Source organism: Euphorbia lathyris, chromosome 7 (assembly GCF_963576675.1).
Source record: "Euphorbia lathyris chromosome 7, ddEupLath1.1, whole genome shotgun sequence".
In the NCBI taxonomy this organism is placed as follows: Eukaryota; Viridiplantae; Streptophyta; class Magnoliopsida; order Malpighiales; family Euphorbiaceae; genus Euphorbia; species Euphorbia lathyris.
Genome location: NC_088916.1, coordinates 38183086 through 38255174, shown reverse-complemented (window position 1 = coordinate 38255174; position 72089 = coordinate 38183086). Strand labels below are relative to the sequence as shown.

At 37.1% G+C, this 72089-nt stretch overlaps 1 protein-coding gene and 1 long non-coding RNA gene across 7 annotated transcripts; one reads left to right on the top strand and one right to left on the bottom strand.

The window, feature by feature from the left end:
- Nucleotides 1–30643: 30643 nt before the first annotated feature.
- On the bottom strand, nt 30644–32809 carry LOC136235007 (uncharacterized). Its single transcript, XR_010691604.1, has 3 exons — nt 32191–32809; nt 32045–32121; nt 30644–31901 (listed from the first exon to the last, which is right to left on the bottom strand). It is a non-coding gene; the product is annotated as an uncharacterized lncRNA (long non-coding RNA).
- A 2386-nt stretch (nt 32810–35195) lies between these two features.
- LOC136235371 (beta carbonic anhydrase 5, chloroplastic-like) lies at nt 35196–47217 on the top strand. 6 transcript variants are annotated; one of them, XR_010691783.1, is made up of 12 exons: nt 35196–35330; nt 35421–35500; nt 35570–35601; nt 35663–35761; nt 35832–35880; nt 35949–36062; nt 36131–36184; nt 36251–36330; nt 36405–36507; nt 36587–36765; nt 37791–37853; nt 47201–47217. XR_010691783.1 is itself a non-coding variant. In XM_066025014.1 (11 exons), exons 1-11 carry the CDS (start codon nt 35315–35317, stop codon nt 46433–46435), a joined length of 810 nt encoding a protein of 269 aa, XP_065881086.1. In that variant the 5' UTR covers nt 35196–35314; the 3' UTR covers nt 46436–47093. The 6 variants fall into 6 exon arrangements, 4 of the variants coding, with proteins under 4 accessions (XP_065881086.1, XP_065881084.1, XP_065881083.1 ...); XR_010691782.1 differs by lacking the exon at nt 47201–47217 and adding an exon at nt 46432–47093; XM_066025014.1 differs by lacking the exons at nt 37791–37853; nt 47201–47217 and adding an exon at nt 46432–47093.
- Nucleotides 47218–72089: the final 24872 nt, after the last annotated feature.

The window sequence follows — 72089 nt, the reverse complement described above, 5'->3', positions numbered from 1 at the left end:
GAATGTTGTGTTATAATTGAACTTGAAATGATTAGGCAATCTAGGTATAGCCCCTTGTGAACTTAGCCTATTATTTGATTAGCCAAAATCCCTTACCAATTCTACCAGATAAGCCCCTTTGAGCCTTATTTACCCCTTTCTTTGATCAACCTAGTTACAAGCCCTTAGCCTTCCTAAATACCCTTTCCCACCCTAGTTAATTGACTCAATTTCGGTTAGAAAAATCCTTGGGCACACACCCTTAAAATTTTCGTTAGCTACAATGGAAAGGTTGTAATTCTAAAAAGAAGAAGTAACCCAATCAAATTGACTCTTTGTCCCCTCTATCTCAAAAGAAAGAAAAAGAAAAAGGAAAAAAATATATCGAATAAATTGTAGAGGAAAGGATAGAAGATATTATTTAGTTGCTTCCCAAACTGAAAAATAGAACAACCTTGAGCTTTTATCTCGCACATAGTGGAAAAGGTGCCAATTTTTGCCAAAATTCTAGCTAGTTGAGTCATTAACTTTTTGCCTAAATTCTCATTTTCCTACCCCCAAACCTTTAGCCTATGTTACAACCCTGTAAAGACCTATAATCTTGTTTAATTATGATGCGTAATTTCGACCGAATGGATGATGCAATTCCAACGTGACCATTTTGTGCAATAAACTGTAGAGCGTTTACCAAATTCAAATTTCACCCAAACACTTGAGTGCAAGAGCGACCACCTATGAGCTAGCAACCTTAGTCCTCGCCTTTCATTTTCGCAAAGTGTTGGTTGATAAAATTACTTAATCAGTTTTGGAGATTATTCCGAGGTTCACTTTGTTTTTAATTGCAACTTGAGTAGTCTGAAACCGTATGGATAATAAAAGTGCAATGGATCCTTGTCTGTGTACGGGAGCTATTTGTTGATTTTGCACTGCTTTTGATTCTTTCTTGCTTGAGGACAAGCAAGATTCAAGTGTGAGGAGGTTGATAGCTCCCATTTGTATAAGGTTTTTAGACCCCTTTTAGCTCGTTTTTTCTTTATTTCCTTTCAGTTTTAGTATCGTTTTGTTAGCTTTTAGTTAAAATAAGTAATTTCTAGTATTTATAGCGTTTTTTGTGTTTTCAGGTGTTTTTAGGCCTATTTGAGCATTCCCGAACCAGAACCGAGCCTTTTGGAGCAATTCCGGACAATGCAGGGACCGTCGGAGCACTTTTGGGATTCGTCAGGGACCATTAAAGCAGATTTCGAAAGCCTAGGGACCAAAACGAAGAAAAACCGGACCTTTTGCCCCGTATGTTATGTTGTCTCGTCGAGATGTTATGTTGTCTCGACGAGACAGCCACTCGTCTCGACGAGACAGCCACTATCTCGACGAGACGAGGCGGGAGAGGCGCAAAAACGCCTCTCCCCTGCTGGAATGTCGAACTTAAGCTCCTTGGACACCTATTTTAGCATGGAAAAAGACCTTTTTACCCTCGGAGACCTAGGTTTTCTGCCTGCGACTATAAATAGGCAGTTTAACTCAGTTCTTTGAGGGGATTAGACAGATTTTATTTTCATATATCGGCTTTAAACACTTTTTAGCTTTAGATTTCAGCTTGAGTTTGTAGTTTAGTTTTAATTCTTTTGAAGAACAGCTCAAAGGGTGGAGGATCTACCTTGTTTACATTGTAATCAGACGAACGAGTTTTAGAATCTCTTTCTCCTTCCCTTAATCTTTATTACATTTAATCAAGAATGCTTTCATTTATCCTCAATTTTATGTTTAATATGATTGGTTTGTCTATGAGCTAATCCCCATCCAATCTAGGATGGGGATGAAATTGGTTGAATGATTATGTATGTTTAGGGTTTAAGGTTTAAGGAATTCGCTTTTGATTTGATCAGTTTATGCATGCTTAGTGCCTAGGTGATGTTAGGAACAGGATCTATGCTAGAATGCGCATTGATAATGATCAACTAGCCTGTTTATGTATATAATTTGCTTAATGCTTGTGACCCTGACATTAAATAAGATTATAGATAGATGAAATCCTGACCACAGAATCGTCTATACCGAATTTGTATTAACCTAACTTCGCTAGAAACCACTAGGAATGAGGCTTTGTGACTGGGCTACGACTTTAGTCTTATTTGTCAATAAACCTAATGCTTTGCATGACCTAGGGTATATGCCTAATCAAGCCGTCACCCGAATGCATGTGAATAGGAAGGACGAATACTGATCACATTTGTCCTTCACTTAGGACAATTACCTTCAATCATTAGTTGAACTTAAACTTGAAACCCTATAAACCCATTCATAGGAATTAACCAATGGATTCCCCATTCTAGGTTGTAACTACCATTAATCACAATCCACCTTGCGGCTAGTTCTGTTTACTGCTTTCTTTAGTTTAGTTGTTTAATTTAATAGTTTATAAAACAAATTGCTTTTTAACCTTGCTAAATAGATAGATTTCTGATGATACGTCGAGTAGAGCGGTAAAATGTTATGTGTGTGCTATGATTATGGTATGATCTTTCTAAGTGCTCTAACTCTACTAGACGCTACTACTTAGGGGCAAGTGTACCCCGTCGTATCAAGTAATAATCCGGTTAAGACCGGTTATCGAATCCACGGGATTTATATCTACAAGTATTAAACTACTCGGTTCTACGTTATCTAAGCAGTGAATACTTTAGTTTGGTTTGGGTGAAAATTACAAACTACTCCTAAACTATGGTGAAACAGACTCGTGTAATTCAAACTCCTAATAAAGTGTTACGGGTGATGATAAGTTATAACATATGATAACTAATTCAAAACATATACGATTAATACTTTACTCTTGCAAAGACGACTATCTATAGACCGAACAACTTCGTGAGGTTCTAGGGTCGTGATTTCCTCTTAAGGCGACTCTAATTCTTAGGATCGGAAACTAGGGCCCGGAAGTTCCGTGGCTTGTCAATTCCTACGGTTTCTGGATTGTCAACTCTAGTAAGGCAACACCTATGTGAATCCTAGTAGATTTCGGAGCTCGTAAACGACCTACACGATAATCAATTATAAGTATCAAAACATGGAATAAGTAATAACCCATATAGTGGAAATGAAATCGTAAATCATATATTAGAAATGTGGAAATATAAATACGAAATACAACCAAGCCTAGTACATAGGAAGAGTACAAGCTAGTTAAGAAGTAGAAAGGGAAGAAGAATCGGCCCTTAGGACTAGCTAACCGGACTCAAAGCCGTCTCGTAGGTCTTGGAGGTGGAACTTTTGAGCTTGGTGGATATGGATCGAATGTAACTTTGACGGAGTGACGGGATGAATGTACAAGCTCTCAAGGGGGTAGAGTTTGGTTACACAAAATCTGAATGAAGAAATGAGTGCCAATCACTCTTATTTATACACATCAAGATCAGGGGTAAAATCGTAAATACACAAGTCACAAGTAGGAATTCACACTATTTTTGCAGTTTTCACAAGGCACGCCCCGCGTGTCTGTAAAATTAACCCATTCCGTTGATAATTTCTTCTGCGTGGACCAGATTTAGACTTGTTGACTCAACCACGCCCCGCGTGGTTGTGCTCCTAGAACTTATTTGTTCAAATTGTGCCTTAGACGCCCCGCGTGGTCTGGGAGACGCCCCGCGTACTTGAGCTCCCGGAACTTTTTTCTTCAATTTACACATTGGACGCCCCGCGTGCCATGATATACGCCCCGTGTAGTAGGTGTTGACCAAGTGGGAACATGCAATTGACTGCCGTGCATTAAGGGGCATTGTGCTATGCCCCGCGTGCCAGCTTCCGCGCCCCGCGTGTCTGGTGAATTGTTGTTTGATTATTTCCTAACTTGAACCTGCGAAATACGATCCTCGAAAACTGAATTAGCTTGACGTTTATTTTCTGAAAATTAATCAAAAATTAAAGAAATAAATTGAAAACACAAATTTTATTTTTATTTTATTTAAAACACATTATTTTTGTAATTAAACTTACTTATTTAGTCCAAAATTAAACTGTAAATCACGCTAAAAGATAGGGACAAAACGTCCCTATCATCCTCCTCGGATTTTAAAGTTTTACTTGTCCTTAAGTAAAAGAAGTCGAAAGACAAGGGATTGACACAATTAAGAACAAAACCTCCGGTTGGTTTAACCAAATGCGTGATTTCAAAACTAATGTTTCAGGAAAAGTTTTCAACAAGTACTTATGCAAGCGAATGAGCGGCCAAACTTATTCGAAACCTCCATGATCAAAATTAATAGGCAATATTAATGGGGATTGATTATCTTTTGAGAACTCGATTGTACCTCACCAAGGGATTTCACTCTTAACGCTCAATCTTTGGTGGGTTGTGTTTATACGCTCTTCTTTGTACTTACTCAAAGTCACCTCGAGTTTGCATGTTCATCCTGGTTTTTCCACCTATATTATGGTTGGGCAACATTAAAAACGAACCCGGAGGGGGGTTGTAATGTGTGTGGCTTTTTAGTGGTAAGTGGTTAATTTTTAGAAACTCGGGTCCGAATACCATTTTTGGTTGTTGCATCGCTTTTTCATTTGTTTTGTCCTAGCAAGCACGTAAAATATATTTTGAAATTGCTCGGGTGGAGCTTGAGAATGCCTATTTGCTCTCCATTTTTGCTTTATTGTTTTTCTTTTTTTTCTTTTTATTTGAGAGTGGCACAAAAACGATTTCAAAGGTTTATTGTGCTTTCTTACTAGAGACTCATCTTATTTCGGGTGTTTCCGATGCATTTGAGTTCGGTATTTGAACAAGAGGAAAAAAGGTTATATGTCAGGAAGGGTGTTTAGCAAAGAAGTCGGTTAATAGGCTCGAGGGGGCTTCCTAAAGGTTTATGAAAAACGAGAAAAAATAATTAAGAAAAGAATTAGCCTAAGTGGGTTCGTTTTATCATCTATTGCCCTTCTTACCAAAATAAGTGTTCTTAACCCGGTATTAGATGCAAACTCTATGAGTTGAGTAAAGTCAAAGCTCTCGAAATGTTGTGAAAGAAATAGAGTTCTCGTACGAACTCTTTTAGACTCAAAAATACCTCATATGAATTTCGGGTTAAATTGTGTACTTTCAAGTTCTCATAAAATTTTCAAAAATCCCGTCTTTATTGCCTTTTTAAATTTCATTATAGAGATAACTCGTGGGTTAGGACTCAATGCTTTTGTTTAGTACGAGTTTCAACTTTGCATAAATTCCCTAGTTTCGAAATCAAGACTTAAACTTCTTAATTAGACCGATCCTTTGTGTTTCCACGTATTTACTTTTGAAGACAAATAATAGAACTTTTTTAATTGTTTTCCAAGGAGGGTAGTGTGTCGAGAAAATGTTGAGAGCCAATAAATTAGTTTAATTATTTTTGTTTATTTTATTTTTATTTTTATTTTTGTTAGTGTTGGAGTTTAGTGTCCTAAAGACAATTGGTTTAGGATATTAATATTAATGAATAAATTGTTTATTTGATCATTTGTTTAATCAGATATATAGAATTAAAATGTAACTATATATAAAGGCACAAATCTTTCATAAAGAAAGTAACCCTAAGTTTATTTAAGTAGTTATAAAGTGTTCATACAAGCATGAAGTGAGACTGTACTTTATAATAGACCAATAGACTTAGAGTAAACCCAAGTCAAGTGATATGTTATAGGGGTTGGCATATTACTGTTGAGACTTGCATGTAACAGTGTTTTCTATCGAGACAGAAAGCTGATCTCACAAGCTTTAGATATTCAGATATCTAGACAGTTACATGGATCCGGTGAAGGAGTTCATTAGGATTGGGACCCGACTTGAGATAACAGAATGGATTGATTTATCTAATGTGTCAACTGTTCATCTCATTGGTATTAGTAGGTATAACTAATCCTCAGACTCAAACATTCGTTAATTAGTGATTCTGGATTATGGAGTCCGATACTTTGATTCTGTGCGAGCACGATCCAATAGGTGAGAGTTTGGGGTGTGTGAGAGCAGGGTTGGGTATCACACAAAGTAATTGCAGAATAGTTAATGTCAGATTGAGCATTCGTCACTCCCGATAAGTGGGAGATATATCCAAATGGCCGCTTGTGGTGAATTGACTGAAATCCTTGCAAGGTGATACAGTTAAGAGTAGAAATGAACTTTTCACTTAACTTATCTTTTCAGAGTGAATTCAACATGTACAAGTAAAACAGACTCTTCGTTATATGTAACCTTGACACGTTCCATGGTTATAAGGAATTGACCGACAGGATATAGTTGATGAAAGATCGTATTATACTGTACCTAATGTAGAAAGGTTAACGTCAGTTATCAACCTGACTTCTTAATTGCTCTGGGGGAATATCATAGGTTCTGCTAGTAACAGCTCGCGACGGTATTCCGTTATATATATGTTGGAATTAATCATGATGAATAATTTCAAAGGATATATACGGCTAGTGGCAATAAAGAACCTAATGGGTCGCATATGGGACTTGGAATCAGAGGGCGAAAATGTAATTAGTGGGACATACATATATGGGCCGAAATTTGTATTAATTTGGGGATAAATTAATTTGATTAATAATTATAATTTGATTATAGTTATGAATTAAATTAAAAGATTATTTGATAATATTAATTAGAAGTTTTTATGTGATTGAAACTAATTAATTATCCCTAACATTAATTAATTATTAATTTGATTAATAATAATTATCTAGATATAATTAGTTATTATTTAGATAATGGTAAAGTGTTTATTTAATTATCTAATTAGGAATCCTATTCCGAATAAGATTCCAATTATTTAATTACCTAACACAACTGGGATTAGGGTTTAGAAAAGTCTATAAATAGACTCCCTAACCCCATAAATTTCGACACACACAGAACAGGAGGAGAGGAATCGTTCCGTCTTTCGTCTCGGCTAATTTACTTTATTTCTTACTCCCTCTTTGATCTCGTATCGATTTCCGTTAAAGGCAATCATTGCGATTGCTATTACTTTAAAGGTTGATTACTGATTAGTTTTGTTTTTCTGTGTTGAATAAAAACGTTCGTTGCTCACGAGTTGATAATAAGAAGTTGTGGGCACTTCGTTTGCAACGGTAGATAGTTCTTCACCAAAGGTATTACTTTCTATCCCTCTTTATATGAAATAACAATTAACATATCTTGGAAAAGGGAAATAGATAAAATAGATAAATTTTTATTATTCCGCTACGCCTAGGCTTGTCTATTTTCCTACATTGGTATCAGAGCCTATGTTAATCTAAAGAGTTTTTCAATCAGATTGAATAAATTTATAGTTAGGTTAATTAATTAATCGGTTAGTTTAATTAATCTAAAGATAAATAAGTTTTGATTACTTGTTAATTAAAACTGATTATGCATAGTTTCTGATTATTTCGGTTGATAATCGTTTAAACAAAATCTAAAGGTTTTATAGTTAGATAATTAAAACGTTTTGGTTTTATTAAATCTAAAAGATAAAACTGTTTTCTAATATTCTGAAAATTGTTTTGAAACTGTTTTAAAACAATTATATATATATATATATATATTTAATTTTAAAAAAAATATATACGAATAGCTGTTCGGGGTTGCTGCCGCGAGGCAGCAACCCCGAACCGCTATTGCGGCTGGTTGCTACCTTGCGGCAGCAACCAGCAGCGGCGGGACGCTGCTGCCGCTGAGGCAGCAACGCCTTACTGCTGCCCTACGGCAGCAGCTGTTGCTAGGAAGGGGTCGGGCCGATTAAATCGGCCCGGTCCGATAAGTGGCACCGGTTTTAAAAGTGTTTTAAAAGGACCCGGTTTTAAATATACATATATATATATGTTTCAGAATATAAGAATTTGTTTTGATTATCAAAATCAATTTATTTAAAAGTTTGTTTTACCTAAATATTTGATATAAGTAATTCAAAGCATTAAATGAATTATACGAATTAATTAGGGTATGCATAATACTGATTTTGTACATGTTATATTAATCTAATATGTACTTGCTACAATTTGATTAAATATAAAGGATACAAAATTGACAAGATTAAAATTGGATGTAAAATTAATTAAGTTGTTAATTTGATTAACTAAAAAATATTAGACAAATAGTTTGTGTGATCAACCAATTAAATTTAATTTAATTGAGTCTTTGCATGTTTGGCGTTATGGACATATTAGACCCTCTATAATAGTTATTCAGTCTTTTGGTATTTTAAATAGGACCTGCGTCTCCTGCCTTCTCTTACTCTCTATTGTATTTCTCTTCTCATCCAAATCCCTTCAAGAAAATTGAAGTTTTCTTAGAAATTGAATATTGTTGTAATTCGAGGCGCCAAGGAAAAGATGGAGGACCCAAAGAGAAATATGCAATAGTTAGTATTTCCCTAGGGTGACCCTTTATTCCGTTTATGGCTCAACGGAATAAACTTAGAGATATGTCCATAATTGTCAATGTTGAATGTATGAATGTCTGATATATACTAAAGCAAATCAAGACTAGGTTAGATTATGAGACTTAAATAAAATCCCTCACTAATCAAAAGTTAAGTAAATAAGCAAGTTATTAAAATCGGTTGCCCCTCCCTAATATTATAGTTCAGCCGGCAGTACTGGGGGCCTTTGTGTTGTTGAGCAAAATCAAGCTCGGGGTCTTATGGTAACACCTGAATTATCAAAAAAATCGTTTTTCACGAATATGGGGTAATACTTAAATTAGGCTAGAATAATTGGATGAGCAAACTCATGTTGTTCTAACCTAATGGGCAATATGGTTGGGATTGATAGACGACACATACCAGTTACTAATGTGGTTAGTAACCCAACAACCTAGAAGTCACATGCTTGATGTGATTGATTACACGAATCTACCTAATGAATGAAACTAGCTTGTTGAGCAAACTCAAGGTGAAATTTCAGGAGTTAGGATTCTAGCTCACTAAGGGATTTGTGAATATCCTTCGAATTAATATAGAGGGTTATTAATTTGGTAAAATAGTGGGAGCAATTTAAAAACATAAAAGTCCAACGTATTTAAATTGTGAATGAATTAAACAAATGAATAACATCCGTCACTTTTCTCACTCTCAGGTTATTAACAAATCGTACTCTAAAAACAATCATTTGAAAAAACGATATAAGAAATATCCTTACCGATAACAAGTTGAATGGTTCAAACTTCGCCGACTGGTTTCGTAACCTCAAAATTGTTTTGAAGTTCAAAAAGATAGGGTATGTATTGGATACGTCGATACCCGCTCTTCCGGCCGATGATGCACCCATTGAAGAGATTGATGCCTATCAGAAGCATAAATCCGATGATGAACAAGCCGGGTGCATCATACTTACATCGATGACACCAGATCTGCAAAGGCAACATGAGGAGATGGATGCATAGTCTATTGTCATGCACTTGAAAGAGCTGTTCGGGAAACAGACTCGTTGTGAACGTTTTGAGATATCAAAACTGTTGTTTCGCTGCAGGATGCAAGAGGGCACATCTGTTATGACACATTGTGTCAAGATGATTGGCTATATCACCAAACTTTCTAGTATTGGCTTCACGATGGATCATGAACTAAGTGTCGACTTACTTCTTACATCTCTCCCACAAAGTTATTCGCAGTTCATCATGAACTACCAGATGAATGACTTACATACCTCTCTTGAAGAGCTTGCTAATATGCTCAAGACTGTTGAGCCCAACCTGAAGAAAGATAAGGTGGTACCTGCTCTTGTGATTGAGGGATCAAAGAAGAGGAATGAGAATTTTCCCAATCCGAAATATCCCAAGAAGAATAAGGGAGGCAAGCCAGCCCAGGCCAAAGGAAAGCAAGTCAATAAGCCCAAAGTGGAATGCCACTTCTGTGGTAAAGATGGGCATTGGAGGAGAAATTTCAAGTAGTACCTAGCTTCTCTCAAGAAGGGAAAGAACGGTGCTTCAACTTCTGGTATGTTCTATATTGAAATTAACTCAATTTCGTAGTCTAAATCTTGGGTATTGGATACCGGATGTGGATCTCATATTCACAATTGATACCAAAACACTTAGACTAGATAATTCAACTTGCTTGTGGCATTGTCGTTTAGGCCATATAAACCAGAAACGCATGCTTAAGCTACATCAAGATGGGCTTGTAGACTCAATTGATTGTGAATCAATGGGAACATGTGAGTCATGTTTAAAAAGAAAAATGACAAAGACACCCTTTAGCAATAAAGGTCAGCGTATATCAGGCACTCTAGGATTAATACATTCAGATGTATGTGGTCCTATGTCAGTCCAAGCAAGAGGATGATTCAGATACTTCATTAGCTTCATAGATGATCATACTAGATATGGTTATATCTATTTGATGAAGCACAAGTCAGAAGCTTTTGAGAAATTCAAATGCTTTAAGAATGAAGTTGAGAATCAAACCGGAAAGACTATTAAGATACTTCAATCTGATCGAGGTGGAGAATATCTTTCTGAAGAATTTATGAATTATCTAAATGAATGTGGAATATGCTCACAATGGACGCCTCCTTATACACCACAACACAATGGTGTATCAGAAAGGAGAAATCGCACCTTACTAGATATGGTACGATCCATGATGAGCACCGCTTCTCTTCCAAAATCATTCTGGGGCTATGCCTTAGAAACTGCCCTATTTACCTTAAACCGTGTTCCAACCAAATCCGCCAGTTCCACACCATTTGAACTGTTCGTTGGTAGAAAACCCATCTTCTCTTTCATGAGAATATGGGGATGTTCAGCATACGTCAAACGTATTGTGTCAGACAAATTAGATCCCAAATCTGACAAGTGTTTCTTCATTGGATACCCAAAGGAAACTGTGGGATATTACTTTTATCATCCAGATGACCAGCAAGTAATAGTATCCAAACACGCAGTGTTTCTAGAGAAAGAGTTTCTGGAAGAGACATAAAATGGAAGCGTAATTGAACTTGAGGAAGTTCAAGTGGAATCACATGTTGAAAACGCGGAAGAAGTTGAACCTGAACCCGTTTCACTAGATGAAACACAAGTGTCATATCCCACTCGTAGGTCTCAAAGAATTCGTGAACTCCCAGTTAGATATGGTTTTCTAGTGGGAGATAACGAACTGGTTCCCGTGTTAGACGATGAACCCGAAACCTACGAAGAAGCTCTTGCTAGTCCAGAATCTAAAGCATGGCTTGAAGCCATGAATTCTGAAATGGACTCCATGTATACTAACCAAGTGTGGACTTTGGTTGATCCACCCGAAGGTATAAAACCCATTGGGTGCAGGTGGATCTTCAAGAAGAAGACGGACATGGATGGAAAGGTTAGTACCTACAAAGCTAGGTTAGTAGCGAAAGGATATCGTCAAAAGCAAGGAGTTGACTATGACGAGACTTTCTCTCCAGTAGCCATGTTCAAATCCATCAGAATATTGCTTGAAATTGCCGCTCATTTTGACTATGAGATTTGGCAAATGGATGTGAAAACAGCTTTCCTAAATGGAAACCTGCTTGAGGATGTATACATGATGCAACCTGAAGGTTTCACGTCGAAGGATGCAACCAAGGTTTGCAAACTTCAAAGGTCCATTTATGGACTCAAGCAAGCATCTAGAAGCTGGAACAAGCGTTTTGATGAAACCATAAAATAATTTGGTTTCGAGAAAAACTCTGAAGAGGCTTGTGTTTACAAGAAGACAAGTGGGAGCTCAGTCGTTTTCTTAGTACTGTATGTTGATGATATACTACTTATGGGAAACGATGTTGCAATGTTGCAAACAGTAAAAGTTTGGTTATCGGGTAATTTCTCCATGAAAGACTTGGGAGAAGCAGCCTATATCTTAGGGATTAAGATCTATCGGGATAGATCGAAGAGACTGCTCGGACTATCCCAGTCTACATATATTGACAAAGTCCTAAAGCGTTTTGACATGCATGAATCGAAAAGAGGTAACTTACCAATGGTCCATGGTGTCAAGTTATCAAATGATCAATGTCCTAAAACGGACAGTGATAAGAATCACATGGCTGTAATTCCTTACTCCAGTGCGGTTGGTTCGATCATGTATGCCATGCTTTGCACTAGACCTGATGTGGCGTTCACATTGAGTATGACGAGCCGATATCAAGGGAATCTAGGATTTGATCACTGGATTGCTGTCAATAACATTCTTAAGTATCTTAGAAGAACTGAAGACATGTTCCTCATATATGGACACAGAGAATTGAAAATTGAAGGATATTCAGATGCTAGTCATCTCACTGATGAAAATGATTATAGATCCCAATCAGGATACCAGTTTATCCTGAATGGAGGTTCAGTTAGTTGGAAGAGTTCCAAGCAAGGAAGTGTTGCTTTCTCATCGACTGAATCAGAGTACATCGCAGCTGCAGAAGCGGCAAAGGAGGCTGTTTGGATTAGGAAGTTCATAACAGAACTAGGAGTGGTGCCTGAAATTGTGAATCCCATTACTCTGTACTGTGATAACAATGGAGCCATTGCACAAGCAAAGGAACCACGGTCTCATAATGCATCCAAACATTATCTCAAGCGATATCATCTCATTAGGGAGATCATAGCCAGGGGAGATGTGAGAATAGAAAAGGTGCCTACTGAGGACAACGTTGCAGATCCGTTGACCAAGCCATTACCACAAAGAGCTCACGATAAACATCTTAGTTCTTCTGGTATTAGTTTCAGAAAGAATTGGCTTTAGTCCAAGTGGGAGAATGTTGGAGTTTAGTGTCCTAAAGACAATTGTTTTAGGATATTAATATTAATGAATAAATTGTTTATTTGATCATTTGTTTAATCATATATATAGCATTAAAATGTAACTATATATAAAGACACAAATCTTTCATAAAGAAAGTAACCCTAAGTTTATTTAAGTAGTTATAAAGTGTTCATACAAGCATGAAGTGAGACTGTACTTTATAATAGACCAATAGACTTAAAGTAAACCCAAGTCAAGTGATATGTTATAGGGGTTGGCATGTAACAGTGTTTTCTGTCGAGACAGAAAGCTGATCTCACAAGCTTTAGATATTAAGATATCTAGACAGTTACATGGATCCGGTGAAGGAGTTCATTAGGATTGGGACCCGACTTGAGATAACAGAATGGATTGATTTATCTAATGTGTCAACTGTTCATCTCATTGGTATTAGTAGGTATAACTAATCCTCAGACTCAAACATTCGTTAATTAGTGATTCTGGATTATGGAGTCTGATACTTTGATTCTGTGCGAGCACGATCCAACAGGTGAGAGCCTGGGGTGTGTGAGAGCAGGGTTGGGTATCACACAAAGTAATTACATAATAGTTAATGTCAGATTGAGCATTCGTCACTCCTGATAAGTGGGAGATATATCCAAATGGCCGCTTGTGGTGAATTGACTGAAATCCTTGCAAGGTGATACAGTTAAGAGTAGAAATGAACTTTTCACTTAACTTATCTTTTCAGAGTGAATTCAACATGTACAAGTAAAACCGGACTCTTCGTTATATGTAACCTTGACACGTTCCATGGTTATAAGGAATTGACCGACATGATATAGTTGATGAAGGATCATATTATACTGTACCTAATGCAGAAAGGTTAACGTCAGTTATCAACCTGACTTCTTAATTGCTCTGGGGGAATATCATAGGTTCTGCTAGTAACAGCTCGCGACGGTATTCCATTATATATATGTTGGAATTAATCGTGATGAATAATTTCAAACGATATATATGGCTAGTGGCAATACAGAACCTAATGGGTCGCATATGGGACTTGGAATCGGAGGACGAAAATATAATTAGTGGAACATACATATATGGGCCAAAATTTGTATTAATTTGGGGATAAATTAATTTGATTAATAATTATAATTTGATTATAGTTATGAATTAAATTAAAAGATTATTTGATAATATTAATTAGAAGTTTTTATGTGATTGAAACTCTAATTAATTATCCCTAACATTAATTAATTATTAATTTTATTAAAAATAATTATCTAGATATAATTAGTTATTATTTAGATAATGGTAAAATGTTTATTTAATTATCTAATTAGGAATCTTATTCTGAATAAGATTCCAATTATTTAATTACCTAACACAACTGGGATTAGGGTTTAGAGAAGTCTATAAATAGACTCCCTAACCCCATAAATTTCGACACACACAGAACAGGAGGAGAGGAATCATTCCGTCTTTCGTCTCGGCTAATTTACTTTATTTCTTACTCCCTCTTTGATCTCGTATCGATTTTCGTTAGAGGCAATCATTGCGATTGCTATACTTTAAAGGTTGATTATTGATTAGTTTTGTTTTTCTGTATTGAATAAAAACGTTCGTTGCTCACGAGTTGATAATAAAAAGTTGTGGGCACTTCGTTTGCAACGGTAGATAGTTCTTCACCAAAGGTATTACTTTCTATCCCTCTTTATATGAAATAACAATTAACAGATCTTGGAAAAGGGAAATAGATAAAATAGATAAAATTTTATTATTCCGCTATGCCTAGGCTTGTCTATTTTCCTACAGTTAGTGCAAAACAAACTGTAAGTGCAGGGTTGCACGACCCTTTGCGGGATTAAAATGACGTTTATTCCAAAGACGTCGGAAAAGAAAAGAAAACAAAAACAAAACGAAAAATAAAAGGTGAATTAAAAAGAAAAAGGGACCTTATAGGTCTGTTCTCACGCGGGGCGTACCATGGGATACGCTCCACGTGAGAAGCTTATTTCTATTTATTTTTGGGCAGAGACTCAGATACGCGGGGCGTGCCCAGAGGGGCGCTCCGCGTGGTCCGAGCTTCAGGCCATTTTTTATGTCAGAAGATGGTTCACGTGGGGCTTGCCGAGAGGGGCGCTCCGCGTGAACCTGATTATGGTACAAAAACGTTTAAGAAAGGAAATGAAAATACACGTAATCATAAATGAAAAACTTCAACAACGAAATGATATATCAATGAAAATAGAAAATACACTTAAACAGAAAAAGAAACATAAAACATAAAAACTTAAAACGCAAAAACAAAAAAATAAAAAAAACATAAAAATAGAAAACGAAGAGAAAAACAAAAACATAAAACACGAATACATATAAAAAACTATGGTTGAGGAGGGGGTGGTCGTGGATGTTGAAATGGGTGAAGAAGGTGTTGGTGAAGGCGTCGAAGTTAGCCCGGTCCGCTTGCCTTTGTGCTTCGAGTGCGTCGAATCGTGTGGCAAAGGCGGCTTAGTCCATGATGCGATTAGCCTCGAGAGTGTCGAACCGGGCATTCATGTTGGCCCGGTCTTGGCGTTGGTTCCCCTCTAAAATGTCGAACCGGGCATGAACTGATTGGAAGTCGGTATTGGTGGAGAAGGAAGGACCGGCCGGTATGTCGTCCAAGTCGTCAAGGTCAAAATTGGAACCCCATTCCTCTCCCGCTTGTTGTTGGCATGCCCCCGAACTTTCACCCGGACCGGAGGCATGTTGGTGGAGGGTTTTGAAAGCATTTTTGTCCAAAGGACGGGGGTCATAGTGGGGAAGAAGGTCAAGTGCCGCTTGGCCGAGAGCGGCGGAGGCATGAATAGTGACCAAGTGCCCCAAACCTATCCCGGCACGCCTCCTCATGTTCATTTGTTGAAGCATTGTCTCCACGAGGAGGGAGAGATCAAAAGCGAGACCATTCTCACAACAATAGAGGGCGAGGAGCTCGATTTTCTTGACCTTGTTGGCCTCGGCTTTCCCCGAAAAATAGTAGTTGATGAAGCGGTGGAGGAGTTGAAGGATGGGGTTGCGGATGCGACCCGGATGGAGGTTGGAGATGTCATAGTTGTCTCGCCCCGTAATGGATTTCCAAAAGTCACGGAGAGCGACTTCGGGGGGCCATTGGGTGAGGCCAATATCTTCACCTTGCTTAGTGAAGTGGGTGCGGATCCATGCCGTGGTGATAGAGAACGGCCGATTGTGGAGGCGGAAGGCAATGACGTAACTACCGAGGAGGCCGATGGGGGTGAGAGTGGTGAAGAATTCTTGCACCAACGTGGGGTACACGCGGTAGCGTGCACTGAAATATTCGTGCCATCCGAAGGCACGAAGACGATCCTCGAAGGCACGACCAATGTTGTGGTGGTCGAGGGCGTCGAGGTTGATGTAGTGGAGTGGCATGATGTGGGAATTAGAGACATTTTGGTAGGCAATCCCCTCGCCCTCGGTGTAGATATGGAAATGGGCTCGGTATTAGGTGGTGAGTGGTGGTGTCTCAATTGCTTCGGCTAATGGTGCTTGGTTTGAGCGGGAGGAGCGAGAAGTGCGGGTTCGGCGTTCTTGAAACCGTTCGTCCATGGCAGTGTTGACGACGGCTCATTTGCTACGGGTCATGGTGATAGGAAGTTGAGTGAATTTGGGAGAGAGTTAGGAAGATTGAGGGAATATGAGGGAAAAAGGAAGGAAAATAGGGAGGTTTAAATAGGGGAGGGGTAGGAATCCAAGCTTAGCTCGGATTCCCAGAGGGGTACGCGGGGCGTGAAGGGGCCACGCCACGCGTATCCCACCTTCTGGACGGAATGTGGTCCAATAAGACTAAGACACACGGGGCGTGCGTGGGAGCACGCCACGCGTACTTTGGTCTCTGACCAAAAATGGATGGAAGAATGGAGGACACGCGGGGCTTGCCAGTTTTTTCGGTTTTTGGGGTTGTATTTAATGTTTTTGTGGTTTTTAATAGGATTTAATTTTTTTGGGTTTTGATTAGTGATTAATGTAAGGGATTAATGGAATATTAATTATGGGGGGAAATTAAATTTGAATTAATGGGTTCTAATTGGTGGAAAGAGAGGTGGTGTGTGGAAGTGGAGAAATTAATGGGGAAGAGGGAAGAGTGATGTGAGTGGTGGGAGAGAGAGAGATGGAGTGTGAGGGTGGAGAAAGGGGAAAAGGCTGCCAAGGGGAGTTGAATTTCGCAACTCCCCCAGGATACGCGGGGCGTGGTATAGGGGCACGCCCCGCGTAACCTAAATGTGGCATTTATTTCAGAAAGAAACCTACATGTCTAAAAACACGCGGGGCGTGGCTAGGGGGTACGCCCCGCGTGAAGTGCGTTTTAGCACAAAAATTGGCTAGGAACTCATCTACGCGGGGCTTGCTTATGTACACGCCCCGCGTAGATGTTTGGACTTAAAGTGGGATCTATTTTTGCCTTTTGGGTTTTGGTTTAAGAAATTAATGCGAAAGAGGAAAAAATAAGTTGAAGTGATTAAAACGGAAACGGAAACAACGCAAAAACTTGAGAAAAATGAAAAACACGCAAGAATAAAATTGAAAATGTTTGGAAAAACGTATATGATACATATAGACAAGGGTTTAGAGAGTGCAAACTGGTGCTACGTTTATAGTCGGAGTAGCTCGACTTTCTCTTGTGCATGCTTAGGGAGCCCGAAAATGTGTGGATTCGCCATAAGTTGGAAGGGCTCCTTTTCGGTAGATTTTCAATCGGTGACCATTCACCCGTTGGATTATATTGTCGGAACCTTGGATTTCCACCGCTCCGGATGGGTATGCATTGATGACCGTGTATGGTCCCGACCATCGACTTTTTAATTTCCCGGGGAACAATCGAAGACGACAAGAGGACTTGGTCCCCCTTGCGGAATTCTCGAATTTGCACGTGCTTGTCGTGCCATTTTTTTGTGCGCTCCTTGTAAAGTTTTGCATTCTCGTAAGATCCTAAACGAAGTTCATCGAGGATATTAAGCTGAAGGAGGCGATGTTCCCCTCTAACCTGCACATCAAAATTTAAAAATTTAAGAGCCCAATATGCATTGTGCTCTAGTTTTACGGGTAAGTGACACGATTTTCCGAAAACCAATCGATAGAGCGACATTCTGATGGGCGTTTTAAACGCCGTTCGGTAGGCCCAAAGAGCGTCGTCGAGCTTTAGGCTCCAATCTTTTCCAGAGGCATTAACCGTCTTTTCTAAAATGCGTTTTAATTCTCGGTTAGATACCTCGACTTGCCCACTAGTTTGTGGGTGGTAGGGTGTGGATACTTGGTGTGCAACCCCATATTTATGTAAAAGTTGGTCAAATTGCCGGTTGCAAAAGTGGGATCCCCCATCGCTAATGATGGCTCTAGGGTTCCAAATCGAGTAAAAATATTTCTCTTTATAAATTTTCCTACCACTTTTGAGTCGTTTGAGGGTAGAGCAACGACTTCTACCCATTTGGAGACATAGTCAACGGCCACTAGAATGTAGGCGTTGTTATGCGACTTAGGGAAAGGTCCCATGAAGTCTATCCCCCAAACATAGAAAAGTTCACAAACTAGGATTCCTTGTTGGAGCATTTCATTTTTACGGGAGATGTTCCCGCTCAGTTGACAAGCGTCACATGATTTGACTTAGTCTTGGGAATCTTTGGACATGGTGGGCCAATAGAACCCGCATTGAAAGATTTTTGCCATAGTTTGACTTGGGCGAAAATGACCCCCCGGCTCTTGGGTGTGACACATTTGTAATACATGGTTTACCTCCTCCTCCGGTATGCACCTACGAATAATATTATTAGCACAAGATTTGAATAAAAATGGTTCTTCCCAAAAGTAATTCTTAGCATCATGAAAAAATTTCTTACGTTGCTCGTAGGTAAGGTGAGGGGGGAGAACATTACCGGCTTTGTAGTTTGCCATGTCGGCATACCAAGGTAGAGGGGTTACCGCATAAAGTGTCTCATCTGGGAAGATTTCCTTGATTTCCACGATTTCCAGAGATTCGGTTTCATCGGTTTGCAAACGGGAAAGGTGGTCGGCCATGACATTTTCCACTCCTTTTTTATCTTTTATTTCAATGTCAAATTCTTGGAGAAGGAGAATCCATCGTATCAACCGAGGTTTGGCATCTTGCTTGGTCATTAAGTACTTAAGAGATGCGTGGTCAGTGTATACGATAATTTTTGATAACACGAGATATGATCTAAATTTATCAAAGGCAAAAACTACCATTAGCATCTATTTTTCCGTGATTGAATAATTTTATTGGGCCTCGTTGAGGGTCTTACTAGCATAGAAAATTGGGCGGAAAATTTTATCCACCCGTTGGCCCAAACAAGCACCTACCGCCAAATCACTAGCATCGCACATGAGTTCAAATGGGAGGTCCCAATTTGGTTTCACCATAATGGGTGCGTTGATTAATTTTTCCTTAAGTGTATTAAATGCGTTTAAGCACTCGGACGAAAAATTAAACTCCGCATCCTTTAAGAGTAGTTGTGTCAAGGGGGTTGCTATCTTGGAGAAGTCCTTAATGAACCTCCTATAAAAACCCGCGTGACCCAAAAAACTCCGGATCCCTTTCACATTAATTGGTGGAGGCAATTTTTCAATTACCTCAGTCTTGGCCGGATCGACCGCGATTCCCTCCCCGGACACTTTGTGTCCTAACACTATACAATCTCATACCATAAATTGGCACTTCTCCCAACTAAGAGCGAGATTAGTGTCCTCGCATCGTTGAAGGACTTTATCAAGATTGTTTAGACATGTTTCGAAGGACGACCCAAAAACCAAAAAGTCATCCATGATGACTTCCATGAAGTCCTCTATCATTTCGGAGAAGATAGCCGTCATGCAACGTTGAAAGGTGGCGGGGGCATTACAAAGCCCAAATGGCATCCGCCTATATGCAAACGTCCCATAAGGACAAGTGAACGTTGTTTTTTCTTGATCCGAAGGATCAACGGGGATTTGCATATATCCGGATAAACCATCTAGGGTACAAAAGAATTGGTGTCCCGCCATCCTTTCCAACATTTGGTCAATAAACGATAAAGGAAAATGATCTTTGCGGGTGGCGTCGTTAAGTTTCCTATAATCTATGCCTACCCACCACCCCGTTACCTTTCTCGTAGGGATTAGTTCCCCTTGATCATTTTCCGTTACCGTTGTGCCCCCTTTTTTAGGAACACATTGAACCGGACTCACCCATTGACTATCGGAGATAGGAAAGATTATACATGCATCGAGGAGTTTGATTACCTCGGCTTTCACCACCTCTTGCATGTTTGGGTTGAGTCGTCGTTGTGGTTGCACAGAGGGTTTGACTTCATCCTCCATAAAAATGCGGTGTGTGCGAATGGTGGGGCTAATCCCTTTAATGTCGTGAATGGTCCACCCAAATGCACCTTTGTGTCTTTGTAACACCACAATCAGTGCTTCCTCCATTTCCTCTGTCAACAGAGAAGATATAACAACGGGTAAGAAACTAGGAGAATGTAAAAACATATATTTCAAATTAGGAGGCAAAGGTTTAAGTTCCAAAGTCGGGGGCTCTTCGAGAGACGTCTTCGGTTTCGCTTTACTATCCCGGTCCAAACCCTCGAACCGGTTCCTTGCCCATAAACATTATTCTATCTCGGAGGAGTATTCAAAAAGCTTATTTAATGGCTCCTCATCCACATGCTCATCACCATTTGAATCTGAAGAGGTCTCCATGGAGGTCATATCACACAAATTCTCAACATATCAATTGTATCCATAGAGTTAAAAAAATTGCAATCTTCCATGGCATTAGAAGGAAATTTCGTGGAATTATATACGTTGAATACTACCTCTTCATCTTGCAACCTTAGTATGAGTTTACCTTCGTGAACATCAATGAGAGTTCTACCCGTTGCAAGAAATGGTCTACCTAGGAGGATGGGTACCGAATCGTCTTCCGCCATGTCGAGCACCACAAAATCGGCGGGGAAAATGAACTTGTCCACTTTCACTAAGACATCCTCCACAACTCCTATTGGTCGGGCAATTGATCTATCGACCAATTGAAGCGTCATGTTGGTAGGCTTTGGCTCTCCCAATCCGAGCTTCCTAAAAACGGACAAAGGCATTAGATTGATACTAGCACCTAAATCACATAAAGCTCTACTAAACTCAACATTACCAATTGTGCATGGGATGGAAAAACTTCCTAAATCTTTGAGTTTAGGTGGGAGTTTATTCATTATAATCGCGGAGCATTCCTCCGTTAGCGCTATCATTTCATTTTGCTCTAACTTCTTCTTTTTGGCAAGGATCTCTCTAAGAAATTTTGCATATGTGGGCATTTGTTCTAATGCCTCCGCAAATGGGATGTTGATGTGAAGCTTCTTAAAAATTTCCAAAAACTTGCCATATTGGTGATCCAATTTTTCCTTTTTTAATCCTTGTGGAAATGGGAGCTTTGGTACATAAGTCCCAATTGGATCACTAACATCTTTATTATTATCCGAGGAAGTCAAAGTTCTCGGGTCCGAACCGGGGTTGCTTACCACTTCTAATTCAAAACATATACGATTAATACTTTACTCTTGCAAAGACGACTATCTATAAACCGAACAACACCGTGAGGTTCTAGGGTCGTGATTTCCTCTTAAGGCGACTCTAATTCTTAGGATTGGAAACTAGGGCCCGTAAGTTCCGTGGCTTGTCAATTCCTACGGTTTCCGGATTGTCAACTCTGGTAAGGCAACACCTATGTGAATCCTAGTAGATTTTGGAGCTCGTAAACGACCTACACGATAATCAATTATAAGTATCAAAACAAGCAATAAGTAATAACCCGTATAGTGGAAATGAAATCGTAAATCATATATTATAAATGTGGAAATATAAATACGGAATACAACCAAGCCTAGTACATAGGAAGAGTACAAGCTAGTTAACAAGTAGAAAGGGAAGAAGAATCGGCCCTTAGGACTAGCTAACCGGACTCAAAGCCATCTCGTAGGTCTTGGAGGTGGAACTCTTGAACTTGGTGGACATGGATCGAACGTAACTTTGACGGAGTGACAGGATGAATGTACAAGCTCTCAAGGGGGTAGAGTTTGGTTACACAAAATCTGAATGAAGAAATGAGTGCTAATCACTCTTATTTATACACATCAAGCTTAGGGGTAAAATCGTAAATACATAAGTCACAAGTAGGAATTCACACTATTTTTGCAGTTTTCACAAGGCACGCCCCGCGTGAAAGGTAGTACGCTTCACGTGCCTGCAAAATTAACCCATTCTGTTGATGATTTCTTCCCTCGTGGACCAGATTTAGACTTGTTGACTCAACCACGCCCCGCGTATACTAGGGTACGCCCTGCGTGGTTGAGCTTGTTGGTCTCATGTAATGTAATAGCATTAGTTCCAAGGGGGGGGGGGTTAGGAACTAATATAACTTTTTCGCTTAATAAGGCTGACTTAATTAAATGTTTGGTAATTTAAATCAGCTTTAGGTCAGCAAGGCTGAGTGAAGTGTGAGACAGCTTTAATCAGACACTGACTAGAGCTGTTTCAATTGTGAGTTGGGAGATAACACTTTAGGTCAGCTTCCAACTCAGCACTCTGATTACTCAGCGTCGGCTTTATACAAATTATATACTGAGCAATTTAAGCAAGCAACACATACATACATATATATATATATATATATATATATATATCAAGAGAAAGGGTTAGAGATTACTCAGCAGACTTATCCTGGTTCGGCCTCACCGCCTACGTCCAGTCCCCAGAATCCTTCCGGGCTTTTTCAATCCACTACTAAGCTCTTTAAAGGTAGAGCACAAACCGTTTACAAAGCAATTGAGTATGCAAGAGTACCGTCCTCTATTCATCTACTCAACCCTACTGAGCGCTATAACCGAACACTCAGATTTTCTCTACCACTGAGTACTGAAACCAAGTACTCAACACCACTCTTCTAACCTTTACAGTTGATACAAGATTGTTCTCTCTAAATGAAGAACACTTTAGATGAATACAAATTCACTCTAGAATTTTACACAAAGATTGGAATTGGGTGTAAGAACTTGCTTTTTCTTAATCAGACAGCTTCTCTTTTGGATTTTTTAACTTAGTGAAGATCTTGCTTGTCTTTTCTCTTTTTTTAATTCGGCCAAGGATCCAAGTTATGAACTTGTCCTTTTATAGCAAATACTGAAGCTTCAATGATTTGAATTCGGACATATCCATTGAATTCAAACGGTCTTCTTGCGTCATTCATTGGTCAGCATTCAGAATTGCAGGCCAATCCTGTCGTCTGAATTTAGCAGGCATCAGGCTTGCCAGTTTCGTCTTCTTGCGTCACGTTTCGTCCTCTAGCGTCAGGTTTGTCTTCTTGCCAAACGCCAGTTGATCCATGCGTCTCGAAAAGGTCTCTTAGTGTAATTCCGAGGCTTCTGAATTGGTGCAGACCTTTGTCGGACTTTGTCTTCTAGTCAACGGATCATTGGCGCTGTCCTGACAAATACTCAACTTGATTGTTCGGCTTTGCCTTCCATCTATTCCTTTATCTATGCTGAGTTACATTCCGCTCAGCTTCTTCGGTCGCCTTCGCCTTCAAGTTATTCTGTAGAAGACTTTTCTTTTATAATGCTGAGTTGGTATTTGACTTAGCTTTTGTGGCTTATGCTGACTTCGTTCTGTCTTACTTTTAGTTCCTATTCTCGTTAGTTAATATACTCAACATTGAACAAATACATTATTACAATTAAATCAAAGCACTTAAATTTAATTGTCTTAATCATGGGATTAACTTAAATAATTTTGTCAAATCAAAATCATGTGGAAAGGTGTTTCAACAGAGCTCTTGGAACTTATTTGTTCAAATTGTGGCTTGGATGCCCCGCGTGGTCTGGGAGATGCCCCGCGTACTTGAGCTCCTGGAACTTTTGTCTTCAATTTAGACCTTGGACGCCCTGCGTACCATGATATACGCCCCGCGTAGTAGGTGTTGACCAAGTGGGAACATGCAATTGACTGCCGTGTATTAAGGGGCATTGTGCTACGCCCCGCGTGCCAGTTTCCGTGCCCCGCATGTCTGGTGAATTGTTGTTTGATTATTTCCTAACTTGAACCTGCGAAATACGATCCTTGAAAACCGAATTAGCTTGACGTTTATTTTCTGAAAATTAATCGAAAATTAAGGAAATAAATTGAAAACATAAATTTTATTTTTATTTTGTTATTTTATTCAAAACACATTATTTTTGTAATTAAACTTACTTATTTAGTCCAAAATTAAACCGTAAATCACGCTAAAAGATAGGGACAAAACGTCCCTATCAATTTCCAATTGAATATACTAATTAGGGTAGTAGTCCTTGTGGTTCGATCTTATGCTTAAGCACTATATTACTTGTTGCGATAGGATACACTTGTCCTATTTATTGCTATATACTTTACGAGCATCAAGTTTTTATCAAACAATCTAGGATTAATATATTCAGATGTATGTGGTCCTATGTCAGTCCAAGCAAGAGGGGGGATTCACATACTTCATTAGCTTCATAGATGACCATTTTAGATATGGTTATGTTTATTTGATGAAGCACAAGTCAGAAGCTTGCTTTTGAGAAATTCAAATGTTTCAAGAATGAAGTAGAAAATCAAACATGAAAGAAAATTAAGATACTTCCATCAGATCGAGGTGGTGAATATCTTTCAGATGATTTTCTGAATTATCTAACTGAATGTGGGAAATGCTCACAATGAACACCTTATACACCACAACACAATGGTGTATCCGAAGGAGAAACCGTACCTTATTGGATATGGTACGATCCATGATGAGCACAGTATTACTTCCAAAGATGTTCTGGGGCTATGCCTTAGAAACTGCCCTTTTTACCATAAACCGAGTACCCACCAAATCTGCCAGTTCCACACCACATGAATTGTTCATTGGTAGGAAACCTAATTTCTCTTTCATGAGAATTTGGGGTTGTTCAGCATTTGTCAAACGTATAGCATCAGATAAACTGGATGCTAAATCTGATAAGTGTTTCTTTATAGGATACCATAAGGAAACTATAGGGTATTACTTCTACCATCCAGATGATCAGAAAGTAATAGTATCCAAACATGCAGTGTTTCTAGAGAAAGAGTTTCTTGAAGAAACGAATGGGAAGCATGATTAAACTTGAGGAAGTTCAAGAGGAAACACCAGCTGAAACAACAGAGGCGATTGAGGAACCCGAGGCAGTCCCATTAGATGAGACTCAAATGTCATTACCTACCCGTAGATCACAAAAGGTTCGTGAACTCCCAGTTAGATATGGTTTTCTAGTGGGAGATGATGAAGAGGTTCCCGTGTTAGACGATGAACCCGAAAACTACGAAGAGGCTCTCACCAGTCCTATTCCAAAGCATGGCTTGAGGCCATGAATTCTGAAATGGATTCCATGTATACCAACCAAGTGTGGACTTTGGTTGATCCACCTGAAGGGATAAAACCCATTGGGTGCAAGTGGATCTTCAAGAAGAAGACAGACATGGATGGAAAGGTTAGCACCTACAAAGCTAGGTTAGTCGCGAAAGGATACCGTCAGAAACAAGGAGTTGATTATGACGAAACTTTCTCTCTAGTAGCCATGTCCAAATCAATCAGAATTATGCTCGCTATTGCCGCTCACTACGATTACGAGATTTGGCAAATGGATGTGAAAACAGCTTTCCTAAACGGAAACCTGCTTGAGGATGTATATATGATGCAACCTGAAGATTTCACATCGAAGGATGCAACCAAGGTTTGCAAACTTCAGAGATCCATTTATGAACTCAAGCAAGCATCAAGGAGCTGGAATAAACGTTTTGATGAAACCATAAAACAATTTGGTTTCGAACAAAACTGCGAAGAATTTTGTATTTACAAGAAAATTAGTGGGAGCTAGTAACATTTCTCATACTATATATGGACGACATATTGTTGATGGGAAATGACATAGCTCTGCTACAGTCGGTGAAAGTATGGTTATTAGGTAACTTCTCCATGAAAGACCTAGGTGAAGCAGCTTATATATTAGGGATAAAGATCTATAGAGATAGATCAAGAAGACTGCTTGGTCTTTCACAAGCTGCATACATTGAAAAGGTGCTAAAGCAGTTTAGCATGCTTGAATCGAAAAGAGGTAACTTACCCATGAGACATGGGATGAAGTTAAATAATCATCAGTGTCCTAAAACAGAAGATGATAAGAAACGCATGGTTGTAGTTCCGTACGCCAGTGTGATTGGTTCGATTATGTATGATATGCTTTGCACTAGGCCTGATGTAGCGTTCCGCTAAGCATAACGAGTCGCTATCAAGGAAATCCAGGTGATGAGCATTGGAATGCTATCAAGAACATTCTTAAGTACTTAAGAAGGACTAAAAACATGTTCCTAGTGTATGAAGAAGGGGAACTGAAAATAGAGGGATTTTCAGATGCCAGTCATCTCACGGATGAAAACGATTTTAGATCCCAATCAGGATACATGTTTATCTTTAATGGGGGCACGGTCAGTTGGAAGAGTTCCAAGCAGGGAAGCATGGTTTTCTCTACGACCGAGTCTGAGTACATCGCAGATGCGGAGGCAGTAAAGGAAGCGGTTTGGATTAAGAAGTTCATCACTGAACTTGGTGTGGTGCCTCACATTGTGAATCCCATTACTTTGTACTGTGATAATAATGGAGCCATTGCACAAGCAAAGGAACCACAGTCTCATAATACATCCAAGCATTACCTTAAGCGTTACCACTTTGTAAGAGAGACTGTTGCAAGAGGAGATGTGAGAATAGAAAGAGTACCTACAGAGGATAACGTAGCAGATCCGTTGACAAAGCCCTTAACACAGAAAGTACATGGTCGTCATCTGAGTTCTACTGGGATAAGTTATAGAAACAATTGGCTTTAGTCCAAGTGGGAGTATGTTGGGGTTTAGTGTCCTATAGTCAATTGTTCTAGGATATAAACCAACTGTAAATGAATTGTTCTTTATATCATTTGTTTTAATAAGATATGGTTTTCAAACTGTATAAAGGCAATTACTTTTAAGAACTAAATAAGTCTAATAAAAGCAAATCCCTAAGTTTATTTAAAGTGATTATAAAGTGTTCATACAAGTATGAAGTGAGACAAAACATTATAATAAACTTAAAACCACCCCAAGTCAAGTAATATGTTTTGAATAGGGATTGACATAATATTGTAGAGACTTGCATGTAACAATGTTTTCTATCGAGACCGAGAGCTGGTCTCACAAGCTTCAGATATGCAGATATCTGGACAGTTATATGAATCTAGTGAAGGAGTTTATTAGGATTGGGGACCTGAATTGAGATAACAGGATGGATGGATTTATCTTTGTCACCTGTTCATCACATAGGTATAAGTAATCCTCAGACTGAAAGGAATGTTAATTAGTGATTCTGGATTATTGAATGTGATGCTTTGACTCTGTTCAAACACGATCCATAACAGAGATGACTCTAGGGTGTGTGCGGGCAGGCGTTGGGTATCACAGGAAGTAATTGCAGGATAGTTAACATTGGATTGAGCATTTGTCACTCCTGATAAATGGGAGATACGTCCAAGGATCGCTTGTGGAAGAGTTGACTCTAAATCCTTGCAACGTGATATCTTAAGACTTGAAATAGAGATTTCACTTAACGTATCTATTCGGAGTTAACTCGGCCTGTACAAGTAAAACGAACGTCTCCCGATATGTGACTTGACATAATCCATAATCATAAGATTCTATTCAAGGATGTAGTTGATAAATGATCGAATTATATTGTAACTAATACGGAAAGGTCAACGACGGAATCAACCTGTCTTCTTATAACTCTGGGGGAATGTTTACAGTTCTGCCTATCACAGTCCTCGCGTTATACAAAGATGAAATGTAATTTTGGAAAATTAATTTAATGGTTGTATACGGCTAGTAGTAATAAGAACCTAATGAGTCACACATAAGATTTGGAACCAAAAAGAGGAATGGATGTTAATTAATTGATGGAAGCTTAACTAAGTCCACTAAGGCCCAAATAAAGGAGGGGGTGAAATCCATGTGTATTAGACACATGTGGAATTAATTTAATTTTGACAATTTTAATTAGATTATAATTGTGGATTAAATTAATTATAGGATAATTTAATTAGAAGGTTTATTGTGATTAAATTACTTCTAATTATTATAATATTAAATAAATTAATATTATCTTATAATTAATATTTGGATATAATTATAGATAATAATAAATAAGATTTTTATTCCGGATACAACTCTTAATTAGTAACCTAATTCTATCTAACCAGGGATTAGATACAAGAGATTATAAATACCCCTCCTACTGCATATTTCGGCCAAGCCACTCCCATCCCGAAGAGAGAGAATTTCGACCACTACAGTAGAGGACGGAATTTCCACCGCTTGCTTCCATTCGATTAATTTCATCTCTTTCTCTTTCTCCTTGATCTTGTGTTGATTTGTTAGAGGCAATCTATTTTGATTGTTATTCATTGGTTGAGATTCTAAATTGTTTGATCTTGTGTTTTGGTTTGTGCTCGTGAACTCGGAACTAGAGTTGAGGGCACTTCACTAGCAACAGTAGATAGTTCTTCTAAAAGGTATTTCCTTCTATCCTTCCTTGTATGAAATAACGATTAACGGATCTTGGTTAAAGAAATAGGTTAAAATTTTATATTTCCGCTGCCAAACGTTTGCCTATTTCCCTTCAGACCTAGTCAGAGCCTATAGGATTGACGACCCTATAGAAGATTAAGCCCAAATTTCCAAGCCTTAAAGCTAGTTTCGGCTTACAAAGGAATCACGCACTAGGAACCATATGATAGAAGGATAAGTAGGGTCAATCGTCTTATGCACAAGTGACTTAGATTAGATTAACAATTGGTTGTTCAAATAGGTTGAATATGCCACTATCGTATCATTCCACTTTCCTCAGGGTAATTGCATTATTAAAAGATAACTTAGGAGTAGAATAACTTAATTAGGAGTAGATTAATATAAACAAAACTCAATCTCAAACCCCCCAAAGCCTAAACAACACTAGAAACCGAGTAGCTCAATACTTGCAGGAGTAAATCCTGTGGATTCGATACCTGGACTTGTCTAGATTATTACTTGATAACGACGGGGTACATTTATCCCTTAGTGAGTCCATCAGATTGTTAGTCCGTAGGCGCATCATCTGGCGTCGTAGTTAAATCTAAAAGACGGGTCCCAATGTCCCGTAGCTAACGTTTATTTGTTTTGTAGGTTTAATAGATTTATTTTCATATGAATATATTTGATGTATTAGGGTAGAATAGTGTCATTTGTGAAAAGATGTAATAATTTTATATTTCAGTATTTATTTATCGCTTTTGAACGCTAAAACGATATTTAACTGAATCTGGAATAGAAATATTTGGTATTTTAATAAAGATAAGTCTACACGTTTATTAATTAGACCCTTGAATCGTTTAAGTCACGAATCTAACTCTGAAGAGATGACATGTTGTAGGCCCGTGTGCCATCTAAACTTTTGACATGTTCCCAAGCATTAAAATTCGGGTGGCGAATCTGATATTAATAATCTAAACTTAAAACATGATAAAAAAAAGGATTAGAAAATAGTCAAAAGAATGCATGCACGTGAAGGGATGCGCTAAGTGTCGTCCTTAAAAAGGTAAGTGACCGTGTCATATAAAAACAGAATCCCATTTACCGAAATCCCCTCCCGAGAGTGGGGTATTTGGATTCCGTGGTCGTTCACATCGTGCCTACCATGTCAGTAACCGATCGGGTACAGAGTCCCCGATCGGGGACCACCATCACCGATTGGCAACCATGGACGGTTTTCAGGCCCTTTTTTATTCAAATTGAGACAATTTTTATCCCCCAAACTATACTTAAAGGGGATAAACTGCCAAAATACAGGGGGAGGACCAAAAAAAGGGGATTAAAAAGGTTAAGAAAAGAAAGATTTGATTGAAAAGAGGTGAAAATGAGTGAAACTTAGTGAAAACCCACTTAAAACTAAGTGAAAGTGAGTGAAAGTATAAGGTTTCCACCAATTCAATCATATTTGAGAGCATAAACACCCTACCAAACACTATTTTATTAGTTATATAGGCAAAATCAAGTCTCCCACATCCCATTTCACTATAATTGGGTTTTTGAAGTCACTAAACTTCTAAGAATCACCACATTGGGTTCAAACCTTTCAATATTATTGCAATTTGGTTCTAAACTTATTTGGAACTCCATTTTCGGATCTTTTGAGGTCACTATCTTTGGGTTCGGGTTGCTGATCCACGTTACTGTCTTATGTTCATCGGCCTACCACACACAACAAACTAGAAAACCGCTCAAAAGGTAACTTCTGAAGGGTTTTAAAAGCATTTCTTCTTTAAAGTGCAATCTGTTTATTTTATTTTACATGTTTTGCTTCTTTCGAGTTTTCTGATTAAGAACGAAATCTACATCACTGATCGGACACCTCGTGTCAGATCAGTAACAGACAATAGACATACAAAATTCTGTCTTGAATCAGGTAGTCTTAGGATTTACTTATTTTGATAAAGCCCTTGAGAAAGCCCTTCTTTCTAAAGTATTAATGAGCGGAATCAATCCGCTCATTATTAACTTACAATGAGTGGACATTTACTCTCACTAGACACTATGTACAATGATTAAAGCTACCCTCATTAGAAGTATTTTTAATGATTCAAAATACACTCATTAGAAGTATTTATAATAATTGAAAATACGCTCATTAGAAATATTTATAATGATTAAAATCTATATTAATAAAAATATTTATATTGATTTGGATTGAAGAGAGCTACTCTAAATCGAATCAAATCACAAATCCAATAATAAATTGAAACAGAACTCGAACAGTCTAGTAGGATCCAATAAATTAGTAACATGAGAAAAAACCACCCTACAAGTAATAAACATTAAATCCCATTTTCATTTTCAGTTTAAGGAAAAAATAACAAATTTAAGGAATCTGACCTAAGTAATTTATAATTCAGTGACAACTCTATAAATCTCTCTGAGTTGAACAACTCTATAATCTCTCTGAGTTGAGCAAGTGGAACTGGACCAAGGCTACATATCAACATCACCATGAAGATCGGTGCCAACCTAAAGGTAAATCACTCTACAGCCAAGAGATGAATTCGAAATTGATGACATTCAATTTGCAAGTTGAAGCATTGTAACAATAGAAAATTATTACAGCCTAACAAAATATCTGCCTGCATCAAGATACATATATGGCACTGCTCAAGTGCATAAAAAACTGACTAGACACAGATTCCTCATTTTTCTGGGTAGGATTTGCCTTATGTGTCTTATTCCTTCTCTTCCTTTGCTTTTTCACACAATTTGAAGTCTTTTCCTCTTCATGTTTCCTTTCTCATTAACAGTTATAAGAAATAACCTTAGTCTATCATAACAACATGTAATCAAAATAATAAAATCAGTTAAGATATCAACAAGAAAATAATTGATGCTTTCGACACAAGAACTGAACTTCTTTTGGCTTTCATGTTGTTCACGAATAGCAAAAGACCTGGAAGATGTAAATGAAACTGCTCTAGAACTAATTTATACAAGGTTTTCTCTAAAAGATATGTACTTCATGTGCCGTTTAGACCAACTACAATGCATAGCAGCAACTTCACCCTGTCTCACCAAAAGCAAATTAACAAAAAATTAACAATAGTGCCAGTACAGATCCCTCTGCTATTGTAGTAGGACCACTAGATAAGAATTTTCAGCCAATGAAATTCCTTTAACCTGATAACATTAAAATAAGAAGTCTACCATGGGTCAATATTATGCCATGTTGAACCATAGGAATTAAATTGCTCTTTGCTAAAAACCTCAAGGGCGAATTTAGACCTTGTCCTATATAAACATGAAGGTAGGTAGATTAGTGTCTAATGATTTGATCATTGCAAGATCTAGTGCAATGAACACATACTAAGAATTTTGCTGAGGAATGAGACGTTATAGTCTAAGAATTGACCAAACGGAAAGGGGATGCATGAACATCAGACAGGGGAATGAAAGAATGATCTTGTCACTTACTTTTGGTGCACCAATTCCATTTTGCGTGACTTCTAATACATGACCATGTTCATTGATTCTCTTTTTAGTTATATTATGTTTCTGCATGTGAGAAAGGAAAGCGGAAGAACGATAAGAATAACTTTCAATTTACAAGTGGTAGAAGCAATAAGAAATCAATTGAGTGGACATGCATAGAATGTGCAAGCATATAATCACCAATAAGAAGTCAGTTATGCACATACTATATCGAAATGCTGCTCCCCTATGATATCCATGGCATCAAGACTGAGTAACGAGCATGGAATGGGAGGAAATCAAACTGCAAATTGAAACAAAAATGAAGGCAAATGACATAAGGATGAAGAAGAGGAAAGAATGATAAACAAACCTTATATCTAGAGAGCTCCCAAAAAAGTGTGCTAAAATAACTTAATAAGATTCCAACATACAACTGAGCAACACCCAAAAAGGGGAGTTCTTAAACACTTCCAGGCCAACTGGTCGTGAGTCGACAACCAGTAAAAACCCCAATAACTTCTTTAGGAGATAGGAAATCAATAAGCTTTGAAAAACTCCTCTACGACGAAAATAGGTTCTCCAACGGCAAGAGAAGCCTCCTACCACGCTGTGCTTTGGTGTGAATCGAAGAGATAACAATATCGAAGAAACAAGAACCTGTGAAAATCTCCCTCACTTGCGCCATCGTTCCTCTTCAGAGCAGCAACAACAATAGATGAAGAGTCGGAAGGCTTAAGAAACGATAATTAAGGAGAAAACCCTAGAAGAAATCGCAATTGGTGAGCAAGAAGAGAAGAGGGAAGGTAGGGTTTTAGCGATTTAGGGATTTACGAGATTTCTATTTGGGAAAGCTAAAACAAATTGGAAGGAAGAGTTGGAGGTAAATATTTTTAGAAATAATGATCGGAATATGAATAAAATTTAGGAAATTTTTGTTTTGATCCAGAATACTATAATTTTAATAAGCAAACTAAATATCCACTCATTATAGATATTAAAAATAAGCTTTTAATGATAGGATTTTAAACACTCATTAAATTTTGCTCATTATTTCTTGTTTTTCTTATAGTGCATGTTTTTAGTATAGTATTGCGATGGAATAAAACCGAATATGGGGGTAGAAAGAGTATTTTAGTCTTTTTAAAGATATTAAACTGGTAAGAATGATAAACTAAGGTGTGGACTAAATTACACGCTTATGTGATTAGACAATAGGATCTGATTAAATCCTAATTGATCGAGCCGACGTCGTAGTTAAATTCGAAAGACGGGTCCCAATGTTTCGCTGCTAACGTTTATTATTTTGCAGGTTTAATAGATTTATTTTATACTACTAGAACTGATGTAATATGGATCTTACGCCATGTGTATCATGATGTAATATACTTTATCATTGTAATGTTTATTTATCGCTTTCAAACGTAAATCGATATTTAAATGAAATTTGATTAGAATATAAATGGCATTTTAATAAAAGACAGGTCTACGTGTTCATTAATGAGACCCTTTAATAATTAAAGTCACGAATCTAACTCTGAAGAGGTGGTATGTTGTCAGCCCGTGTGCCATGTAATATTTCATATGTTCCCGCACATTAAAACTCGGGTGGCAACTCTGAAATAATTTAACTAATCCAAAAACATGATAAAAACGTTAGTGGATATATAAGAATGCATACACCGGAAGGAACATGCTAAGAATCGTCCTTAAAAACGTTAAGTGACGGTGTCATGTAAAAACAAAATCCTATTTGTCGAAACCATCCTTGCAAAGTAGGCTAATCGGGTTCCGCGGCCGTTCGCACCATCTTTAACCATAAGATTCAAAATGTGTGTGCAACATCTCATATGCAAGAGTTTTCCATCAAACAAAATATCATCATATAACTTTTCTACTAGAATAAAACACATACCATCGTTTGTAGAGCAATAATCAATCGTAATAGTTGATATCTTAGTCTCAATTCCACTTGGTGAATGCATCTAGCAAATACCTTGCTAGCTCATCTTTAGTGTGAGGTAAGTGAAAGAAAAAAGGAACAACATGATAGAACATATCAGTGATTAAGAGGAAATCGAATTTGGATGGTGGCTACGGAGAGGATGATCCATGATAGTGGCTGTGGAAATCAAATTTGGTGGTTGTGGAGAGGATAATGGATTACGCGGAAATAGAATTTGAGAGTGAACTAATGATGGGTGCAAAAATTTGGAGGAATAAGATAGTAATGATTTAGGATTTTCTTTTATATAATGAAGTAAAATTAATAATAGTTATATATTTTTTAACATTAATTAATAAAAATAAATTTGCTAAATGGTATCGTGAATAGATGAACAATAATTGGTTGTGGGTTCGATCCTCCGTTCCTTTTAGGAGGCTGCTCATAGGATCCAACTCAATCCAACCAAATTAACTTTAGTAATTATGATTTGCTTCTGCTTTTGGAAGTTAGAATATTCGTTTTGCCAATGAGGGTCGATTTTTCACTTCCTTAAAATTGGGATAAGATACCAAAATAGGTTCAAGGTTTTTGGGAAAGTACTAATTTAGGCTCTACGTTTAAAATAGCACCAATATTGGCTTAATGTTTACAACATAACTTCAATTTAGGCTTACCGTTTAAAACATAACATCAATTTAGGAATTACTAACAGAACATGACACGTAATCCGTTAAGTCTGCCAACTCAGCGTCACGTCACATAAGGTACCAAAATAGGCCTAAGGTTTGTAGAAAGTATCAATTTAGACATCGCGTACAAAATAACACAAATATAGGCTTAACATTTATAAAATAATACGAATTTAAGCTTAACGTTTACAAAAATATATTCAATTTAAGCTGTGTCAAAAAGATAATTTTATTTTTCTAGTATGATACAAATTAAATTAAGGAACTAATATTAGACACTTTGGATTTTGTGTGTCAATATGTTCATATATCAATATCATTTTAACTAGTGTTAATTTTGTGGATATTCAAGTATTTTTAGTTTGCATATATTATATGAGCTCATGGAATTTAGGAGTGATGAAATCATTGATGAAAAACAAATATAAGGTCTTAATAGGGTTAGGCTTATTTTGGTACCTTATTTGATGTGATGTGAGGCTGAGTTGACAGACTTAACGGATTACGTGTTACGAATGATTAGTAATTCCTAAATTGATGTTATGTTGTAAACATTAAATCTAAATTGATATTATGGTGTAAACGTTAAGCCTATATTGATGCTATTTTGAATATTCCAAAAAACCTTACACCCTATTTTGTTACCTTAGTCCTTAAAATTCAACTCGTGGTTTACACGTGTGAGTAACTAAACTTTTATAATAATAATAATAATAATAAAACAGCTTTACTTTTGGATAAGCTCGGCTTATGTGTCCTTCCATTTTCAATTTGTGAGGCAAAAGCGTCACGCAAGCAAGCAGATGTCCATGTTTTTGTTTTAATGGAAGTTGATTTGCTAAAGAATTCCAAGGAAAGAGATGCTCTGCCTCACCCGTAAGCACAATCTATTTTCTTTTAAATTTAATGGGTGGGGTGGCTTTGCAACTTTCTGGTTGTTAACTTCAAAAATTGTTACTTTTACAGGATCAATTCTCATAAGACATGTTTCCCAGAAGAAGGGAGGATTTCAGGGTGTCAATTCCTTTCTTGCTGATTCGAGCTCAGTGAGTTAATTGTCGCTTTCACTATTAATTAGCAGAACTATTAACTTACTCGTTCTTCTTTGATTTCAGGGAAATCTCAAGTCTTTCCGTTTAGGATTCAGGTAAGTTTGATGTTTGAATTGAACTATTGAATTATGTTTATGATTTTCTGTTCATTTGCAGGGAGACTCCAGTTGCTAGTGTTGAACAAGAGAATAACAGGTTAGATTTTTTCAAGGAGATGAAGCTGAGGTTTCTGAATTTCAAGAAGCACAAATATCTGTGAGTAGAAAATTTTGAGGATTTCTCCTTGGTTTTTGAGGAATTGTTTATATATTTGTGATGAATACAGAGAAGAAGTGGAGCATTTTCAGAATCTGGCTGAGCTGCAGTCACCAAAGGTTAGCATTTCCAACATTTCCATTTCCATTTCCATTGGTTAGCATTTTTCAACTGACAAGTTGAACAGTTTATGGTGATTGCTTGTGTAGACTCGAGGGTTTGCCCTTGTAACATTCTTGGATTTGAACCTGGAGAAGCTTTTATGGTCCGAAATGTCGCAAATCTTGTTCCATCATTTGAGGTATGTATTTATCTTGAATTGTATTTTCCTATGCCTATGCCTTATTTTACTTTTTTTCCTTTTGACAGAAGGGACCAACAGAAACAAATGCAGCCCTTGAGTTTGCTGTAAATACTCTTCAAGTAGGTGTACGTGAGTTTTTTCTTTTACCCGATATATTATATTAAACTAGTGGTTAATGGTTGCAGGTTGAAAATATATTTGTGATTGGCCATAGTAACTGTGCAGGGATTCAAGCTCTTATGAGTATGAAAAACAACTCCTCCAGGTTTAATTCCACTCCACTTGTTAATCCCAAAAAACATAAAACTTGGACATTTATTATGTTTCTCTGTGTTGTAGCTTTGTTGAGAAATGGGTTGGTACAGCTGAAGTTGCGAGGTTAAGAACAGAAGCTCAAGCAAGTCACCTTAGCTTTGATCAACAATGCAAACATTGTGAAAAGGTGTGCTCTGCTCTGCTAATCCTTTTTCTGTGCAAACATGACATTACATAGAATTAAAAATTAAAAATTAATTCAACAGGAAGCTATCAACCTTTCTTTGCACAACTTACTGAGTTATCCATGGATCAAAGAAAGAGTGAGGAAACAGCTGCTTTGTATTCATGGAGGATATTATGATTTTGTCAATTGCACATTTCAGAAGTGGACTCTTGATACTACGGAAACCACCACTTTCTCATCAAAAGCCTTTCAATTCTGGTGCTGATCACTTCCTCAATGCTATTTCTATTTCATATCCTAAATAACCACTTTACATGTTAATTTCTATCAATTCTACATATTTACTAATTATTGTCTATTAGGAAAAATAAATTAATTGTTTGACAGCTCTTACTATTTACTACCAACTACTATTGTTGATACATGTAACATAATGGCGCAGCCGTTGTTTGCCCAGTTCCCCAACCTCACGTCACTGCCTGGCTTCCTGGTGGCTCTTTACCCCCCTTTGAATTGCAATTCTCCTAAATCCTTTCGTGATGTGGTCGTTGAGGAAGAAGAGATGATTGAGGAGAAAACCCTAATTGACCTTGAAGCAAGAGTTATTACGGTCTACTATGTTGATCATAATAAAATGCAACATCGTTTTGCCTTAACTTCGTAATTCAAAAAACAATTAGCCCATCCATGGAAAGACACTCTCATCCTGAAACTTCTTGGGCGAAACATCATATATATTGACATCCATGTTGATCGGGTGAATGTTCACGTCCTTTTAAAGAATCGCCAATTTTTCTATTGCCAAATTGGTTGCTTCGAGGGTATGACTTGGGGGTGTAAGTTTTTTGCAACCTTTGCTTATGTCAAACCTCGATTGCATTATAAAAAAAAACTTACATAGAAGATATTGCTAGTCTCGTTCTGTCGGTCTTCGATCCTTTGGCGGTGTTAGGTGATTTTAATTGCATCAAGTTAGCTAAGGAAAACTAGGAGGGTCTAAGAAGAATTTTTTTTATAGATGTGCGCTTTTTGCTAACTAGATTAATTCAATGAATTTTGTTGATCTTGGGTTTAGAGGACCCCTACACTTAGTTTAAAGGCTACTTTTTACGTACTCATATTGCATGTCGCCTTAACAGGGCTCTTTGCATTATGGACTAGTGTTTGCTTCTTTTAGAAGCTATATTATGTCACATCCCAAGAAACATTCTGATCACCACCCTATTGCTCTCGGGTTTAGTACTTTGTCTAAGGCCTCACTCAATTGCCCGTTTCGGTTTCAGGTAGCCTGGATGCGACATCCCAATTTCAAGTATTTTTTTGATGAAGTGTGGCCCACAACTTCGGTATGTCTATTTAGTTCTTAAAAGAGGTTGCCTTTATATAGTTATGAAACCATATCTCATTAAAACAAATGATATAAAGAATCCCTTCGGGTGGATCAACCAAAGTCCACACTTGGTTAGTATACATGGAATCCATTTCAGAATCCATGGCCTCAAGCCATGCTTTAGAATATGGACTAGTAAGAGCCTCTTCGCAGTTTTCGGGTTCGTCGTCTAACACGGGAACCTCATTATCATCTCCCACTAGAAAACCATATCTAACTGGGAGTTCACGAACTCTTTGTGATCTACGAATAGGTGGCACTGGAGTCTCATCTAATGGGACTTCTTCGGGTACCTCAACCGCCTCTATTGTTTCAGTCGGTGTTTCTTCTTCTTGAACTTCGTCAAGTTCAATCATGCTTCCCTTTTGTGTTTCTTCGAGAAACTCTTTCTCTAAGAAGGTTGCGTGCTTGGATACTATTACTTTCTGATCATCTGGATGATAGAAGTAATATCCCATAGTTTCCTTAGGGTATCCAATGAAGAAACATTTATCAGATTTCGAATCTAGTTTGTCGGACGCAATGCGTTTGACAAATGCTGAACAACCCCATACTCTCATAAATGAAAACACGGGTTTCCTACCAACGAACAATTCATATGGTGTGGAACTAGCGGATTTAGTTGGTACTCGATTTAGGGTGAAGAGGGCAGTTTCTAAGGCATAGCCCCAGAACGTCTTTGGAAGTAAGGTCATGCTCATCATGGATCGTACCATATCTAGTAGGGTACGGTTTCTCCTCTCGGATACACCATTGTGTTGTGGTGTATAGGGAGGTGTCCATTGTGAGCATATCCCACATTCAGTTAGATAATTCAGAAAATCATCTGAAAGATATTCGCCACCTCGATCAGATCGAAGTGTCTTTATTTTCTTTCCTAATTGATTTTCTACTTCATTCTTGAAGCATTTGAATTTCTCAAAAGCTTCTGATTTGTGCTTCATCAAGTAGATGTAACCATATCGGGTATGGTCATCTATGAAGCTTATGAAGAATCTGAATCCTCCTCTTGCTTGGACTGACATAGGACCGCATACATCTGAATGAATGAGTCCTAGAGTGTCTGATACACGCTCACCTTTATTGCTAAAGGGTGTTTTTGTCATTTTACCTTTTAAACATGATTCGCATGTTTCCAATGATTCGGGATCGATTGGATCTATAAGCCCATCTGAATGTAGCTTTAGATGCGTCTCTTGTTTATATGGCCTAAACGACAATGCCACAAGTAAGTTGAATTATCTAGCTTATGTCTTTTGGTATCAATTGCGAAAACAGAAATCTTGTCATTTAACACATAAATCCCATTTTGTGATATTCCTGAATAAAAGATCGAATCTTTATAAAAATCGCAATGTTTGTCTTTTATTGAAATATGAAAACCGTCGTCAACAAGATGGCTAATAGAAATAATATTTCTAGATATTCCTGGAATATCCTCAGGCTGCATCTGGTATCAAGTACCAAAAGATTCAGACTGTGAAATTTCAATATAAAACATACCAGATGTTGAAGTCCCAGCTTCTTCCCCTTTTGAGGAAGGCTAGGTACACCAACAGTTTCTTTTCCAATACCCGTCTTTACCACAGAAGTGGCACTCTCCTTTGGGCTTCTTCACTTCCTTTCCCTTAGTTTTGTTGGGCACGACTTTCTTACCTTTTGGGATATTTAGGATTGGGAGAATTCTCTTTCCTCTTCTTTGATCCCTCTATGACAAGAGCCGGTATGGCTTTGTCTTTCTTCATATTGGGCTCAACTGACTTGAGCATATTTGTAAGCTCTTTAAGAGAGGTTTGCAAGTCATTCACCTGATAGTTCATGATGAACTGTGAATAACTCTTTGGGAGGGATTGAAGAATTAAGTCTATGCTTAATTCGTTATCCATCACAAATCCAATACTAGAAAGTTTGGTAATGTAGCCAATCATCTTGACACAATGTGTCATGACAGATGTGCCCTCTTGCATCCTGCAACGATATAGCAACTTGGATATCTCGTAGCGTTCGCACCTGGTCTGTTTCCCAAACAATTCTTTTAGGTGCATGATGATGGAATAGGCATCCATTTCCTCATGTTGCCTTTGTAATTCCGGTGTCATTGATGCAAGTATGATGCATCCGGCATGATCATCATCAGCCTTGTGCTTCTGGTAAGCATCAATTTCCTCAATGGGAGCATCATCAGCAGGGACATGGGGTATCGATGTATCAAGTACATACCCTATTTTATCGAACTTCAAAACGATTTTGAGGTTACGAAACCAGTCGGTGAAGTTTGAACCATTCAATTTGTTATCGGTAAGAAAGTTTTGCATATTGGTGTTAGTCATGATTTTAGGAGTGTTTTAATTTAAAACTTGAGATGTGAGAAAGAGTAAACGTATGTTATTCATTTGCTTAAAGTATATCAATATAAAATTATAGGCCTTTTAGTTTATTTTAGATTGCTCCCACTATTTTGCCAAATTAATAGCCTTCCATATTAATTCGAAGAATTTCACAAATCCTTTAGTGAGCTAGGATCCTAACTCTTGAGATTTCGCCTTGAGTTTACTCATCAAGCTAGTCTCATTCATTAGGTAGATTCATGTAATCAATCACATCTTTAATGTGATTCCTAGGTTATTGGGTTACTAACCACATTAGTAACTAATATGCTATTCATATTAATCCCAACCGTATTGCCTATTAGTTTATGACAACATGAGTTTACTCATCCAATTATCATAATCTAATTTAAGTATTACCCCATATTCATGAAAAATGATTTTCGATAATTCAGGTGTTACCGTAAGACCCCGAGCTTGAGTTTACTCAACAACCCAAAGGCCCTCAGTACTGTCGGCTGAATTATAATATTAGGAAGGGACAACCGATTTTAATAACTTGCTTATTTACTTAACTTTTTAATGAGGGGTTTTATTTTAGGTCTCATAATCTAACTTAGTCTTGATTTGCTTTAGCATACATCAGACACATACATTCACATACATTGGCGTTATGGACATATCATCTAAATTATTCCGTCGAGCCAGAGACGGAATAAAAGGGCAAACCTAAGGAAATACTAACTATTACATATTTCTCTTTAGGTTCTCCGTCTTCTCCATGGCGCCTTGAAATTACATATTAATTTCTATACTACTAAAGAAAACTTCAATTGAATTGAAGGGAATCAAATGAGAGGAGAAATTACAATAGATAGTAGAAAGGCAGGACTCGCAGGTCCTATTTCAAAAATACCAAAAGACTAAAACAGGGTCCAAATATGTCCATAACTCCAAACATGCATAGACTCAATTAAATAAATTTAATTGGTTGATTACATAACTATCTTATGTAATATTTATGTTAATCACATTAACTTATCAAATTAACTTTCATCCAATTTTACTTCTAATAGTTTCGTATCTTTTATATTAATTTTTAGATAAATATAACTATACAAAACTTTAATTATGCACGTCCCAATTATTTTGATTTTAATTCATTTAACATTTTGATTTACAAATTGGTAAAACAAACTTTTAAACAAATTTTCATTCGATAATCAAAACAGAAAACTATCAATTTCTGAAACATATATATTTAAAATATATAAAAACCGATTTTAAACAATTTAAAATTCAAGTGGGTGTCGGGCTGGGCCCGAGAGTGGGCTGCTGCCGATTGGCAGCAGCCCTAGGGCAGCTGAACCGCCACTACCTTGCGGCAACGGCGGCCAGGCGCCGCACGCGGCTGCTGCCGCGAGGCAGCAGCCGCGAGGCGCGACTCGGGCTGCTGTCGTATTTTTTTTTTTATAACAATTTTAAATATATATATATATCAGTTCTAAAACGGTTTTAAAACGATTTTCAGAAAATAGGAAAACCTACTATAGATTTCCTGTTTTATCTTTAGGATTAATAAAACTGATTTTATCAATCTAACTATAAAACTAATAGATTTTGTTATAATGATTATCAACCAAAATAATTAGGAACATACGCATAATCAATTTTAATTAACAATTAATTAAAACTTATTTATCTTTAGAATTAATTAATCAAAACAATTTGTTAATTAATCCTAACTATAAATATTTATTCAATCCTTTTGAAAACTTCTAAATTTTCATATATGAAATAACGGATTTAACGATGGCTCTGATACCACTGTTGGAAAAATAGGCTAAGGTATAGCAGCGGAAATATAAAATTTTTAACCTATTTCCATTAACCATAGGATCCGTTAATCGTTATTTCATATAAAGAGGGATAAGAAGAATTACCTTTTGAAGATCAATCTACCGTTATTAATGAAGTGCCCACAACTCTTCTCCGAGTTCCCAAACACGAAATAAAACACGGGAAGATTAATTTAGAATCAATCGTTGAATAGCAACCAAAGTAGATTGCCTCTAACTAATCAACACAAGATCAAGGATAAAAGAAATAGATGAAATCAATTGATCGGAAGGAAGCCGTAGAAAATCTCGTCTTCGAACTAGGGGTGTCGAAATTTTCTCTCTCCCGGTAGCACTGAGTATTTCGAAAATCTCTCTAGGGGATTAGCTCTTGGATTTCGAAAATCCCATAGGGTGGGGTATTTATAATCTCTTGTATCTAATCCCTAGTTAGATAGAATTAGGTTACTGAATAGGAATTTAATTCGGAATAGAATTCCTAATTATTATCTCATTATATATCTAATATATCAAGGATAATAATAATAATAACCTTATTGGATAATAATAGGAGTATTATAATCTAATTAAAACTCCTAACTTATTTATCTCTTAATTAATTTAATTCATAATCCTAATCTAATTAGAATTAATAAAATCAAATTAATCATTCATGTATTTTATCTACATGAATTTCGACCCCCCTTTGGTCCATGGGCCTTATTGGGCTCAATTGGGCTTCCATCAATTAATTAACATCTATCTCTCTTTTAGGTTCCAAGTCTTATGTGTGACCCATTAGGTTCTTATTGCATCTAGCTGTATGCAACTTTATTAAATAAATTTTCAAAGAATTATATTTAATCTTTGCATAACGGAATGATGTATAGAGTATGTGATTAGCAAGTCCGTAATCATTCCCCCAGAGCTATAAGAAGACAGGTTGATTCTGTCGTTAACCTTTCCGTATTAGTTACAGTATAATTCGATCCTTTATCAACTACATCCTTGAACTGAATCTTATGACTATGGGTGATGTCAAGTCACATATAGCGAGACGTTCGTTTTACTTGTACAGGCCGAGTCAACTCAAATAGATAGGTTAAGTGAAATCTGTATTTCAAGTCTTAAGCTATCACCTTGCAAGGATTTAGAGTCGAGTCTTCCATAAGCGATCCTTGGATGTATCTCCCATTTATCGGTAGTGATAAATGCTCAATCCAATATATAACGATCCCGCAATCACTTCCTGTGATACCCAACGTCTACTGTTCACACCCCAGAGTCATCTCTATTAAGGATCGTGTTACACCAGAGTCAAAGCATCACATTCCGTAATCCAGAATACCAATTAATATTCCTTTAAGTCTGAGGATTAGTTATACCTATTAATACCAATGAGATGAACAGGTGACAAGGATGAATCTACCCATCATGTTATCTCAAATCGGATCCCCAATCCTAATGAACAACTTTTCATCGGATCTATGTAACTGTCCAGATATCTGTATATATGAAGCTTGTGAGATCAGCTTTCTGTCGGACAGAAGACATTGTTACATACAAGTCTCAACAGTGATATATCAATCCCAAACATATCACTTGACTTGGGGTGGTTTTAAGTTTATCAGTTTATTATAAAGTTTTGTCTCACTTCATGCTTGTATGAACACTTTATAATCACTTTAAATAAACTTACGGATTTCCTTTTATTAGACTTTATTTAGTGCTTAAAAGGGATTGCCTTTATATAGTTATAGAACATATATCTCATTAAAACAAATGATATAAAGAACAATTCATTTACATTAAGTTTGTATCCTAGAACAATTGTCTATAGGACACTAAACACCAACAGTTTGTTAGCATAGACAGGTGCAAAGTCAAGTTTTAATTTGTGACGTCATATTTATATGGTGTGGCCTTGTTTACCACAAAAGTCACAATGTGTTACCCTTTTAGGGTGACTTTGTCTTTGGTCAGCACCATTGTGCTGAGCGTGCCAGCATACCTTAGTGGTATGTCCTTTCTTTCCGCATAAGTCACATTGGACAATCCACTTGTTATACCAACACATATCTGTTGTGTGTCCCTTTTTCCCACAACAGTCACACTGAGTGAACTGTCGCCGCTGACCAGTACCTGAATACTCAGCATGGGATTTGTTTGAACCTTTTATTTGGTTCTGAAAGTTTGTGACATCCTTTCTTAGTTTCTTTGAATCTGATTAGACCTCCGAGACAAACTTGTGCATAATTTCCATGTTGCTATGTAAAGTTGAATTGTCTTGGAGAAGATATCGAAGGTCACTAAGTTTGACCTCTTCGATCTCGTCACATCGCCTGCTGAGTGCCTTTATTTTCTTATTACACTTTTTAGTCAGTGTATACAAATCACTCAGGGCGTTAATCATTTCATTTCTAAGCAAGTGTAAGGATGTTACCTCATTTGAGTATTCCTCCTGTTCAGATTCTTTAGAGAGGTCAGCTTGCTCAGATCGAGTGTGGTCAGCAGCGTCATCGGCCATGAAGCATATGTTTGCTGACTCGGTGGCATCAGCTTCAGATGATGTTGAGTCATCACTGTCACTCCATGTGGCCACCATTGCCTTTTTGCTTCCCTTCTTGTCTTTCTTTAGATTAGGGCAGCTTGACTTAATGTGCCCAGTTTGATGGCACTCAAAACACGTGACAGGCTTGGAGCTGCCCTTTTTGTATTTGTCACTGGACTCAGCTTTGTACATATCACCTCTTCTGAATGGCCTCTTGCTGTTCTTTTCATTCTTTCTAAACAGCTTCTTCATCTTCCTTGTGAACATGGCCATTTCCTCATCATCTGATGAGTCAGCTTCAGTTGAGTCAGCTTTCATGACAAGTGATTTTTGTTTCTTGTCTTTTGACTTTTCTTTTGCTTCAAAATTTTTCATAGAGATCTCATGAGTTAGCAGAGATCCGATCAGCTCATCGTATTTATATGTGGTCAAGTCTTGAGCTTCCTCCACGGCAGTTTTCTTAGCTTGCCAGCTCTTGGGTAAGCTTATCAGAATTTTCTTCACTTGCTCTTCTTCAGTGAAGTTCTTGCCGAGCCTCTTTAGCTCATTTATGATGTTGGTGAATCTGCTGTTCATTCTTGAGATGTCCTCATTGTCGTTCATCTCGAACAGCTCGTATAATCTCATATGTTGGTTCACCTTTGATTCCTTGACCTTATTTGTACCTTCGTAGGTTACTTCAACTTTTTTCCAAATCTCCTTTGCTGACTCGCAACCTGAAATCTTATTGTATTCTGCAGCATCTAACGCACAGTGAAGCATATTGATAGCCGAAGCATTGTTTTGTAATTTTTTAAGGTCATCTTCTGACCACTCAGTTTCACTCTTAACAATTTTCTCATTGTCAACAGTTTTGTATGGCACATATGGGCCTTGAACTATTGCAAGCCATGCACTCATGTTTGTGGCTTGAATAGGGGAGGCCGACTAATTGATAATCCCTCAGGGAGTATCTGTGTTCTTTGGTTCCCTGGAAGGAAACGAGTGCTGTTCTCAGCCATTTATCAGGATCAGCTCAAGATAGTTATATCTTTGAGTAGTGAGCTATTAGGCTCTGATACCACTTGTTGGTCCCGTGTGATTAGTTCCAGGGGGGTTAGGAACTAATATAACTTTTTCGGTTTCAATTAAGCTGACTTAATATAGTTTCTTGAGTTTGTTAACTCAGCTTAGGTCAGCACGGCCGATTGTAGCGTAAGACAGCTTTAGTCAGAAGCTGACTAGAGCTATTTTACATGTGAGTTGGGAATTGACACTTTTGTGGTCAGCTTCCAACTCAGCACTCCTATTTACTCAGAGTCGGTTTAAACAATTTATATGCTGAGTAAATATGACAAGCAACACATACAGATATATATATATTGAGAGAGAGTTAGAGATTACTCAGTACGACTTATCCTGGTTCGGCCTCTCCGCCTACGTCCAGTCCCCAGAGTCTCTCCGAGCTTTTTAAATCCAATACTGAGCTCTTTAAAGGTAGAGCACAAACTGTTTACAAGGCAGTTGAATATGCAAGAGTACCGTCCTTTATTCGTCTACTCAACTCCTACTAAGTGCTATAACCGAACACCTAGATTTCTCTACCACTAAGCACTCAACACGAGTACTCAGCACAACACTCTCAATTTTACAATTGATACAAATTGTTCTTTTCGGATGAAGAACACTTTAGATGATTACAGAAAATCAATCTAGCTTTTACACAAGAATAGAAATTTGGTGTAATATCTCTTTTGGTTTTTGTGTGCTTTGTATGTATGCTCTTTTGTTCTTGTTATAATCGGCTAATGATCCAAGAATGATTATGTCCTTTTATAGTTGAGGTCTGAAGCAGAAATGGAATGAACCTTGGATTTGTCCGTTGATCCAAACGGCTCCTTTTTTAGACAAGTTCTGGTCAGCTTCAGTTTTTGCAGGCCAATCCTGTCGTCTGAATTCCGCAGGCGTCAGGTTTGTCTTCTTCTTGCAGGTTTCGTCTTCTTGTGCCAGTTTGTCTTTTAGCAAAAGAACAGTTGACCCATGCATCTCGAAATTGGCTTTTGCGTAATTCCAAGGTTTCTATTATTGGTGCAGACAGTTGTCGGAGCTTGTCTTTTAGCAAACGGATCATTTATGCTGTCCTGAAGATCACTCAGCTTGTCTTTGATAGCTGTTGTTTGTGATTGTTTGCTAATACATATACTGAGTTCTCTTTTACTCAGCTTCCATGGTCAGCTTCGTTCTGCAAGCCATAGTTCTCAAGAAGACTTCTCTACTTTTGATACTGAATTTTGTTCCACTCAGCTTCGTTGATTGGCTTGATCTTTATGCTTCTGTTCTGAAGACAACTTATCTTCTTTTACACTGAGTTCTGCTCTACTCAGCTTGTGTTGTATTCTCATGCTGACTTCGTCCTGTATTACTTTTATTTCCATTTGTATTTATATTTATACTCAACATTGAACAAACATATTAGTACAATTAAATCAAAGCACTTAAATTTAATTGTCCCTTAATCATGGATTAACTTAAATAATTTTGCCAAATCAAAATCATGTGGAAAGGTATTTCAACAATATGTATCCATGTTCTCATGTTGCTTTTGTAGCTCTAGTGCCATAACTGCAAGTATGATACATCCTGTACGTTCGTCATCTGATTGGTGCTTCCGGTAAACATCAATCCTCTTAACAGGAGCATCATCAACAAGGACATTGGGTATTGACGTATCTTAATACATACCCAATCTTTTCGAACTTCAAAATAATTTTGATGATGGGTATCAGTGTATCTTAATACATACCCAATCATTTCGAATCCTCAAAACAATTTTGAGTTTGCCAAAATAGTTGGTGAATTTTGAACTATTCAATTTGTTATCGGTTAAAATATTACGTAGATCCATTTTAGATATGATGATTCAGAGTATTTACTTGAGAGTGAGATAGAGTGATGGATGTTATTCATTTGCTTAATTCATTTACAATTTAAATACGTTGGTCTTTTATGTTTTTAAATTGCTCCCACTATTTTACCAAATTAATAACCCCCAATATTAATTCGAAGAATTTCACAAATCCCTTAGTGAGCTAGAATCCTAACTCCTGAAATTTCACCTTGAGTTTGCTCAACAAGCTAGTTTCATTCATTAGGTAGATTCATGCAATCAATCACATCAACCATGTGATTCCTAGGTTATTGGGTTACTAACCACATTAGTAACTGATATGTTTTGTTTATCAATCCCAACCATATTGCCCATTAGGTTAGAACAACATGAGTTTGCTCATCCAATTATTCTAACCCAATTTAAGTATTGCCCCATATTCGTGAAAACGATTTTCGATAATTCAGGTGTTACCATAAGACCCCGAGCTTGAGTTTGCTCAACAACCCAAAGGCCCTTAGTACTGCAGGGTGAATTATAATATTAGGGAGGGGCAGCCGATTTTAATAACTTACTTATTTACTTAACTTTTAATTAGTGAGGGATTTTATTTTAAGTCTCATAATCTAACCTAGTTTTGATTTGCTTTAGCGTACATCAGACACATACAATTTACATTGGTGGTTATGGACATATTATCTAAATTATTCCGTCGAGCCATAAACGGAATAAAAGGTCAACCCTAGGAAATACTAACTATTACATATTTCTCCTTCAGGTTCTCCGTCTTTTCTTTGGCGCCTTGATTTACAACAATATTTAATTTCTATGCTACTTTAGAATACTTCAACTAATTTGAAGGGATTTAGGTGAGAAGAGAAATACAATGGAGAGTAGATAAGGCAGGACTCGCAGGTCCTATTTTCGAAAATACCAAAAGACTAAATAACAATTATAGAGGGTCCAAATATGTCCATAACTCCAAACTCAATTAAATAAACTTAATTGGTTGATTACATAAACTGTTTATGTAATATTTTAGTTAATCAAATTAACCCTTAAATTAATTTTATTATCAATTTAGTCCTTTACTTAACTTTTCTATCAAATTAACCTTTAATTAAATTTTGTATCATTTATATTTTATTCTAATTAAAATATATAAAACATAGACTTAATTAGACTTTTTAAGATATAACTATACAAAATATCAATTATTTGTGTTCAATTATTTTACCAAAATTATTCACCGAGTTTAATTCAACCGTATCCCATACAAATAATTAAACATCAAATAACTTTGCAAAATCAATTCCAAAACACAAAACTTTTAAGACGAGATATTATTAAATTATTGTGTTTAACGATTTTACCGAAACTGTTTAATGTGTTTAATTAGTATATCAAGTATAATTATTAAGCACAAAACAGTTTGCAAAATCAAATTAAAACACATATAATTACCATATACTTTTATTAATTATAACAATTATATATCAATAAACTTATATGGGCCGATTCGTTGTTCCTAAATTTTAATTTTGTATCAATGAAATAGTTCGTCTAATTAATCGTATCATAATATCTTTAATTAGACAACTCAATTTAATCTAGAAAATTTAAAATGGACAACGATCAAATCATGTGGATTAATTAATTCTATATATTAATTTTAGTTTTCAGAAAACAAAGTATTTAGAAAAATTAAAACAGAAAATAAACGTTACGGGGATGAAAACGGGGTTCGTCCCCTCGCGAATCGCATCCGCGACGGAGGGAGATGTTGCTGCCAAAGGCAGCAACATGCGCAAGGTTGCGCGAATAGCAGCAATAGCTGCTGTTTTGCGCAGCACTCAAAATTTTTTTTTTTAATTTTAATTTTAAAACTAAAACTTTAATATATATATATATATATATATATTTATAAAACTATTTTATTTATATATATATATATAACCTTTTCTGATATATATCAATAAGTAATCGATTCTAACCGTTTCACTTAAATCGTTAACAAAATCAAAAAAATTTCAAAGATTAATCTAATTAACTCTTTTAACGATTCAAACGGTTAAACCCTTAATCCACAAAACACATATATCTCATATATAACCCTCGTGTTAATCAACTGTTTAATTCTACAAACCCTTTGTTAATTAATCGAATCATAAAACATATTAATCTCATCTTAACCGTTTAAATATTTTCAATCAAATTAAAACTCCATTTATCTTTAGATTAATTAGCTAAATCAAATTTATTAATTAACCTAACAATAAATCTATTCAATCTGATTAAAAAACCCTTTTATTTACATATATGAAATAACAGATTAACATAGGCTCTGATACCACAGGAATTTTCACATGCACCTTAATGAGCAAGTGAATTTGCTCATTCACCGTTAGATATAGGCTTATTAAATCTAAGTCTCAGGATGCTTTGAATCTCCACCTTAGGATTCTAATAAGCCTAGATCTAATGGTGAATGAGCAAATTCTACATGCTCATTAAGGTGCATGTGATCAAGACTGCTGATACCAATGAAGGAAAATAGACAAGCCTAGGCGTAGCGGAATAATAAAATTTTATCTATTTTATCTATTTCCCTTTTCCAAGATCTGTTAATTGTTATTTCATATAAAGAGGGATAGAAAATAATACCTTCGGCGAAGAACTATCTACGGTTGCAAACGAAGTGCCCACAACTCTTAATCTGTGTATCACGAACAACAAAAGAAACAACACAGAAAAAGATAACTAATCAGTAATCAACCTTAATAATAGCAATCGCAATGATTGCCTCTAACAGAAATCGATACGAGATCAAAGAGAGAGTAAGAAAGATTGTAATTAGCCGAGACGGTTGCGGAACGATTCCTCTAGCCCTTCTCTTTAGTGTTGGCTGAATTATGGGGTTAGGGAGTCTATTTATAGACTTCTCAAAACCCTATTCCCAGTTTTGTTAGGTAATTAAATAATTGGAATCTTATTCGGAATAGGATTCCTAATTAGATACTTAAATAAACACTTTACTATTATCTAAATAATAACTAATTATATCTAGATAATTATTATTAATCAAATTAATAATTAATTAATGTTAGGGATAATTAATTAGAGTTTCAATCACATAAAAAATTCTAATTAATATTATCAGATAATCCTTTAATTTAATTCATAATCATAATCAAATTATAATTATTAATCAAATTAATTTATCCCTAATTAATCTACAAATTTCGGCCCATATATATAGTGTCTCACTAATTACATTTTCGTCCTCCGATTCCAAGTCACATATGCGACCCATTAGGTTCTTTATTGCCACTAGCCGTATATATCCTTTGAAATTATTCATCACGATTAATTCCAACATATATATAACGGAATACCGTCGCGAGCTGTTACTAGCAGAACCTATGATATTCCCCCAGAGCAATTAAGAAGTCAGGTTGATAACTGACGTTAACCTTTTTGTATTAGGTACAGTATAATACGATCCTTCATCAACTATATCATGTCGGTCAATTCCTAATAACCATGGCACGTGTCAAGGTTACATATAACGAAGAGTCCGGTTTTACTTGTACAGGTTGAATTCACTCTGAAAGATAAGTTAAGTGAAATGTTCATTTCTACTCTTAACTCTATCACCTTGCAATGATTTCAGTCAATTCACCACAAACGGCCATTTGGATATATCTCCCGCTTATCAGGAGTGACGAATGCTCAATCTGACATTAACTATTCTGCAATTACTTTGTGTGATACCCAACCCTGCTCTCACACACCCCAGGCTCTCACCTGTTGGATCGTGCTCGCACAGAATCAAAGTACTAGACTCCATAATCCAGAATCACTAATTAACGAATGTTTGAGTCTGAGGATTAGTTATACCTACTAATACCAATGAGATGAACAGTTGACACATTAGATAAATCAATCCATACTGTTATCTCAAGTCGGGTCCCAATCCTAATGAACTCCTTCACCGGATCCATGTAACTGTCTAGATATCTAAATATCTAAAGCTTGTGAGATCAGCTTTCTGTCTCGACAGAAAACATTGTTACATGCAAGTCTCAACAGTGATATGCCAACCCCTATAACATATTACTTGACTTAGGTTGATTTTAAGTTTATTGATCTTATTATAAAGTATAGTCTCACTTCATGCTTGTATGAACACTTTATAACTACTTAAATAAACTTAGGATTACTTTCTTTATGAAAGATTTGTGCCTTTATATATAGTTACATTTTAATGCTATATATCTGATTAAACAAATGATTAAATAAACAATTTATTCATTAATATTTATATCCTAAAACAATTGTCTATAGGACATAAACCCCAACAGGATAATGTCAAGTCATATATAGCGAGACGTTCGTTTTACTTGTACAGGCCGAGTTAACTCTAATTAGATAGGTTAAGTGAAATCTGCATTTCAAGTCTTAAGCTATCACCTTGCAAGGATTTAGAGTTAAGTCTTCCACAAGCGATCCTTGGACGTATCTCCCATTTATCAGGAGTGACAAATGCTTAATCCAATGTATAACTATTCTGTAATTACTTCCTGTGATACCCAACATCTGCCGTACACACCCCAGAGTCATCCCTGTTATAGATCGTGTTACAATAGGATCAAAGCATCACATTCCATAATCCAGAATCACTAATTAACATTCCTTTGAGTCTTAGGATTACTTATACCTATTAATACCAATGAGATGAACAAGTGACAAGGATAAATCTACCCATCCTGTTATCTCAAGTCGGGTCCCCAATCCTAATGAACTCCTTTCATTGGATCCATGTAACTGTCCAGATATCTGCATATCTGAAGCTTGTGAGATCAGCTCTCTGTCTCGACAGAAAACATTGTTACATGCAAGTCTCAACAGTGTTATGTCAATCCCTATTCAAAACATATCACTTGACTTGGGGTGGCTTTAAGTTTATTAGTTTATTATAATGTTTCGTCTCACTTCATGCTTGTATGAACACTTTATAATCACTTAAAATAAACTTAGGGATTTCCTTTTATTAGACTTATTTAGTTCTTTAAAAGAGGTTGCCTTTATACAGTTATGAAACCATATCTTATTAAAACAAATGACATAAAGAACAATTCATTTACATTAGGTTTATATCCTGGAACAATTGTCTATAGGACACTAAACCCCAACAGGATATATCTCCTATCTATCAGGAGTGACGAATGCTCAATCTAACATTAACTACCCTACAATTATTTTATGTGATACCTAACGCCTGCCTCACACACCCCAGAGTCCCCTCTATAGTAGATCGTGTTTGAACAGAGTCAAAGCACCACACTCCATAATCCAGAATCACTAATTAATGTTTATATGAGTCTGAGGATTACTTATAGCTACTAATACCGTTTGAGATTAAACATGTGATATTCGGATAAATCCATCCTTCCTGTTATCTCAAGTCGGGTCCCCAATCCTAATGAACTCTTTCACCGGATCTATGTAACTATCTAGATATCTCCATATCTAAAACTTGTGAGATTAGCTCTCTGTTCACAACAGAAGACATTATTACGTGCAAGTCTTAAGAGCAATATGCTAATCCCATAAACATATTACTTGTCTTGGGGTTGTTTTAAGTTTATTGGTTTATTATAAAGTTTAGTCTCACTCCATGCTTGTATGAATATACTTAAATAAACTTGGGATTTCTTTTATTTAACTTAATTAGTTCTGATAAAAGATAAATGCCTTTATATAGTTTAACATACTATATCTTATAAAACAAACGATAATGAACAATTCATTTACAACTGGTTTATATCCTACAACAATTGTCTATAGGACACCAAACCCCAACATCTCTCATTTGGACTAAAACCAATTGTTTCTAAAACATTCCCATAAGTGTTCACATGACGATCATGAACCTTTTGGGGGTAAGGCATTCTTTAAATGGATCTATAAGATTGTCCCTTGATGGGAAGTCTTTTAATTCTCACATCTACTCTAGTTGTTATCTCTTGGAAGAGATAGTAACGTTTGAGGTAGTGTTTGGACGTATTATGAGACTGCGGGTCCTTAGCTAGGGCAACAACTCTATTGTTAATCTCATTAGCAATATCATGTACCATGCCTAGTTCATTAATGAACTTCCATTCCAAAATTCCTTTTAGCTACTTCCGAAGCTGTTATATACTCTGATTTGATCTTGACTCGATTACGGTTTCATGCTTGGAACTATTCCAACTAACCTCTTTCAGAATAAACTTGTATTCTATGAAATCATCTTTATCTGTTTGATGACTTGTATCTTGAAAGTCTCCAACTTTCAAATCATCATCTCCATATACTCAGAACATGTCTTTAGTCATTTTAAGTACTTAGAATGTTCTTGACAACAATCTAGTGACCATCACTCGGATTGACCTTGTTTGGTGCCTTTCTTGTGTGGATTGGATTGGATTGCGAGCGTGCCAGTAGCTTTCTCAAAAAACTACAAAAAGAGCTAAGAGCTAGATCTAATTTCTAATCAAACGAAAGTGTAAAAAGCTTAAAGGACATAAAAGTGCTTAGAGTTCGTAGTGGAATCTAGAAGACTGATTATGACTATACTAAGATGTTGCAAAAGAGAGATTTCAAAGGGAAAAAATTGCTTGCATTGTCTTCGAACGGCTTTGTTGATGAAAAATTGAAAGACTAGAGCTAGAGCTTACAAGTTGAAAGTTAAATTTGAATGAACAAACTAAGGCTGCGGAATAGCTAGAGTCCGTAATGTACGAATTGTTTGAATTCCATTAGGATTTGGTTTGATTTGATTTCATTTTGTTGAACTGGTTTGAGTTGGGTCCCTTTTCTTGCTTTTCCTCTTCTTTAAATACAGTGGCTTGTTAGTGCTGGTAACTGTCGTGCCCACGTTCTTGTTCCACTAACCCACGTTCCTTCAGTTGGTTCCTTTTGTGCGACGAGCTCTATTTATTTGCGGACTGCCCACGATTCTCCACCTGCCCACGATCTCCACCTGCCCACATTCTTGCTCCATATTCTTTGTGCTTTCGAGTTCTACTAGCTTTGGTTCGTAGGGCGTGCTACTGCTCACCTAAACTTTGCTTCCCCTGTTTGGCACTTTTTCCACATTGATCCCTTTCAATTAGTTCCCGCATAATTGTAGGGGAAACAATTGCCCCCTTAGGTATTAGTTCTAGAACGTAGAGATGATACATGGACGTCTTTGCCCTTTCTCTTTTCGCACTCCTAGCGACCGGTCATAATGATCTGTCAGCTTTTTCGAATCCATAACTGTTCCGACTCAGCTATAATTCCTACTTGAGCTATAACTCTCCCATCAATACACTTCTAACCGTTTACAAACTCTTCAGCTCTCTTCCTACTTCTTTTAAATTCCCCCCACCTGAGGATCCCTACTCCATCTTGCTTTCCTGAAGGAGCTCAACTTTCCCTTTTCTCGCATAATTTTCTCATCTTCGGTAAGCTTTTCTTTTGTTTTCCTCTTTTCTCGTCTTTGGCTTTAGCTTTCCCTGCATTGATCCTTATTTGCATGCATGTGTTTCCTCTCAGAAATGGCTAAGTCTTCTTCTACCCCTCGCACTGGTTCTTCCACGATGCCCAGCCCTCTGGTAAGTTTCTTCTCTACTCTGCTTGCTTTCTCTCTTTTGGCTCTTCTTTTTGGTTTTCCCATTTTACTGAGTTTAGGGTTTATTTTCCCCTTTTGCAGCAGACCTACTATGACCAATTGCCCTTTTACCACTGTGGTCTGTTAGATACGGTCTCTAGCAAGTGTACTAGGTCAATTGTAGTAGGATAAAACCAAGTGCCATTTCCACAGGGATTGAGTTAAATCTGAGAATCGTTACCTTAATAGGTAGAATTAGTAACTTTAAGATGGGTTTAGTGAACATGCACAAATGAAAGAAAACATGAATAAAACAGATTGAATATCAGGTTGGAACAGTTGCAGGTATAGAGGCCCAATAGCAATTGCTAGCATAACTAATCTATCAACACATGCATCATTAAGTTTCATGGCTTGAGTTTCTCCTTCGTAAATCACTAAGGTCAAGTGTCCCTTTTTCCATAGATTCTAGGAATAGTGCTTAACCAAGTGTTCTTGTGCTAAGTTATTCCAGCATTAAGATCAATGAGCATTCATAAAAGAAACCTCAATATACGGTTATATTCGTGTCCGTCCAAAACAATATACAATAAATGGTTGTTTCCATGAATTAGGAGCATGGTCATGTCATCCCTCGTCACTCGCATTTAGAGTTGATCATTATCTAAAACAAATTAGCATACCATTTAATAGCCATTCAGTGATAAAGATCCTTCATTAACAGAAAAGGAATATTTACAATCACCATTTATGGCTGGCTAGACCGGCAAAAGATAAACCACTCACTCATTTCCATGAGCGAACATGATGTTCTATCCCAAAAATACTAAAAACGGAAACTTGAAGGAAAAGCTAAAAAGGTGGCCCCAGCTAAGAATCCTTTCACCAACCACAAAAGAGACTATTTATAGGATAAAAATTTCAACCCTAAACAGTAAGGGCAAAATAGTACTAAGAACAAAATACATCAAAACAATTGCATCACAACCATCCATTGTCATCTTGGTGCACAAAAGCTGTCTCCCACGCTTCACTCTCTCATTGGCTCCTGTTTGGCCCGCGTGTTTATCCGAAGTTTGTCTATCCGACCCGTTTCTGTTGCTGATCACGTTCTTTTGCACTTCTTTGTAGCTGTTCAAGAGGAATCCTTAATGAACTGTTATTTCCGGTTGTTTCTCCCATTCTTGGTAGAAACTTGATCTTTGAAGCCCTTTTCCATGAACGTTTTGCCTCACAATCTTGTCCATCTTGCTCGTATCACACTACTTTGCCAAACTTTCCTTACCCCTTGGCTTCGGACCGTGAGCTGCTAGCCTTTAGGGATCTTTACCGCCCTCCTAGTAGTGGCAATAACAAAGCTTGGCCGCGCTATACTTCGCTCTGGTCTGACTGGATCAAACGGCTGAGGCCAACCTTTGGTGCTCAATTGGAGAGACAACACATCTCTGATTTTATCAAGCTGGCTTCTCAGCAGATTACCTTTTCTGAAGGGCTGGTGTTGGGAGTGTTGTCAATGTGGCCCTGTCATTGCAATTCTTTTATTTTCCCTGGTGGCCCAATGTCTATAGCTCTTCGGGATATTATAGCTCTAATTCATTTGCCCGTGGTTGGCCCAAATGTTCCTTGTCAGATTACTTCAGAGGAGTATAAGGATTTTAACGTGGCTCATTTTAATTATCATAAGATGATCGCTGCCTATGCCTCCTTACCTACAACTAAAGCTCCGACTATGGAAGAGCACGTAGTGTTCCATTGGGTCTTACTGAACAAGTTTATGTTGTTTCCCTGGGGAGGAATTCCTACCTTGGATTCCTTGCCGATGGCTAAATCCCTGGCTTCAGGAGCTTTGTTTGCTTTGGGGAAGATTCTGCTAGGTTCTGTCTACACCAGATTCAACAATCTTTTGCGAGTGAGCCATTTGCTAAATTGAGTGGCGTAGTATGGATTTTGCAACTCTGGTTGTTCTCATACTTCCCAACTTTGGTGGGAGAAAGTGATAGGGACGTTTCGTCCCTATCTTTTAGCGTGATTTACAGTTTAATTTTGAGCTAATAATTAAGTTTAATTACAAAAATAAGTGTGTTTTCAAATAAATAATAAAAGAAGAATAAAATTTGTACTTTTAAGATTTCTTTTACTTTTGATTAATTTCAGAAAAATAAACATCAAGCTAATTCGGTACTCGTAAGTCGTATTTTGTAGGTACGGGTTAGAACGAACAAATAAAGGATTTGTGATTCAAAGCACGCGGGGCGTAGAACACTCCACATGGAGCGTGCCACGCAACTGTGCAATTCCCACTAAGTCACGGCAGTCAACCTGCGCGTTCCCACAAGGTCAACACCAACCATGCGGTGCATAGAGCAGAGCACGTGGGGCGTAAAAGGTGTGAAATAGTGACAATTATTCCAGGAGCTCAACCACGCAGGGCGTCCCCAGATATACACGGGGCGTAAAGGAGCAATTCTTCAATATCAAGTTCTAGGAGCTCAACCACGCGGGGCGTACCCTGGTCTACGCGGAGCATGGTTGAGTCAACTCTTCTGAAATCAGTCCACGCATAGGAGAAATCATCAACGGGATAGGTAATTGCCAGACACGCGGGGCGTGCCATGTGAAACCTGCATTTGTAATGTGAATTCTTACTTGTAGCTTATGTATTTACGATTTTACCCCCGAACTTGATGTGTATAAATAAGAGTGATTAGCACTCATTTCATTCATTCAGATTTTATGTAACAAAACTCTACCACCTTGAGAATTTGTTCACTTATTCCGTCACTCCGTCGAAGTTCCGTTCCACCCTCTTCCACCAAGCTCGAGAGTTCCACCTCCAAGACCTACGATACAACCTTGAGTTCGGTTAGCTAGTTCCAAGGGCCGATTCTTCCCTTTCTACTTGCTAATTAGCTTACACTCTTCCTATGTACTAGGCTTGGTTGTATTCCGCATTTACGCGTTCCATATTTATAATATATGATTTGCAATCTTTGTTTCTCTATATGTGTTGATATTTATTGCTTGTTTTGATATTCGTAATTGATTATTGTGTAGGAGCGACACGATTACCGATACTTTTGGGAACCATATAGGAGCTGCCCTACCGGAAGAGACACACCGAAAACCGTAGGAATTGACAAGCCACGGAACTTATGGGCCCTAGTTTCTGATCCCTTGCATTAGACACGCCTTTAGGAGGAACCACGTAGTCTAAGTACTTCACGGGTCGATCGGTCTACACGTAGTCGTCTTTGCAAGAGTAAATTATCAATCGTAAATATTCGGAATCATTGTTTATTATATTTATAACTTAGCGCCACCCGTATCACTTCTTTAGAGTTTTGATTATATAAATATGTCTCACCATAGTTTAGGAGTAGTTTGTAGTTGTCACCCAAACCAAACTAAAGTATTCACCGCTTAGATAACGAATAGAACCGAGTAGTTTAATACTTGTGGTTATAAATCCCGTGGATTCGATGCCCGGTCTTAACCGGATTATTACTTGATACGACGGGGTACACTTGCCCCTACGTAGTAGCGTCTAGTAGAGTTAAAAGCACACACACGTAACAACTTATATTCTTATCCATATTCTCACCCACTATACTACTAGGCGCCGCGCTCATCAGAAAGCCCTTTGTAGGAGGGTTTTGCTGGGATGAGGGTAGCTCTCTGTGAGAGTTCTCTCGAGACTGACCAAGCATTTCTTTCACATGTTGAAGATGTCAAACTCGAACTATCTTGTTTTTTATAAGTCTCTTGAGGATTGCCCAAAAGTGTCTGGAACTTTTATCTGAAAGACTCTGATACAGCTGGTCCTTATATCTGGCAGATCTTCCTTCACTAGACCTGCCTGCAAGTTGGCACTCACAAAGATGCACATCTTGGAACGGGAACTTACCCCTACTTTGAGGGTTATTTTCCAACTTTATGGTCGAGACAGTTCGGGCTCACTTAAATGAGGACAACCATACCCCGTTCTTTCTTCCCTCAAGGTGCCCTCCGTTACAAGGTGAGTTTAGAAGATGTGGATCATCAGAGTGCAACGTCGTTGCCCCCTTATCCATTTTAGTGTTTTCGTGTCAGAGAAACCAAGAAGACATCCACCATGAATTCGACTTTTACTAGTTTGGCTTGTATAGCAGGCTAATCCCAACCGATCCAGGCAGTAAGTTCCCTTTTCTCTCCCTTCTTTTCATAGTTATTTCCTGATTCTCCTTTAATCCTTGCTTTCTCCACTGTCAGCTGCGCCTGTAGCTAAAGCTACTACCCAAAAACGGAAAATCAAGGTGGAGCAGACCACACAGCAATCAAAGAAAACAAAAGTTGGAGCTTCCTCCAAGCCTACTCCGAGCCGTAAGTCGAAGAGAAGGTCTTCCCAACCTACGTCTGAGTCCAAGGCTAGAATCTTTGTCGACCTATCAAATGATGAGGTCAATAAATCTGACCAAGCTAAGGACCGTGATGATGTTGTGGCTGAGGAAGAGCCGTCTGAAGAGAAAGCTGAGGATATCGATGTTAATGATGTTGAGACCCATGATGACCGACAAGAAGAAGAAGACATAGAAGAGGCTGAAGTCCAGTCTGATGAGGCTGTTGCTCGTGGAGTTAGTGTCGTCATGGCCATGGCCATGGAACCTGGTAAGCCCTTCTCTTAGCTTGTTCTTCAATTTTGGACTCTGCATTTGTTGTTTACTTCCATATTTCCTTTGGAAGATGTTGGGACCTATGGGCCAAAAGGAAATGGGAAGGGAGGGATTAAAGACTATGCGCTTTATACTCCAAATGTTGTTAAACAGCTTGTTGTCAAAGACTTCGGATCTGTTGGGGTTTAGTGTCCTATAGTCAATTGTTCTCGGATATAAACCAGTTGTAAATGAATTGTTCTTTATATCATTTGTTTTAATAAGATATGGTTTTTAAACTGTATAAAGGCAATTACTTTTAAGAACTAAATAAGTCTAATAAAAGGAAATCCCCAAGTTTATTTAAAGTGATTATAAAGTGTTCATACAAGCATGAAGTGAGACAAAACATTATAATAAACTAATAAACTTAAAACCACCCCAAGTCAAGTAATATGTTTTGAATAGGGATTGACATAATACTGTAGAGACTTGCATGTAACAATGTTTTCTGTCGAGACAGAGAGCTGATCTCACAAGCTTCAGATATGCAGATATCTGGACAGTTATATGGATCCAGTGAAGGAGTTCATTAGGATCGGGGACCCGACTTGAGATAACAGGATTGATGGATTTATCCTTGTCACCTGTTTATCACATTGATATTAATAGGTATAAGTAATCCATAGACTCAAAGGAATGTTAATTAGTGATTCTGGATTATGAAATGTGATGCTTTGACTCTGTTCAAACACGATCCATAACAGAGATGACTATAGGGTGTGTACGAGCAGGCGTTGGGTATCACAGGAAGTAATTGCAGGATAGTTAACATTGGATTAAGCATTTGTCACTCCTGATAAATGGGAGATACGTCCAAGGATCGCTTGTGGAAGACTTGACTCTAAATCTTTGCAAGGTGATAGCTTAAGACTTGAAATAGAGATTTCACTTAACCTATCTATTCGGAGTTAACTCGGCCTGTACAAGTAAAACGAACGTCTCGCTATATGTGACTTGACATGATCCATAGTCATAAGATTCTATTCAAGGATGCAGTTAATAAAGGATCGAATTATACTGTAACTAATGCGGAAAGGTCAACGACGGAATCAACCTGTCTTCTTATAACTCTGGGGGAATGTTTACGGTTCTGCCTATCACAGTCCTCGCACTCATTCCGTTATACAAAGATTAAATATAATTTTGGGAAATTAATTTAATGGTTGTATACGGCTAGTAGTAATAAGAACATAATGGGTCACACATAAGACTTGGAACCAAAAAGAGGAATGTATATAAATTAATTGATGGAAGCCCAACTAAATCCACTAAGGCTCAAATATAAGGGGGGTGAAATCCATGTGTATCAGACACATGTGGGATTAATTTAATTTTGACAATTTTAATTAGATTATAATTGTGGATTAAATTAATTATAGGATAATTTAATTAGAAGGTTTATTGTGATTATATTACTTCTAATTATTATCCTATTAAATAAGTTGATATTATCTTATAATTAATATTTGGATATAATTATAGATAATAATAAATAAGAGTTTTATTCCGGATACAACTCTTAATTAGTAACCTAATTCTATCTAACTAGGGTTTAGATACAAGAGGTTATAAATACCCCTCCCCCTACATATTTCGACCAGGCCAACACTATCCTGAGGAGAGAGAAATCTGACCCCTACCGTAGAGGATCGATTTTCCACCGCTTGCTTCCATTCAATTGATTTCATCTCTTTCTCTTTATCCTTGATCTTGTGTTGATTCATTAGAGGCAATCTATTTTGGTTGCTATTCATTGGTTGAGATTCTAACTTGTTTGATCTTGTCTTTTGGTTTGTGCTCGTGAACTTGGAACTAGAGTTGAGGGCACTTCGCTAGCAACCGTAGATAGTTCTTCTAAAAGGTATTTCCTTCTATCATTTTTTGTATGAAATAACGATTAACGGATCTCGGTTAAGGAAATAGGTTAAAAATTTTATATTTCCGCTGCCAAACGTTTGCCTATTTTCCTTCAGTGGTATCAGAGCATGCGTTAAATTCGTTATTTCATATATGAAAATAAAATGTTTTTCAATCAGATTGAATAAATATTTATTGTTCGGTTAATTAATAAAATTCTTTTGATTAATTAATCTAAAGATAAAAGAGTTTTGATTACCTGATAACTAAAACTGATTATGCATAAGTTCCTGATTAGTTTGGTTTATAATCATTATAACAAAAACTAATTGTTTTATGGTTAGATTGATAAAAGTTTGTTTTATTGAATCTAAAAGATAAAACAGAAAATCTTTTAAAGTTTTTCTGATGTTCTGAAAATTGTTTTTAAAATTGTTTTAAATCATATACGTATATAATTTTATGTTTAAAATAAATAAAAAAAATGAGCAGCAGCTCGGGTTTCGTCGCGAGGCAGCAACCCGAACTGATGTTCGACGGTTGTTGCCTCGCGGCAGCAACCAGGGTGCGACTGGCCGACGCTGCCGCAAGGCAGCGGCGGGCCAGCCGCAGTGCTGCTGCCGAACGGCAGCAGCCAATTAAGGTCATGCCCTTTATGGGCCCAACCCGACAGTGTATATTTTAAAACCGTTTTAAAATAAAAAGTATTTTAAACATATTTATATATATACGTTTCAGAAATAAAATAGTTTTTTGTTTTTTATTATCAAATAAAATGAATTTATTTAAATGTTTGTTTTACTTAATATTTGATATATGTAAATCAAAGTGTTAAATGAATTATACAAATTAATTGGGATATGCATAATATGATTTTTGCATAGTTATATTAATCTAATATGTAATTGTTACAAGTTGATTAGATTAGATATAAGGGATACAAAATTAATGGAATTAAAATTGGATGAAAGTTAATTTGACAAAGTTAATGTGATTAACCTAAATATTATATAAATAATTTATGTAATCAACCAATTAAATTTATTTAATTGAGTCTATGTATGTTTGGAGTTATGGACATATTTGGACACTCTATTTAGTCTTTTGGTATTTTTGGAAAATAGGGTCTGCGTGTCCTGCCTATCTACTATCTATTGTAATTTCTCCTCTCATCTAATTCCCTTCAAATTAGTTGAAGTTTTCTTTAGTAGTATAGAAATTAATATTGATGTAAATTCAAGGCGCCATGGAGAAGACGGAGGACCTAAAGAGAAATATGTAATAGTTAGTATTTCCCTAGGTTTGACCTTTTATTCCGTTTCAGGCTCAACAGAATAATTTAGATAATATGTCCATAACTACCAATGTAAATTGTATGTGTCTGATGTATGCTAAAACAAATCAAGACTAGGTTAGATTATGAGACTTAAAATAAAAATCAATCACCAATTAAAAGTTAAGTAAATAAGCAAGCTATTAAAATTGGTTGCCCCTCCCTAATATTATAATTCAGCCGGCAGTATCTGGAGACTTTGGGTTGTTGAGCAAACTCAAGCTCGGGTCTTATGGGTAACACCTGGATTATTGAAAATTGTTTTCACAAATATGGGGTAATGCTTAAATTAGATTATGATAATTGGATGAGCAAACTCATGTTGTTATAAACTAATGGGCAATATGGTTGGGATTAATATGAATGCATATTAGTTACTAATGTGGTTAGTAACCCAATAACCTAGGAATCACATTGTTGATGTGATCAATTACATGAATCTACCTAACAAATGGGACTATCTTGTTGAGCAAACTTAAGGTGAAATTTCAGGAGTTAGGATCCTAGCTCACTAAAGGATTTGTGAAATTCTTCGAATTAATATGGAGGGCTATTAATTTGGCAAAATAGTGGGAGCAATCTAAAATAAAATTAAAAGATCTATAATTTTAAATTGATATACTTTAAAGCAAATGAATAACATACGTTTACTCTTTCTCACTCTCAGGTTAAATTAAAACACACTCCTAAAATCATGACTAAAACCAATATGCAAAATATACTTACCGATAACAAGTTGAATGGTTCAAACTTCACCGTCTGGTATCGCAACCTCAAAATCATTTTGAAGTTCGATAAAATAGGGTATGTACTTAATACATCGATACCCCCTACCCCAGCTGATGATGCACCCATCGAAGAGATCGATGCTTACCAGAAGCATAAGTCCGATGACAATTACGCGGGATTCATCATACTTGCATCAATGACACTGGAATTGCAAAGGCAACATAAGGAGATGGATGCATATTCCATTGTCGCGCACCTGAAAGAGTTGTTTAAGATATAGACTCGGTGCGAACGCTACGAGATATCGAAGCTGTTGTATCGATGCAGGATGCAAGAGGGCACATCTTTGATGACACATTGTGTCAAGATGATTGGCTATATTACCAAGCTTTCTAATATTGGATTCGCGATGGATCATGAACTAAGTGTAGACTTACTTCTTCAATCCTTCCCAGAGAGTTATTCACAGTTCATCATGAACTACCAAATGAATGACCTGCAAACCTCTCTTGAAGATCTTCAAACATGCTTATTAAGCCCAAAATATACCTAAAATATCATTAATATTTACGCCAGTTTTGTCATGAAATCATACTAATTATATCTATTTAGAGTATTTTTACGTCTATATATGTTTGTTTGATGCAAGGTACTTAATTATTTGGTTAAATCCAAATAGGAGCTAAAACGGACCAAAAACGAAGGAAAAACTCTAAGTTACGAGCCAAAAGTACGAGAAAATCAGGGCATCGATACGAGGAGACGGGAACGAAGTCAGAATCGGGAAATACAACCCGTGTCACGACCGAGATTCCCATATCTCGGTCGCGACACGCTAAATAGAGGCACGAAAATCAACGTCGTTCTGAGGAAAAATATGCTCCCCAGGGTCGTGACTGAGATTTTAGAATCTCGGTGCGACTAGCAGTCAATTTAACACTGATTTCACATGTCAGAAATTCAAGAAACGCGTCTGTTCGGGTGGATAGAAATGTCTCTTCACAACGGACTTGACCCTTCAAACACGACTCTTGAACATCTATAAATAAAGAGTTGATTTCAGAGTTCAAGAAGTTGGTTATTAGAGTTTAGAGAGCAGATATTATGTTGAAACTCTAACTCAGAAAAGAGTCAGAGTTTAGATTTCACTTCTGTAAAAGCAAACTTGTTGTACACAAGTTGTTCTTAGATTAATTACAAACACAGTAGCGATTAAGTTTAGATTAAGAATTGTTCGAAGACAATTTCACATTCTGGTAGTAGACGGACAATCTCTATTCCGAAGATTCGGCGAGAAGAACTAACGGTTGAAGCGCCCCAGGGTCTGAAAAACCTATGAAGTTTGAGGAAAGGATTGACAACCCAGAACTCAAATTAGTTAAAATGTTATCCATGTTTATTCTTCTCTGTTAACTTGTGAAGATTCACAATTCTATAATAAAACGTTTACTTTATTCAATAAATATTTCTGTTGTTACTTTGATGTTACCTTCGAAGTAAGGTTCTGGTGTTTTCATTAAAACGTATTAAATTTCATATAATTACAAAGAAACTTAGTTGAACACTTGAAAGAATTAGTTTTTATGGAAGATATGATCGTTGAGTCGGCTTATCGGATATAAAATACCAATTTGATTAAGGTAGAAATCTGCTCCGATCCAGAGAGATTTCTACGATTCAAAGCCTGTTAATTGAACAAATTTATGATTTATTACATGTTCATAATCTTACCAAAGTTAAAGTTGTTTTCTTTGCTTAATGCGAATAAGTTTTATACTTTTCTTACTTTAAACACAAAAGTTTCTATCTCGCTATCAAATCTCAGACAGAATTGTATTCTAAATTTCAACATATATTTCTCATCTGATTCTCACCAATTCAATCCAATTCAATTAAACGATTTTCTATAATATAAACCTAAAGACGTAATTTAAACTGAATTAAAATAAGTTTTCGTTAAAAAGCGTTCCCTGTGGGTTCGATATCTTTTATTACTGCAAGCGAAACCGTGCACTTGCGGAAATTGCTCAACAAGTTTTTGGCGCCGTTGCTGGGGAACGCCAAAATTTATTTTAACAAAAATTTATATTTTTCGTGTTTTATTCCGAACCTTGGTTTATAATATATGTATTTATTTATTTTATAGTTTTTTTTTTAGGTTGGTCATTAGGACTAAATCCTCGTTGTTATTTAACGTTTGCATTCAGTTTGTTTGCAGATAAACATGAAAAATCCAAGTTTTCTCAAGAAGATAAACTGGAGATCTGATCATCAATAAAATGCACAGAAGGAGTCTACAGAAAAGAAATTCAGCATGCAGATACATCAGAAATGAAAGGAAATTTTTGAAACAGCATGTCAGATGTGACATGTAATTTTTCTAGAAAAATTTACCCCTTCCCAAAACACCTTTAACTCTTTTCTATAAACTTAACCCTTTACCAAAACATCATAAAATTATTTAATTCCTACATTAAACCCAAATAATTTCCCTTTTTATCATATCACTTCCTTAAACACCTACATCTATCTCTCTAAGAAATCACCATGGAAAATCTTCTCAGACAGATATATCAAAAAGTAGGATGAAATTATCTTATCCGCCAGGAAGGAGTTGTATACTTTTAGTATAGTTTTGAAAGTTTCAGTTCATGAGCGTAGTTTTTGTTCGTGCACAGAACTAGAATTTCGAGCATTTAACCGAAATCACTAGATCCTTATTTTGAGAAAACGCAAAAAAAAATAATAAAGAAAAAAAAGAAAGAATTTTTTTTTGATACAGTTCTACTTTTTAATTCCCAATTGAAATTATTTCCAGGTAAGTTAAAAATGGACAAGACCATATTTAGTTAATAAAATATTTTGAGTATGAAGGCGCTCCAATTCAAGCAATTGGATATGTGGACGAATTATATGAAAATTAATTTACTTAGTCTTCGTTCTTAATTTTCGTTTTTCTTATATTTGTTCGTCATGTTTATTTTATTTTATTTTTAGTTTATTTTTATTTTTATTTCATAATTTGTTTTTGTGTACAACTAAGTTTTATTAAATAAAAATTAGTTAAGTCGTGTTTTGAAATGTTTTTCAGAAAATTATTATGTGTTTATTGAAATTTCAGAAATCTCAGTAGAGATTCAAATAATCTCAGTAGAGATTCAAATAATCTCAGTAGAGATTTTTAGTATATAGGTTTAGAAAAGGTCATGCTCGTACCGAGATTTGAAAATCTCAGTCGTGACGTAGGATAGGGTTACGACATGCCTTTGCCCAGGCTGGGCAAAGCGTGTCGCGATCGAGATTCCAAAATCTCGGTCGCGACACGGGCATTAGTCAGTTTTTACCCAAAAGGTATTAATTTGACACCCTTTCATTTTCAACAGACATAATTTTTCATTCTGGTAACCTATATATTTCTGTAAGAATCAGAATTCTTTTATTTCACTTCATCTCTTTCAGGATTCTGAAATTCTTACCACATTTCTAAAGGTTACAAACGCATTTCTTATTCTCCAACATGACTTCCTCTCTTAAAAATTCTAAAAAGAATACATCTGCCCGTACCAAGCGTATTGATATTTCATCACGCTATGGAGCACCATTCCCCATCTACAATACTGATGAAGGTAGACGCTATTATCGGTTTAGATATGCAATGTTCTACAGAATGATGTATATGGACGAGTTCCTTAATGATGAACTCGGGATAAGCGAAGATATGGATCGCTATCTGAGAAATTTAGGATGGTCTAAATTTGCATTTATGAAGTTTCCCATAATAGGAGACTGGGTATCAGAATTCCTCTATACTGTTTGCTTCGTTAATAAGAGATGTGTTCGTCTGAGTTATCATCGTGACAGCCAAGCATATACATTCGGGTATCCCGAACTTCATGTATGGTTTGGTTTCCCACCAAGGGATACTACCCAATACCATCCTGGATATGACTTCTTAGGACATTTGGAGAATGCTGATGGGTTTTTGGAGATTCAATCCGAGTCTCGCATACAACAAGTCTATCAACTCTAACTGCATGATGTACCTGCATAAATTTCTTTGCCATAGTTTGTTTGGACGAACCAGTAGTAGTGTCGTCCAAGATACAGACTTGTATGTGTTGGGAGACATATTCCAAGGCAACACCGTTAATTCCTCAAAGATTTTAATAGAGGGATTAGTTGTCGCATCACGTTCAAATGAAAGAAAAGTTGGATTCGAGAATATTATCTGTGGAATTATCCTCGGAACCAAAGGAGTTGTTTCGGTTCCTTGGACTGATAAAGAGCCTTTCCCTGTCCTTGACTATGAATTCCTGGAAAGTGAGGGACTTGTCAAACGTGTTTTTAGAGTCGGCCCACAATTTCTTTCTCAATTCACCGGGATGTCCTTTAGTTTTATTTTGTTTAATTGTATATAATGTATATAGGTTTGTTTGTTTATTAATTCATGTACATATGTTTTTCTTTCATCATTTTTCATTTATGAATATATGTTGTTAAATATATATGTTGTATCATGTAAATATTATCATTAATAAAGGTATTAATTCTACCATTTATGTTTAATGTATATTCATGCTTAAATTAATTAATTAAAGGCATTAATTGTTTCATTAATTCACTATTTATTAAGGTAAAACCTTTGGTTTTCCCTTCATTTAATGTTTTTATTGTGTTTTTAAGTTACAGGTATTAATCATTTCATTAATAGGACTTAATTGCAAGAAGAGTTGTTTAAATTAGCGTCGAAATATGCGTTTTTCGGCTACCAGGTCCAGAATCTCGGTAGGGATTTTAAAATCTCTACGCGAACAGCGAACGATGGAGTTTCAGGAGAAATACATCTCCTTACAGACCTCATGTCGCGACCGAGATTCCTGAATCTCGGTCGCGACACGCTGATTCCAGGACGGGATTGAGCCTAAATTTGCCTCTTTTCCTATTCCTACTCTAATTCAAAACTCTATTCTTCTACCTATATAATACATATCTCTTACACCTACATACATCACCTCAAATTTTCACCAATTAAATATACAATGCTCTTCTCAATACAAAGATTTTTTACTCTTCCCAATATATTTTACAACTATTCATCATCTTCTTCATTTCACAAACACATATTCTCACTCAAACCTTTCAAATTTCTTTCATCTCTCAATTTCTCTCAACTATTTTGATAACTTGTGGTGAATTTCCGATCAGCTTCCTTCCCTGTGGGGGCGTCATTGGGTTCGACGGGGGGAAGCTCCGATGCCAAAGTCAGTATAGAAAGGGAGAATAAACTATATTGACAAGGTAGGGTTTGAGAGAGAGAATGTGTGTACCTCGATAGCTTGTGGTGCAAGCTATATATAGTCACATAATCGTAACCTCTAGTAACTAGAAAGTCTCCATTAAGGCCTCATTAATGACGGTTACTAATCTTATTCAAGTATGGCTGTTATCTCATTAATTGGTTATTAAGTGCCTTCATTGGGAATCGGCTCAGCCGTTGGCGAGCGGATCGAGGTGTGATGGCGGATCTCACGTAGGTTTGACTACGAATCTCGTGTGGCGGAGTCTAGGTGATCCGCCACTTGGATGTCTTGTTTGATACGCCATTGCTCCTCAGGCCGCTCCAATACGTGGTCGTTTTGATAAATATCCCCTTTGATCCTGGGGATAATATCCCAATGTTATCAGAAGCCCCCCCTAAATGACGTTAAAGTCCTTTAGGGCTTTTGGTCTTCCAAGCGTGCCGTCAATTGGCGTCTCACTGATGGTTGCTCTGTCCCAGACCATCCACTGCGTGACAGGTGTTAGAGACACACTATTCGAGGTAAATGGCGACACCTGTATAATTTCATCTCTTTCTCTCTCTTCCTCATTTGTTTTCTTTTTGGATTTGGCTTGCGTTTTTCTAGAGATTTCTCCGGCGTCAAGGAGCTTCAAAAACTTCCGATTTGTTCATGTAAGTGTCCTTCTTCGTTCTGTTTCTCGCTTTTTATGAGTTCTTCTTCCGGGTCGACCATTGAACTTTTTAATTTAACTACTTCTTCGTCTGAGACCTCGCTTAACTGGACCACCTCCTCTGAGAGCTTTGACTCTTCTGAAAATTCACCCTGTTTTGATTTGTCGGAGTCGTGTAATACGGTGAGGGAGAGTAGGAATCGTAGAACTCGTTTGGTTAGGACTCAGAATTTTCCCATCTCCGTGACTCGTACGGCTCCGGCGATACATTCTAGGAGATTTTCTGGAATGGAGGCTTCTTCCTCTACTCCGATTAGGAAAAAGGCACCTCGGGCAGAGTCTACTCCGTCTCGTATAAGAGTCGCGGATCTAGCAGATTTGGCGAATCGCTATCCATTGATCAAGAATTACGAGACTGAGTTGGCGGCTGCACACCAATATCCCGCCTGTCCGCCCGTAGGATATCTGACTGTGTATAGTTGTCATGTGGAGAGTGATGCGGCCTCACGTGAATGAGGCCGATCTTAAGGATAAGTGTACCCCGTCGTTATCAAGTAATAAATTTCTGGAAAAGTCCAGGTATCGTCCACAAGATTTATTTCTGCAAGTATCGAATTACTTGGTTTCAGGTGTTATCTAGGCTTAGGGGGTTTTGAGTTTGGTTTTTCTAAGTTAATCTACTCCTAGCTAAATTATCTGATTCTAACTAAGTTATTCTACGCCTAATTAAGTTACTCTACCCCTAATTAAGTTAAACTACTCCTAATTGATCTTTTACCAATGCAATTATCTGAAGGAACACGAAGGGATACGATGATAATGAAACTAGATTGTCTAAGCAATTGAATTAAAACCTAATCTAGGTCACTTGTGTCTGAGGCGATTAACCCTACCTATCCTCCTGAGGTCCCTAGTTTGTGATTCCCTTGTAAGGCCGAAACTAGCTCTAAGGCTCAGCAATTTGGGCTTAATCTTCTATAGGGTCGTCAATCCTATAGGCACTGACTAGGTCAGATTCAGCTCGCAATATGTGCCAACTTAATTTTGGGATTATCGAATGAGTTAAACCAATCAGACAAAGCGTAAGACAAAGATTAAAGCAATAAAACGATTGAATAAACAAAACTATAATATATATCAAAGATGAAAGTATTGTCACAAAGATACAATGAGCCTAGGATTCACAACATAGATCAGAGGCTAGATAGAATATAAAAGAAGAAAAATCCCTTTCAAGGAACCTGTCTACCAATGCAGGCGTCTTCCTAGGACTTAAGGATGGAGCTTGAGCAATCCTCGGTGAGCGGAGCTTCGGAGGTGTCTTCAATGGAGGTTTGAAGGATATGGAGGAGGTGGAGAGGATTTCTCAAGATGAAAAGCTAAGAAAATTACAAAGATAAAAGATGCCTAATTTACATTGGAAAAATCCTATTTATAGACGCGGCTCGGGCCCTTTTCTTGACCTATTTCGTGTCCTTATGCAGGTAGGAAGTCGTGGGGCCGGTCGTGGAGTCGTGGGGGCGGAATTGGTCTTTTTGACCAATTCCCGCAGGTCTGCTCGTCCAGCAGGGCGAGCTGCTCGCCCGAGCAGCTGGCCTAAATAGGCCAGTTCGTCGAGTAGTCTTGCCCGATACGCCCCCGCGCGGTCGCCGAATGCCAAAAATGTGTTTTTCCGTCCGAACTTATCCCTGCGCATGCACAAAACTCCAGATAGCATTAGTCTAAAGGCTAAATTGACCCGCCAATCGCTCATTTTGAGCAAACGCTTCGTTTGGTGCGACTTTTGACGGATCAATTAGCTTCAAAAGATAACGGAATTATAATATGCATGCCATTTTGGCCGTATTTGCCTAAATTGATCATAAAACGAGCCTAAACAACGAAAAGTAAATAAAACGTTTCCAATTTCTAACTTACTCACACAAAAGCATTTAAATGCGAGAATTGCTCGCTTATTAACTAAATAACACTAAAATCCGTCCTAAAACCGTACCCAAAGATAGGGGTTTTTGACCCCTATCAAACCTCCTCGCACTTAAAACTTTACTTGTCTCCAAGTAAACTAAAAAACTAAACTCGCAATCACAAGCAAGCTAGAAAACCTCCCGGTTTGACTAGGTGCTTGACACAATTTCGAGCATCTGTAATTACATGCATTCGGAAATACAAAGTAGAGACATGATATCCAAAAGCCGCATTACAATTATCATAGGTCATATGTTTTAAGAAAAAGGACACATGTTCAATCAAACGAGCTTGAGGGGATCACTAAGTAAAACACCTCACCATGGGTAGTTCACTCATTTCGCACAATTTTGGTGGCTAAAGTGTTTACCCTCAGCTTATGTTCTTGCTTAAGATTACGTTGATTTTGCACGTTCATCCGAGTTCCTCTACTATGCTATATGA

Bases quoted from the DNA above. Each gene is read 5' to 3' on its own strand.
- LOC136235371 (XM_066025010.1), top strand. The intron at 35,881-35,948 runs GTTAGCATTTCC...CAAGTTGAACAG, and splicing joins CTGAGCTGCAGTCACCAAAG to TTTATGGTGATTGCTTGTGT. The intron at 36,063-36,130 runs GTATGTATTTAT...TCCTTTTGACAG, and splicing joins ATCTTGTTCCATCATTTGAG to AAGGGACCAACAGAAACAAA.